The 72,089-nt window shown below is 39.7% G+C and overlaps 1 protein-coding gene across 5 annotated transcripts; it reads left to right on the top strand.

The window, feature by feature from the left end:
- The first annotated feature begins 25,351 nt into the window (after window positions 1-25,351).
- On the top strand, window positions 25,352-44,072 carry NR4A2 (nuclear receptor subfamily 4 group A member 2). Of its 5 annotated transcripts, XM_074336560.2 has the most exons (9): window positions 35,521-36,001; window positions 37,710-37,833; window positions 38,316-39,181; window positions 39,994-40,123; window positions 40,517-40,680; window positions 41,599-41,801; window positions 42,181-42,197; window positions 42,302-42,359; window positions 42,502-42,727. In XM_074336560.2, exons 3-9 carry the CDS (start codon window positions 38,318-38,320, stop codon window positions 42,587-42,589), a joined length of 1,524 nt encoding a protein of 507 aa, XP_074192661.1. In that variant the 5' UTR covers window positions 35,521-36,001; window positions 37,710-37,833; window positions 38,316-38,317; the 3' UTR covers window positions 42,590-42,727. The 5 variants fall into 5 exon arrangements, with proteins under 5 accessions (XP_019582731.1, XP_074192661.1, XP_074192646.1 ...); XM_019727172.3 differs by lacking the exon at window positions 35,521-36,001 and adding an exon at window positions 25,352-26,103 and having other exon boundaries at window positions 42,181-42,359; window positions 42,502-44,072; XM_074336545.2 differs by having other exon boundaries at window positions 35,525-36,001; window positions 40,517-40,605; window positions 42,181-42,359; window positions 42,502-44,072.
- Window positions 44,073-72,089: the final 28,017 nt, after the last annotated feature.

Below are 72,089 nucleotides of genomic sequence, written 5' to 3'. Positions count from 1 at the left end.
GAAAGAGATTTAAAGAAAAAATAACTAAATATACTTATACTTGCATAAGCTGTCTTTCAGGCATGGGCAAAGGAAGAGACTCTGTGATATGCATTGTCTCAGAAAATGTCATAGCGTGGAGTTATAATATGGATAATTTGGAGATGATTCAAAATTAAGATTTAAAATGTAGAAGTAGTGATGTGAAAGAACCTGCATAGTTTTCTTACTTAGTCTGGACTCTTCATTAATTCAGTTGAAAATGTGATTATTGGATGAATTCTGCAGTTTTGAAATAATCTTAACCTGCAATGCTTCCCTAATCTGTTCTTTCCTCTTATTTTTTATTTACTTCTCTTTCCCATTTAGCTGAACATGGATGTTTATTTGCATATCTGTACCTTTCAATTTGTACAGAAACTCTCCATGTTTAGTGACAACATAAAATAATATCTGTTGTTCTTTAGTTTGATCACTTATTTAAAAATGATAAACAACTTCTGGTTAATGATTGCATTTGTTTATCTCTGATCTTTCCAAAAATCCCACTAGAATAAAAATAAAGAAATAAAATATGGTATAAACCCACAGGGAGAAAAATAATGTGAGAACAAATTATTAAAGAGACGAGGTCAATAAATTTGTTAGAAGGAAAGCAGATGGATGAATCCTGGGAAGGCTCAGAAATACACCAAGTATCTAAAAAGGAGGGAGTAGTAGCTGGAATTCAAAATGGAAAGATTACTAAAGGTCTGAAGAATCAATCATTAGCCTCCCACATCTCCTCAACCCACACTACCTAGCTGCACAGCTACCCACACACGAAGTCCACCACCACCTTATCTCAGGAATTAGGACCTCTTCAAGCAGGTTTCAGACTTCTGGATAAATTTCTTTTTATCTTTGGCAAGAACCAGAGATTTGTTTCCCAGATAAATTAAACCATAGGTAATCCACACTTAGAGGAACACAACACACGTAGGAGAATGGAAAGTGAGCCCCTGCAGAAAACAGGGGGGATGTATGAAATTCCTATAATATTTCAAGACATCTCAGCCCTTTTCCCTCTCTGCTTGGAGAAGTGATCTTCAGACAGGAAATTGAAATGTGTGGCAGACAGAATAGTGACCCCCTAAGGATGTCCAAGTCCTAATCCCCCAAACCAGTGAATACGTTATGTTACATGGTTAAGGGGTATTAAGGTTACAGATGGAATTAAGGTTGCTAATCAGTTGACTTTAAAGTAAAAAGATTATCCTGGATTATCTGAGTGGCCCAAAGCAGTTATAGGGTTTTTTAAATATAGAAGAGGGAGACAGAAAAGTCAGTGTCAAGTGATGAGATGTGTGAAAGACCAGCCTTTGCTAATTTTGAAAACAGAAGGGGGCCACAAGCAAAGAATTGTGGTCAATCACTGGACAGTGGAAAAGGCAAGAAAATTGATTCTCCTGTAGACCCTCCAGAAACATAGCCCTAACCATAACTTTATTTCAGCCCAATAAGACCCATTTTAGACTTCTGAATATTAGATATATTTGTGTTGGTTTAAATCACTAAGTTTGTGGCAATTTGTGACAGCAGACAAAGGAAACTAATACAAAGAGTCTGGCCAAAATAAAAGATCAACAAATACAGAGATTTGGATAGCTAGGTCCCTCTCCTTTCAGCCTGCAGTAGGAAAGCTCTAAATCAACAACTGTCCCCCTCACTTCAAACTTCCCTCCGCACACACTCATGCACTGAGCCTCTAATGAGCATTTAGAGTTTCTATCTTGAATCTGAACAGACAGCCCACTATCCTCAGGAATGTGAGTGCAATCTCCAAAACAGAAAATGGAAACAAATATTTTTTTAAAGATAAAATTGAATGCAGGAGAAACAGAAATGGGGAGAACAGAAAAATTATTTAAGAGTCTATATAATTAATACAACCAGAAAGCTAAGAGAAGTATTATATCCATAAGTCAAGAAGAGTGTGTTATTAAAGAAAAAGAACTGGAAAGGAAGAAAGAAAAGAATGAAAGTTCATATAAATTTTTTAAAATGTCAGCAGAAAACTTTTACATTAACAGAATGTTTAGAGCATAAAGTTGGGGAAATCACCCAGAAAAAAAAAAAAGAAAAGTGTAAAAGACAAAAAGACGAACTACAGAAGAGGGAGAAATAAGAAAATAAAGCATGCCAAAACAGGAGGTCTAAAATCAGAACAGTAGGAATTCCAGAAGGAGGGAGCGAGGTGGGGGCAGGTGGGAAACAGAGAGAGAGAGAGAGAGAGAGAGAGAGAGAGAGAGAGAGAGAGAGAGAGAGAACTGATAAGAGTAAATGATCAAAGAAATAATATAAGAAAATATCCTGTTACTGAAGAAAAGTTTTCCAGTGAGCTCTTGGTGCAATGAATGAAGAGACATACTGTCATGCAGGGCATCATGTGGGGTATCTTGTCCCGCTCCCCACACAAGAACGCAGGACATGGTGAGGCCAAAAAGGAACACCCACGGAGCCACAGATAGAGGAGTCATTCACCACTATATTCACGCTGGTGGCTGGGTTGGAGACACAGGAAGCAGGAGCCACACTATCCGCAATCTGCCATTGGCTTCTCTGCCAACCTACCCCACTTGCTAGCTGCAATCGTGCTTGCTAGCTCAGCCATGCCAGTTATAACAGTGGCCAATGGCTAACTGGTAACAGCTGATGGCCAACTAGTTACAGCTGATGGCCATCTACTACCCGAGCCAGCACCTTTCCATGTGAGGCCAAGAGCCTGGAAACTGCTCTTTAGGACTCTGTCCCCACACAGATATCAAAGCACATAATGAGAAGATTTCAGAACACCTGTGATAGAAGTGCTTCCAGAGAGAAAGCAGAGATGCCCTTCGGGAAGGGTAACTGCAAACCCAAGGTGACAAAAGAGTGGAGAAATGCCATTATTGCTCCAAGAGAAAATGTTTAGCCTTGAATTATTTATCCACCCAAGCTATCAATTGAGTGTAAATGCATAAAAATTTATCAAACAAGTTCTCAAAAAAATAGCCTTCTGTCATATGATTTGCTCTGCAAAAATGAAGGAATACACTGAAAAAAGGGAAGCCTTAGGTTCAGAAAATACTCAACACAAGGGAATGGCGAGGGGACCTAGAAAGTAAGTCAGTCTGTGTCATTGGAGCAGGAGGACAGATGGGGTGATGGAGGTAGCACACACAAAAAAAGCAAGCCAGGAAGAGGAACTTGATATGTTTGATTCTATTGATATGGTTTTCACTTCAGTAGATAGTTTGAAAATTAATATTAAGATTTGGGGGGTGTAATGTTAAGTGTACAGAAAATAAAGAAAATGTGTAATAACAAAACCAGATAATAAGTAATGTTGGAAAGCAAAGTTATGGAACAAAGAAAATGCAATCATAATAAATTACATATTCATCTATAAACAATATTTATATGGACACAGCAATATAAACAATTGAGGTTGATTTCACCAAAAATTGTGATATAATAATATTTGGAGGGTGGGAGGGGCAGTGGAAGAGTGCTAAATTCTCATCTTTGAGAGTTGGGAGGTAGTAAGTAATATCTTAAATCAATAATTATAAATGACACTAAAAGCATTAAGAAACATGATACTCACATCTATAAGACAAAGCTGAAATAATTGAAAGTGGTCATCTCTGGGAAGATGGACTAGGAGGCGTGGCTCCACTAGCTAGAAGAGGTAGAGCAGAGGACTTCTGTGTTTGCATTTGTCTTTTAAAATTATATGCACGTACTACTTTGATTTAAAAAATTAAAATTAAAAATGGGTAAACTCTTTACTAAGTTGTGAGCCATACTGAAAGAATTATATGTAAGCCCCTTTTCTCCCTTCCATAAAATAGAGCTACATATAGAAATCGTGGTCATTTTTAATTGTTAGGAAGCTTGAGTTATGATTTTCCACATCTTTAAAACTCATATTGATTACCTGAGTCATTTTTTTTTTTAATTGGGAAGGACTAATAAACCATCCAGTGGTAAATATTATCTGTCATCTAAGACAAATTAGCATTCCTTTGTTAATTATGCTTAAAACACAAGTATAAATAGCTTTGCCTCAACTACAGAAAAATATTTGATGTATACTGAAAAATAGAAATGGTATCTCAATGAATTTATATTTTTCCTTTCTTCCTCCCTTCCTCCTTTTCTTCCTTCTTTCTTTCCCTTTCCTTTTCATTTTTCAATTGTGGTAATTCCTACAACAGCCTTCTGTTTTTGATGGGATTTACAGCATCTCCAGTTCAGGGGCTGCTCCTGGTGTGTTAACTTGATTAGGGTAATCCCATTTCCCTTAGCTCCAGCATTGGTTCAAGCACACACTAACTCAGGGCTGAGCCAGCTGACACCTGGCATTCTCTGGCTACAGCCATTGGCTCAGGGGTGGTCCAATTGCCTTAGGGATGGCATTTTGTGCTTGGTTTCAGGAACAGTACTCTCTCTCACTATGTGGATCCTGGAAGGCACCTTGAGAAGCTAACCTAGAGGCAAACCCCAAAAAACTCAAAGGAGGGTAGAACAGAAAGAATCATAGGAAAACAGGGCCAGAGTCCCAGTTGAACAATACCTATTGCCCACCATAGATCTAGTCTTCTCACTTAATGAAACAATAAAGCATCTTTATTGTTTTAGCAGAAGGAGTCAAACACTGCAAATGAACATATTTTACCTGATAACATAGGAAGAGAAGATTTTGAGTGTTTCTTATGTGCTAGGCATATTATACATATTACCTCATTTAATTTACACAAAACAATGCTGTTACATTTTATTACTCTCATTTCAAAGTCAGCAAACTAAGTGATAGTGATGTTGGTCAATTTCCCAAAGTCAAACTGAGCAATAGTTTTGCGGATTTTTATTTTGCTACCATCATTTTTTAAAAGTACCATGTTTTATCACAACAATTTCATAAAAAGGAAGAACATTCCAATAAAAAATTAGGATAGCCGTGGTCTGAGAACAAAAGACACTCCTTCAGAAGAAAGGACCGTTGCCACCATTACACAAATATTTTCAAGTGGACAGGTGAAAGCTCCATCGTGGGTGGGTGCTGGCCCAGTTGCACTAAAAGTCATATTCTGATTCAGCAGGACTTGAATAAGGTCTGGAAATGGGGTTTTTCAAGAGTACTCCAGGTAAATAGCTACGATGGAGAACTACTGCTCTGGGAGATATGGGTATACTTCCCTGTTGCCTGCTTTCCCTGGAAATTACTTTCCTGTTTTCCAACCTGCTTCTGTTCACCTTTCCTGCTGGCAGTTCCACTAATTATGTCTCTTCTGGCCCTCCGTTTCTAAAAACTAAACATTATTTCTCTTTCTCTTGTTGCCCCAGTGATTATTTGGTTCCAAATTGACTTTTGTTTTCTTATTCAGAACTACTCAGAGAAGAAGGAAAGGCTTCTCTGTGAGCCGTTAACCACAAGCTGATAGAAAGGAAATATTAACATGACTGTTCCCAAACGCCTCACACCTCACATACTGACCCTAGAAGGTAAGCAGTAATTCAACCTGATTCAAAGTAATTTGTGATTGCAACCTTTATCAATAATTTTATCTGACTCTATTGTATTCTTTAGGGGAATAGGATTAGATCACATGTTGACAAGACATTCGATGATTCCTATGGTCTGATGATAACGATGATGATGATGCAGGTCACTGAAGAACTGTTCGATGGTTGGTACTTTCTATGTTCTCCGCCACTCCAGTTTCCAAGATGAAAGACTTGCTGTGTTAATTGCTAGAGCTCAGATATTGTTCACTCTCCCTCTTTCTCTTAGTCTCTCTCTAGTTGTTTCTCTCTTCCCTACCTCATTCCTCCGCTGCCCCTTGTCTCTACTACTACATTTCTGGCGTTCATCCATCCCTCACTCTGCTAACCTTTCCAAAGTGACAAAATCTGATTTTGTCGATCTGTGATTACCCAATAAGGTGAATTCCTATTAGGCAGCTTTAGGCTCAGGTATTGATCCCTTGATCCAACAAATAATGATGAAGGTAGCAGAACTGGTATCACTCCAAGCACTCAGCTTCGGTTCTTCAAAGGTTTTAGTAGAGGAAGTGTAGCTGGCAAGTGTTCTGAGGCTCCATAATCCATAAACCAGAGTACAATCTGGTTTAGCAAACAGCTGATGGAGCCCCAAGTAAGATTTAACTGGGGGGAGGAGCAAAAGGGGAGAGAGAGAGAGATCCTAAGTAATGACTGCTCTCACCTTTCTTTCTTAAAATAGATGACAATATTGTCCTTGAAATGTCTAGATTTCCTCAGCCCCACATGGAGGAAAAGCCCAGTCAGATATTTACTTGAAACTTGAACAACCGCAGAACGAATGCCTGAAGGTATGAGAACTTGATTTCCTGTTTCCACACTGTCTTCATGACATGACTCCTGTCAATCTCTGCAGTGTCTTCTTTTACTATCCCACAGATACAGAATGTTCAGCTCTAGCTAATTATTTGTAGCTTTCTGATTGTTCTGTAGACTTGCAGAAGCAGCTCTCTCTGCCTTTTAGTCTTTCCAGATTTTGTTCTCCAAGCCAGCTTCTACTCGAACTCATGATCTCAGCCATGAAGCCTCATGAGTGTTCTTGGTGGCCTTCTATGGGAGGCACTATTCCTTGCCAACAGAAAATTCATTCTTCTTTTTATTTTTTCAAATAGATCCCTAAATTTGTTCATGAATCAGACAACAACTCCTAGTTCTCTGCAAAGGTGGCTCCAGCAACTGGTCTAAGCACTGTCTTGGGACCAATTGGTAGCCAATAAGGTGTAACGAGGACTCTGTTGAAGGGTTTCAAGTAAGAGTTTTTCTCTCCTTCATAAGAGGACAGTGTACGAGAAGAAACTCACTTTCCAACCACCTCTTTCTTGATACATTTGAGCACTTTTTTTCTAGGACTATTGTGTGCCAGCCATTATTTGACTTTGAGGAGAAGGCCAGTAGAATTACAGAGATGGCAGCCTTACTGACATTGAGCTGCTGAACTCAACTTTGTTGAAGCCATTGCTAGTTGATTCTTCTGTTGCTTGCAGCTGAAAGTATTCCTAACTATTACCTCCTCTGTGTGAATAAATGCAATCACTGAACTGTCCCTATCATCTTCTCAGAATTAATTCTGCTTGAGAGTGAAAACATCTTCACTCTTAAGCAGTACTTTATTATTGACAACAGGAAGGCATCTATAATTGGGTATATTTGGATACATACTTACTATGCTGATAAAAATATGACAGCTACACTGGCAGAAAGATCTCATGCTATCATTGGGTGGCAGTTTAATATAAACCCATAGTGACCAGGCAAATTGTCTTCACAGTGTGTCTGAATACAGAAACAAAAGAAGGAAAATTTTCAGCTGAGTAGAAATAAAAATAATTTCTGGTCTAATAATTTTCAAAGTCTCGCAATAAGAAAACCAAACCTCACATTACAGGAGCCAAAAATCACCCATCATCAGCTATATATGTTTCTTGGTCTGCATTATTTCTATCCCAGACACTGGAAGTCTGGACTTCTCCCAGAGAAGAGAACTGTCATCTTGTCACATGATTGCAATTGGCAAGTCTTACCAAGAAACTTTGGCAGATTCTTAGAACAGGACTAACATATGTTTTATATATGTGTGGGTAGGTGTATATATAGCCATCCATCTACATACATATATGTGTACTTATTTATTTATAAGCCTTAGTTAAAGTTAGAAAAATTAATTTAGATGCATATGCATAAGTCATACAAATTAGCACTAGTTTAAGAGGAATTAGTACAACCCTAAAAGAAATCATTCTGATTTTTTTAAGTAAAAATGCCAATGCAAATTTTAAAAGTAGAATATCATGTTAGTTAATAACTTTTATCTTTAGATTATTGCTCATTTATGTCAATGATTCATTCACTCATTCAACAAGTCTTTATGAAACCAACTACAAAGACAGATAAGACACAAAGTCCTTTCCCTTGAGAATCCTAGGGTCTCATAGCAGACAGAAAAAAACAAGAAATAGTCCATTCATTCAATCAGTCAAAAAATCATTATTGAGAGCCCTCTACCTCTGTCATATGTGCTGATAATACAGACGTGGAAAGACGGAGAAGTTACTTGCTTTTATAGAGCTTATGTAATATTGGGGGGAGAAAAACAGTAAACTGAAACCATCTATATAGATTTAGATATAGATATAGATATAGATACATAGATATATGTGTGATAAATGCAACGTAGAGACTTCAAATAGGAAGATATAATAAGGAGTAACTGTGTGACTACTTTTAAATGGGTAGACAGGGAAGACTCCCCTGAAAAAACATTTTAGTGGAGAACCAAGAGACCATTGGAAGACAATGTAAGGTGAAGTGAGGGTCTTTCTGCTACTGTTGTTGCTATTACTGTTGCAGTTGTTGTTGTTGGTGTGTGTGTGTGTGTGTGTGTGTGTGTGTGTGTGTGTGTGTGTTTAAGAAAGGAGTTACTAGAGATGGTTTATGACAATGGGAGTAACTGAGTAAAGAAATGATGATTTAGGAGAGGATAAGACGATAATTGACAAACGAAGCCATTGAGAAGGTGAGGAAACAGAGACAGTTGCTCAATAATAAAACAAGGCAGGCAGAGAACAGGTATAGAGTGAGGTGGGTAGAACATTTTAGATTGGAAAGGTGAGGAATTCTTATTGAATTACTTCCATTTTCTCAATGACTTATGAAACTATGTTATAAGCAGAGAGTAAAAGGGGTTAGGAGATATAAGGGGTAAAGAAAAGATGTGAAATATCATTTTGGAAAGTGGGAATGCAAAAGTCCTATGGAAGTAAAATGCTTGTTCTTGACTACTGCCATTGTTGATTTTATGTCAATCTGACTGGGCCATGAGGTGCTTAGATATTTGGTTAAACATTATTCTGGGTGTGTTTGTGAGGGTGTTTCAGGATGAGATTAACATTTGAATCTGTAGACTGAGTAAAGCAGATTGTCCTCCCCAGTGCAGGTCAGCCTCGTCCAATCCACTGAAGGCCTGAATAGAAGAAAAAGACTGAAGAAAAGAAAATTCCCTCACTCTGCCTGATTATCTTGGACCATCAGTCTTTTCCTGCCTTCAGGTTTGGACTCAGACTAGAACTTACACCATTGGCTTACTAGGTTGAGTTGACTTTGGTGAGTTGACTCCAATTCAAGGGGAAAAGTCAAGGCAAGCCTTCATATAGGTGGGAACAGATTGACTGAGTTTCTAAAGAAAAAAGATGCAAGCACTGGAATGGGCAAAGTTTTCTTACTCCATTGATATCTATATTCAAAACTCAGTCACTAAGTCACTCAGTCACATTGGGTTTCTCCAATGTTTAAAAGTGATTCAACAGCTTCCAGCCAAGCAAGCTTTCAGATATTGTTAGGCATCAAATTGTCTATTTGAGGGCCTGATATTTTGCATCACATTCATTTAGAGTCACTCATTATAACAGCATCTTGAACTCAATATGTAGAAACAATAAAAAAAGATCCCTGGATTGAGTTCACTGCAAATTCTAAGTAAACTCTGTACCCGGAGATGGTCTCTTAGATGCTCATCTTTAATGATTCTTGAACAACAGGTTTTCACCCTTGTTTCTAAAAGATTTTTAACTCCCAGCCCCAAGTATACCCTACAGAATTGGACCCAACATCATCGATGCTGTTGTTGTTTTGTTGATATTATTAAAACATTCTCCAAATGTTTAAATTATTCCTTGAAAATAAACCATGTAGCACTTTACAGGGAGATATTAACTCTTTAAGACCCCTGGAGTATAATTTGGCATAGTTTGCTAGTAATATAAAGGTATCTAATGTGCTTCTTGATAGTTAATTAAGCCCTGGGATACTGGTTTATTGCTCATAACATGTGAGGTTTCTGTTATACTGATGGCAAAAGAGATGGGCCTATCTTTTAAGAGAATGCTTCATTTGATCTTATTGAAGAAACACAAGAAAATGGTTTGATTCAATTAAAGTACATTAGTGTGAAAACCTATCATTTTTCTTTATTTAAACCATTTCTTCTTCATTGGAAATATATACTGTAATCAAAGACATTTCCTGGTGGATGGAATAAAATTTGATATTCATTTAGCAATTATTACATGCAATCTTGGGGAAACAAAGTTGAACAAGCCTTGATGCCTTGGTTTATTAAAGTTTATATATCCTTCATACAGGATACAAATATATATGTATATTTGTTTGTATATATCTATATATCTCTCTATATATATATATGTATATATGACCCATCTTTGACACCAAAAAAATGAACAATTCAGAAAGAATACTTGAATTATACAACATCAATCACACCAATAATAATAGTAGTTCACACTTACTGAAGCCCTACTATTGCTCAACATTATAGTAATCATTTTACATGCATTCGTTCATTTACTTCTTACAACAACCCTATGAGGTGGGTACCCATATCCCATCTTAAAAATAAGCAAATTGTGATTAATTAATAATCAATTCTATTAGCATCCCCATTCTCTACAAGACTAATTCAGAATCATATGTTGTAAGTGATCATGGGTAGAAATCTTCTGATGTTGGATAAAGAATGGTGGAGCAAACAGATTTGAAAGGGTTGAGTACTAGAGTTGAATTTCAAAACCAGATCCATTTGACTGCAAAGCCCTTGATCTTAATCTCTTTCTCATTATGCTTCAGAAACACACATTGTAAGATGGGTAGAACCAGTAAGTAAAGGTTGGTTATTGTAAGTTATGAATTTTTGCCACTCTTGACAGAAAGATGTGACATTTCAACTGCTGGCAATGGGTCTTCAAGAGTTCCTCTTAAAAATGAAAATTAATACTCTTAGAAGGGTAACATATTTTAAAAATAAACACTTTCAAGCTCTTAACATGTATATCTTTGCAAAATCTTAAAGGAATGGGACAAAGGACAGATAAGTTTTGAGAAGGTTAATGAGTGACAGGTATGGAATAAGGAAGGGGCAAGCCAGAATAGGGGGTAAGGGGTAGGGAGTACTACCTCCAGAAAGCAGGCAGCATGAAAGAACTGGGAATGTGTGGTGGGGGCTCCTAAATGGGGACAAAATGAATGAACATCTAAGATGATACTTTATAGCTACATAATTTTGCACAAGGCCATTATTGCTGCTTCTAAAAAAAAAGTCAATGGTACACAATTAGCAAGTATGATAAAATTGATTTGCATGAATTAAAAAAATAGTAGCTGCTCTAAGCAATGACTGAGATATAATTTCTGTTGTCAAAAAGCTTATAATCAAGGAAGTGGTTTTTTAACCCTTTGAAATCTGTTTGCTCCACCATTCTTTATATAACATCAGAAGATTTGTACCCATGATCACTTGCAACATATGATTCTAAATTAGCCCTACACCCAGAACATTGGTTTTCCAAACAATATGTTTCATAAGGATATTTAATAAAACTGATTGCTAATTAGGATTGTTGCTCTTTTTCATTGCAGTCACATTCTTAAGTTAATATAAGACTTGTCGATACATGACTCATTCACAAAACTTAATTGCAATTTTAGTTAAATCCTTAGTTACCATCCTTATAATGCTAATAATTATAAGGATGATGATGATAATAATAATAATAATAAACTGAAGTTGTTTTAGGGTTAGAAATGTGAGTCTAAAAATGATATCTTCATGATCTGCGTTTATCCTACATCAATAATTTTGCATCAAATTTGCTCAATTTACGAATCAAAAATAGATTTTTCTGTCAGCAAAGATCAGTCTTGTATCTGAAAATCAAGCACAGCTTGTACATCATCATTAACCATAAAGGCTCTGAAATCAGAACTTCTATGCCAATTTTGTTGATGATGCATAAGATGAAATGGAGTACAGCTGGCTCTTCTGTCCTATGCTAGCTCTGCAGTACTGACATTAGTGAAAATCTGTTTGTTTCTTGTTTCAGGAAATTAAATAGCTATGACTAAAGTGAAGCAGAGGGAACAGATATATCTGGGTAATAAACAGGTGCCATTTTTATTTTTAAGTTTTTTTTTTTTTTTCACAGATTCACTTTGATTGCTGCAGCACTACTTGAATTTGACCAATTGCAATGACCTTAAAGAAAATATATGAAACTTCTTCAAAAGACCACCTAAAAGAGCCCCTTTTTTTATAAATGGGGACCAAATAACACAAATCATTTATAATTTAAAATCCATCATAAGTACATATAATTTTCTCAATGATTATTCCTTTTAATAAAGTGTCTATAGGCAAATTGCACCTCTGAAAAAAAGAAAAGATTTATTTGCTGACATGTCAACTACCTTTTCAGAATGGGCACGTGATATGATTTAGGCCCAATTTTAATGCCTTAGTTGTGGAGAAATAAACCAATTTCTAAATATCACCTCAAAATGAGGAAGTGAGAGAATTTTCAACAAGGCAACATTAAGTTAATGGCATTAAACTAAATTCTAAATCCCTAAATCTATTAGAAGTTTGGTGAATCGGGAGATCCTTATCTTCTTTTCCGGATAAAACTAAATATGCTGTGCCAATATAGGGTTAGAGTAAGAATTGCACACACACACACACACACACACACACACACACACACACATTAACTGAAATCTGGCACATTAACACACTTCTGGAAATCTGGTGAAAACAATCTTAAAGACACTTTTTTAAAAAACATGAAAAGATGGGGAGGAAGAGAAGAAATACTTTTCAACATACTTTTGAAAATGGGAAAATAGGTGGATGAAACCTGACTGACTTAGCATACCCCAGATAATGCAAACTGAAACTGTTCATGGGGAAAGCTGAGAAACATCCCCATTAGTACAACTGAGTCCTCAAAAGGTTCAAGAAATGATAACCATAGGTAATTCTGGAACTGAAAGTGAAGGAGGGAAGGACAGTGTTAAGGGAGGATTGGGTGAAAGCTAAAAGGAGAAGCAATTATCTACTCTGATCTCCTTCCCAACTCCACACCACTAGGAAATTGATTCTCCCCACCTTGGAATAAGTCTGTGGTTTTATTTTGGACGGAGGGAGGCCAGGCACAGTTGAAGACCTGGATATTCTATTAAACACATCCCCTTGAACTCTTTCCTGTACTCATTCCAAGGACACTGGCAGCCACATCTCAACCTTCCAGGAAGGAGATAGGTGGACTTTTCTCTGGCAACCTGACCATCACAATTGGAAAGACCTAAATATACTGCCAACAAGGAAGGATGTCAAGCAAACAGCCTTCCCAGATTAGTCTGCTATAAATCTCAAAGTCAGTGAGCCCCATGTGTATATATGTATTCAGAGATCTAAATAAGCTTTAGCCTTTCATTCTTAATCAAGAGCAGAAAGTCAATGATTATAAGACATCCAAGAAAACCTCCAACATGGAAAAAAAAGACTAAAATCAACAAGCAATCAAATGCACCTTGAAGGAAATGGATAGCCTCACCCAGGGAGAAATTCATACACATATATATGTAAATAGATATAGATAGATAGATGGATAGATAGATAGATAGATATAGATACAGATATCTATACATAGGTATATAGATACATAGATATAGATACTTGGGGTGCCAAAAAATGTATACACAAGACTTGTATTCATGTTTTTTTATCAGTATATATTGAGTATTACAATTTTGATACAGTTTTTATTTTTACTTTCTTAAAATATGTGTACATTTTTTTGGCACCCTCTGTATTACCATTTATATCCTCAGAAAACTAAGATATTATTTTATAGCCTTGAAAAAAGAACACAAATAGAACATTCAGAGAACTCTTGAAAAATAAAAACATATGTAATAGTATAAATTTAAAATATGATACACCAGTATTTATAGCAGCATTATTCACAATAGCTAAAATATGGAAATACACCAAAGATCCACTGACAGAAGAACAGATAAACAAAATGTGGTATATACATACAATGGAATATTATTCAGCCTTAAAAATGAATGAAGTTCTAACACATACTGTAACATAGATGATGCTTGAAGACATTATACTAAGGGAAATAAAATTGACGATAGACACAAAAAGACAAATATTGTGTGATTCTACTTATATGAGACATATATTCTATCAAAGTCATAAAGAAAGAAAATAAAATGGTGGTTGTCGGGGGGGTTGTTGGGAGGAAGAATGGCAAGCTATTATTTAATGTAATGGGTTTCAGTTTCGGTGGATGATAGAATTCTGGAGATGGATGGTGGTAGTGGTTGCACAACAATGTGAATATACTTAATGTCACTGAACTGTATGCCTAAAATTGATCAAAATGGTAAATTTTATGTTATATATATTTTGTCACCATAAAAATAAACAAAAAATAAAAGTACATGAGAATATCAGTTGAAAAATAAAATTGAGGAATTTTCTCAAAAATAGGAGAAACAAAATGAAATGAAAAAGAGTAGAAAGATCATGGAAAAAAATGGAGGACAAATCCAGGAGTTATATAAATATAATTTTCAGAAAGAGAAAAAGAGAAAGCATATAAGAGGAAATCATTAGTGAAATAATTCAAGAAAATTCCCCACAGCTATAAGACATTAATATCTAGACTGAAAATCATATCCAGTGCTGAATATAATGGATAGAAATAAAATCACATCAAAGCATATCACTGGAAAATTTTAGGACATTAGTGGCAAAGAGAAGATCACGGAAGTTTCCAGAGAGGGAAAATTTGTGTCAGAAATCACAATGGCATTGTATTTCTTAATAGTGAGATTGGAGCAATGCCTATAAATTTCTGGGGAAAAACGTATTTTCCATGTGAAACTGTATTACCAGCCAAACAATTAATCAGATGAGAGGGAAGAATAAAGAAATTTTCAGAAATGCAAGGTCTCAAAACATTTACCTTCTAGTCATTCTTCTTCTGAAGCTACTGAAAGATATATTCTGAGACGAGAGAGAGAGAGAGAGAGAGAGAGAGAGAGAGAGAGAGAGAGAGAGAGAGAGAGAGAGAGAGAGAGAGAGAGAGAATGTGTGTGTGGAGGGGTGGATGTAGGAAACACTAAGAAAAGAAGGATTACATGGTCCAGAAGAAACAGAGGATCCAACATAAGAGAAAGGGGAAGAGTACCGCTAGATAAGAAGGATAGGATTACAGGGTAACTGCTGTTCACTAGGCATGCAGGGCCCACGCCAGCCTGGTTCTCATCTCATTAGACAATTTTTGGCTGAGGATAGTGCAGGGCTCTTTATCTATAGCCTCTCGTCCTTCCACACAGAACAGATGTGCATAGAGAAAATTGGTGGAATTATCACTTTAAATGATGATAGTTTGTATGAGGCAATAGAAAAGCTATGTTCCTAAATTAAATGGTGACACTGAGTCAGCTATTTTTGCAACAGGCTTCTGAGTCCTGTAAACTACAATGCAGAAGAAAATTCAAATCCACCTAAATAAATTAAATTCTCCTATATGCACATTCTTGTGCATACGTGTGTGTGCGTGTATAAACATCTCTGAAAGGATATACAAGAAGCTGGAGACATATTTGCTTCTGGGAAAAGGAAGTGTGTGGTTGAGCAAAGAGGGTTTGAGGAAGACTTCTCAAAATGTATCCTTTTGAAATTTTTTATCACAATTTAAAAATGATTAAATTACAGTCCTTAAAAAATTATAACACACAGTTTTAACCAAGAAATTCAACTTCTAGGAGTGTATACTAAATAAATATCTATCCAAGAATATCAAGGAGAAAGCTGAATTCTGAGAAGTAAACAAATTTATCATATATATATATATATATATATATATATATATATATATGGACATATTTCTGTCTCTAAGTGAAATGATATAGGTGTGGGGATAGCTATATGTTAACAAAAGATTGGGAACAACTCAAATGCTCATTCACTTGGTACTGGTGAAATAAATTATCTATATCCCTACAATGGAATGGTATGCAACCAGAAACATAATTTAAAATCCCTTTGTGTATTGATACAAAACTATCTCTAAAGTAAGTTGTTAAGGGAAAATAGAAAAGACACATTGTTAAACATATAAGTGTGCTCATATCTGCTTGTATGTATATAGACTATCTCGGAGAAAATACAAACATTTTATAACAATGGGTTAGCCTGGAAAGAACTGAATGAGAACAAGAAAATGACAGAAATTATTCTCCACATACAATGTCGTATCTTTCGAATTTTGAGCCATTTGAATATGTTACCTTTGAACACCAAATTGAATTACAATATTTGAAAATGTAGGGCATTTTTAAATAGCCTAGATTATTTTCATCTTGATTCTTTCTTTTTTCTCTATTGCAAAGTCAGTATGAGATTTTTCATCTAATAATAACACTCTGGTTGTAGTTCTGAAATACTTAAGAAATAAAATCTGTTACTCCTGCTGGGATCAGAACAGTTGTCAGCATATGTGGGCAGCAGTGGGTGAAGAGCTTTTGAATTTAAGGCATATAAACTAAATACCAAAGTTGAATGTATTATAACATTATTGTTGATATCTGAGAAATCTTATATTACTGACGTTTATGAAGACATTGTCAGTGATGTCCTTTTCTAACACACATGAGAACAAGACTATATATCAGTTTTATGCTTTCCATTCAATCAAGGTAGACCAGAGATATGACAAGAGAGGGTTAATGGGAACTCCAGACTGAATTTCAAAGCTATGCCTGAGTCCCTTTTCAATGGCATAACTTACTGGGATGGATAGAGGAGCATGTTTTCTGGTCTTCCTTTTTCTTCTATGCGTTTATAAACCATTATGCATATTAGAAATGTGGGCATGAACTTAACTTCATAGAAGACTTTTGAAAACGCTATATATAACTTAATTTCAGGAAATTCAGTGGGCTCTGTGTCATAAGGCCCAGAAGTAACATGATAAAGATGAGGTGCAGAGGTGAAGAGCCTTGCCCCCAAATTAGTCCATTTGCATCTAAAATTTAAATCCACAGGCTCCACCACACTCTCTATAAATATCCCATATTATCATCTCTCCCCGACCAAATTCATCCAAGACCATAAATATTTGATGGAATTATAGAATTATTAAACAAGCATATTCCACAAGACTTTTGATCACTGTGTGAACATTTATTTTCCCAAACAAATTCAACAGATTTTTTAAGACATTGCTGCTTCTACTGTGGTGCCATCTGTCTCAATACTGAAAACTTGGGTAATCTTTAAATGGGTAAATTTTTAAGTGGAATCCTCATAGCATAACAAATAATGTTAATGGTGTTTCTTTGAATGCCTAAGTCTCCAAATGAAAGGTGCAACTTTCAGTAGATATCCTGAAGACAATAAATAGGCAGAAAGAAGGCTTTTACCAGAGTTATTAGCAGAGCACCAGGGAAGGTCATGGGCCAGTGCTCTTTAGAAAGACAACCATGGTAATGGTGCGGAGTAGAACCAGACCAGAGTAAGAAAGCCACAGATGAGTCGGTCAAGACGGCAGAGTAGGTAAATACTGTGCTTACTTTCTCTCATGACCACATCAAAATTACAACTAAATTGCAGAGCAGCCATTATTGAGAGTCACCTGAAGTCTTGCTGAACCAAAGTCCTGCAACTAAGGACATACAGAAGAAGCTACTTTGAGACTGGTAGAAGGGCAGAGATGCAGAACGGGTTGGTCCCACACCTGTGTGTGACTATTAAAAATCCGGAGGGATATCTCAGCTGCAGAGGTACCCCCCAGAAGGAGCAAGGGGTCTCAGTGCCAGGGATTGAAGTCCCCATAACTTCTGTTTGTGAAAACAAGCAGAGATTGTGGGTGAGTGAGATAGAGGGCAGCTGCAGTCCCAGACACTCCTTGTAAAGGCACCACACATGTACTTACTCACCAACAGAATCACTGGCTCTGAGCTCTAGTGCTGGGGCAGCAGTTGGAGAGGCAACAGGGACATACAGAGGGGAATTGAGTTGTCTGGTTTCAGGATGAGGGCTCTAGAGGCAGCATTCTCCCAGACGAAGGAGTTGGCAGAAGCCATTATTTCTTTGTTGAACCCTTCCCCTTCCCTGCATGCAGACACAGGTGGCCACAGTATCTGCGTCTCCATCAAACTGGCTGACACCATTCATTTGACACACCTTCGTACTCTTGAGTTATCTGCTTGTCCACAGCCCTTTCAGGGGCCTTGTTCTTCTCCATGCTCCTTCTCAGGCCACCACTCATTTCCCTGCTATTTGCCAGAAGTTGAGACTGCAACACTGACAAAAGGTTATACTTCATGTTTTTATTTTCTTTGATTGTCCCATACCCCCACCACATAAGTCTGTGCAGGTATTAATAACAACTGAAGATTAGAAACAAATGAAGGGAATCATAACATAGAGGAAAGATGAAAAACTGTTCACTAAGTGAAACTTTCCCAATAGTTAAAAGGAAAAGAACAATTAAAAAAATGTAATATTTTCACAGGGATCCCTTACGAGCCGACCCTGATTCCTCGCCTTGCTTCCTTGTCTCCAGTTCCCTGTCTCAAGGTCCACCATTGATTACTTTGCTCTTAGAAAGCACTTTTGTTTATATCTCTTCAATCCACATCCTCAGTATCTTACACCCTACTCACCGTAGTTTGGTCTCATGGAGGGTCTATTCCCCTTTCCCAACCATTGCAACCCATAGGATCTTATTCGTAGTAATGTCTTTCCAAAAGCCTTAGTTAGGCAGCCTAGAATAACACTACAGATGGTCTCTAACAGCACAGTCCCTGTAGAGTTTGCCGATCAGTAACAGTGACGATTTACTACCTCATTCTTCTTTATCATCTATCAGATTCTACACATACATATCTCCCAAGGGCAAATAATAATTATCAGAGGCAATTCACATTAAGGAAGAGCAACGTTTCCCCAAATATAACATAATCTGCACTGAGTCTCCCCTAAATAGAGATAACTGGCTACATTTTTATGCAGAGCTATGTCGATTTCCACTTAGTTGGTTCTCCTGCTTCTAACCATGCCCAGATTCCTATAGGTCTATAAGAAACAGGATGCATTACAGTAACCTTTTCAAGTGACAGCAATTCCCTTCCTACACAAAGATGTTGAAATCATGGAATTATTAAAGAGTATGGATATGAGTGTGTGTGTGTGTGTGTGTGTGTGTGTGTGTGTGTGTGAAGTGGGTGGAGGGTCATTTTTCCAGTTATAATTAGCTTGGTTCTTTTCTGAATTGCTATTTGAAGAAATGTTTTGGTTCTTGTCTATATAATAAAATACCATACATAACAGTACACATAATGTTTTACATATTATATAGGTCTGAGGAGCAAACAGACATGCATAGGAAATAAAATACTTAAAGGGAATAGAAAAAAGTCTTAAATTTGAAAGAGAGAAGGAAGGTAGCCAAATTTTAAAAATGAGAATTCTTAAACTTTGTAATATATTGCTATATCTGTGCCAGAATAAAATAAAGAATGCTGTCATATGATGAGTTCTGATGAAATTTAACATCCCCCTCTCTTAGAAGTTATAGGTTTGTTATTCTTGTTGTTGTGGTAAATATTTGATTCACAAAGATTGGGTTAACTTCAAGGTTGCAGCTATAAAAATATATGATTCTTTCTGCTTCACCATTCATTAATTTCACGTATTCAATTATTTTTACTATTCACAAATAATCGTAGATAGCCGAGTGGCCAGATTCCTAAAAATTCCAAGAACTGCAGGGAATTCCTACCCTCGTGTCTAGTAGGGGAGATAGAGAAATTTAAATATTGCATATAGTTCGCAATAGAGGGATGTACAGAATGACAAGTAAGTGATCCGTTTTAAAGTATGTGGATAGAAGGTATGAGGAGGAGGGCAGTGCTGGTGTCAGGTAAAAAATTCATAGAAGCTGGAGCACGTGAGCTCAGTATTGAAGGATTGATAGTATGGGAAGCTCATTCTAGCCTGAGGAAAGAGCTAATGCAAAGATATTAATACATGAAGCCACATGGGCAATTTGGGAAACTCCTATTAGTTGACTAGGACTGGAAGCTGGAGGCCGGGTGCAGCAATAAATAAAGAGGTGGGAGATACACAGGCACCAATGGCTGCTGTCTCATATCCCGACTACTAAGTTTTCCGTAGCGGTGGTAGAAGGGTTTAATGTCTCTGTGGCAAGAAGTCTCATCCTCCCTGGAGGTTCAACCAAAAATAGGCATTCCCATTTGATTTTTACATGTGACTCCCTATGTGATAATGTTAAATCCCCCCCCTCCCTGCCCAGGAGCATAATAAATAGATATCCTATGTGTATGCATTAATATTAGTCATCAGAAAAATTCTGTACTTACTATGCCCCAACACAAAGGCCTTGAATAGGTATTACAGGGACAGTGTATCAATTAGAATTCTTTTTAACGATAGTAACACAAAATTCAATTCCAATTGACTTTAGCTAAGAGAACTGCTTTACTCACATACCTTGAGAGCCAGGTGATGATTGGTCTAGCTCCGGTAACAGCTTGATCCAGATTCAAATGCCTTCAACACCCAATTTCTCCTTCTCCATGTCTTGGATCCACTTTCTGTGTTGGCTGTATTCTCTAGCAGACTCTTGCCTGTGGTGGCGGTTTACATCTTTCCATGCTCGAGTACAGAGAACAAAAAATATGGGAGAGATGCTTCCTGGTAGCTCCCACACAAGTCCTGACCAGTCACTGTGGCTATCTGGAGTGCTGACTGATGAATGGAAGGAAGAATTTGTGTAATCCCTGGTACAGATAAGTGAGGTCGAGGTAGTATTTATGTGATGATTCATCTCCCATGACACATCTGGATGCTAGAACCATCACCTCACGGGACTTCTTTGCCAAGTCTACCCTGGGCAATTCCTCCAGTATCAGGTCCCAGCTCCTTGTTTCTCCCTCAGGACACACTGAGTGTTCTGTTTCTCTTTCCACTTCTGTGTGCTCATGGGGATCCTCTTTCTAGTTTCAGGGAAGCCCTTTACCCTCTGAAGTTTTTTCAAGGTACTTAGGCTGAGTCCTGCAACCCTTTTCCCTGAGAATATAGGATTTTATAAAACAAAGCCAGAAATACCCATAGACCACTTTTGTTTACTTTTTTTTTTTTTTTTTTTTTTTGCCTTTTATTGAGACAATGAACATCTCGCAGGAGACTTGCTTACAGGAGTGGGGACGGAAGAGAGAATCAATAGCAGCAAATACAAGGAGAAAAAAAAGTGTAAACATAATTTAGATTTCAAAATATTACCCCAAGGATTCACATACGTGATATTTCAAATTAGTAATACAAAAAATTTTTGTTTTCTTTTTGTCTTTTTTTAAGATATTAAAGGGCAGAGAGACCACTGGCAAATAGGCTGGTGAATGAGTGGGCCTTACAGAAGATGTGTAATAGAAATTAAGCCTTGACAGGTATCATATGCCACCCTTCCTTTTAGCAAGGAATGCATGTATCAGTTTCAGTTAATTATTAGCTCTGTTCTGGTTAATAAACAGTACAGTTTATAATACTTTTGGTTTATAGTTTTGAATATTGTGTCCATGGAAAATTGATTTTTAAAAATGCATTGAGTTTCTTTCTGCTTTTCTGAGGACTGAATCTTTTATTAATACTTCAAAATAGCACATTTTAAAAAGAAATGTCTAGCAAAAGGAAATCAAGTGTCACGCAGGGTGTCATGTGTGGTCTCTGGTCCAGCTCCCCGCATAAAAACACAGGATATGGTGAGGCCAAAAAGGAACATCAACGGAGCCACGAATGAGGGGTTCATACCACTATAGTCTTGGTGGTGGCTGGGTTGGAGACACAGGAAGCAGGATCCACATGATCCACAGCCTGCTGTCCGCTTCTCAGCCAACCAACCAGCCAACCCCTTCTTGCTGACTGCAATCCACGCTTGCTAGCTCAGCCATGGCAGTTATATCAGTGGCTAATGTCTAACTGGTTACAGCTGATGGCCATCTACTACCAGAGCCAGCACTTTTCCATGTGAGGCCGAGAGCCTGGAAACTTCTCTCTGGGACTCTGTCCCCACACCAAGGAATACAGTAATGCCTTTTAATAGGATGCATGGAGTCAAGCTCCAACTAGGAAAACAGCAACAGCTATAAGTATTCAACACAGGGAGAATTTAATTCATGTCATTTTTAAAACAGGTGATAGAAGGGTTGAGAAACCAAAGAGAGGCAGTGATTTTCAACAGGATAAAGCCACTACAATCCTTAAACTAGAAGAATAAAGGGAAAGGGAATGTCATTGGAGGGTCGGGTCAGGAGTTACGGGGCATTTGGCAAGAGCTAGAGCATGGGGCAGGGTGGGGAATACCTTGCATTTCTCATCCTCTAGCTCTATACTTTCCCACTCTTTCTTCCCATTGGTCACACCTGGCTGGCAGCTGACTCCTAAGGAAGGCAGGGAAAGCTGCTTGCAGGATCAGCTCCCCACAATACTGAACAAAGAAGGGGAAAGAAGAGCCAGGAATGGATCAGAGGGCAAACAGGCCTAGGACTCTGAACCCTCATAATTTTATTTATTTTTTTAAAATTCACTGTTAACAAATCTTGGTTTGATGTTATAATTTACACTAGAAGATCAAAGTTATTTGCAATGGATTCCTTCATTGAGTTACCAAAGTCTGTGCAGTTTGGGGGATGAGCCATTAAAATCAGGACTTTATTAGAAGGGATGGTGATGTACCTATGTCCATATTTTGAACTGATGTTGGGAGCCCTGTTAATTTTGCTGAATTTCTTTTAAATTTTTATAAGAACACAACTTGCCTTAATTTCTTGCTTTTTTTAAATGCAGAAAGCCCCTACCTCTATAACCTCTGTTGTTCTTTTCATTTGGAATACTGAGAATCCCTTATTGATTTTCTTGTTAACCTTCTATTTATCCATTTGAAGGTTGCTGAGATTTGCTTATACTCTAACTTCAATGATATTTTCCAAAATGAATTTTCTATCACCAAAACTATACTGCACAGGACATGGCAAATATTTGTGTTCATTCCTTTGAAGCCTCAACCTGGCTGGCACCACTCTCTAAATATAGATCAGGATTAACTGAGTAATAAGGCAGAGTGCACAGTAGTTTCTTTAATAAATTTTTCAATACTGTTACTGTAGAGAAGTCTTTTCAAAGGATTTAACCTCAGGTAGACAGAAACTTTGGAAATATTGAGAAATGTCCACATTCTAAAACCTTCACTATGTTTGAAAAATTGTAATAAGCTTTATGCTATCAAGGAGCTCCAAATAAAAGATTTTCCATATTTTCAGTCTCCGATTTCATAAATTTCAGTGTGATTATTTTGTTTTTTCTTTTGTCTTGATGAAACTGGTTTCTTCACTGTATTTCTACTGGTCCTAGATCCAAGCTTTGTTTCCCACCTATAAAACTGGGCATGTTTCAATTTTAGCATGTGTACTTTAATTCTCCCTCTTTTAAGTTTTTAAGGGTAAGGACAATGGTGAATGGAACTGATCACATTAAAAAGAGATAAGAAGTAAGCGAAAGAATTTTGATTTAAAACTATGTGAGAAGCTGGGAGTGTCAGGAAAGTAGCAGTGAAAGAAAAAAATACCTCCTTCTATGCTGCGGAAAAAAGAACTTTAAGACAAAATTAAATTAGAGATACCAAACATTTTATGGGAAAGGAAGACAGATGTGCTTTTGGAACCGGGAAAATACTGGTTAACTTTTAGTTGTGATCACACTTTGGTGGTGTCTATGTGAAGCAAATGTTTTGGCTTTAAATGTGTTTCTGTAGCTTTTATGTTTTCTGCCTTCACCAACCTGGAGACAGGAGAATAACGCAGATTCTGACTCTCTCATGAGGGTCAATCAGAAGATTTTTGGCTGTCCCACAAATACCACTCACTGATAAACACTTTAGTGTTTTTCAGTTGAACACTTCGTCTTAATGACCACACATGCCAGATTTGGGGGCAAAATTGGAGAAAGTGACCCTATTATATTTTGGTACCTATAATTCATCCACTCGCATGAAAAAAAGTGTTGAAAAGAGCCTAAGACATCAATAATTATATCTGCTGTCATGCAAATGAGGAAGCACATAGTGACAACTATTTTTTCCTCTTAAAATAGTTTTAATGGTATAGTTGAATTCATTCTTTTTCTGATGTGACCCTAATAGATCTTATTTTTGTAAAATGTACAAAATAATAAGTTGTCAGGCGCTGAATTATTCTACATTTGGTTATTATATTTCCATGAGACACTGGGTGCTCATATTAGTAATTTCATACCTGCACACAATTATGTCCTTTAGTGTCCTAGAATGTTAGTGTTGAAATGGGGCTTAGAAAACATCAGTCCTTCATTTTGAAATTGAGAAAAACTGAGGCAGAGAAAGGCTGTGACTTCTGCAAGGCAGCACAGAGAGATACAATGAAGACATAATTAAAACCAGAATTCCCTAGTCTTCCACCTCTCAGCCCAGTGAACCCTTCAAGATACCATTTTGTCTCCATTGTGAATCATTTTCCCAATCATTTTAACTCTATCCATGCCAGCTCACTTCAAAATTTTGCTTGCAATTATATATCAGCATCCTAGAAAATTTGGAGTTCATCTGTCTGAGACATTTTGCTCATCAGGAGATAGTCTTACTAGTCCATTAACTGATAGTCCCAAGAAAATAGACTACCTCCAGTTGTATATGGGCACCTTAGTAGGCAAAAGTGTCAGGGTGTGGGATAGAGCTGCCTAAGTATGGAAGCTAGAACAGAAATTCCCCCCCAAATTTTACCTATAGAGAAAGCCCCCTTTAAGTGTCAGTTTTGATGAAATTCCAGAACGTTTAAAGATGATAGATCTTTGGAAAATTCAAATGTTCTATGTTCAAGGCCTATGCTATGTTCAAGACCAAAAAGACATGCAAAATGCTCTGGGACAGAGAGCATGAGTCCTGGAATGCATGCCCACGCTGCTTCTACTGGGCACCCTTTAGAAAACTCCCCAAATTAACAGGGTAACGTGGGCCTGGCCCCACAAAAACCTAGATAAATAATTCAAGTGGAGTTTGAGGAAAGAAAGGATATGGTCCAGATATAGAACGCGATGTAGGAGGCACCCCATGAGATGCAAACACACGGATATACTTTAAAATATGCTAGATCAGGACATTTAGGATGCAAGTTTTTTGTTGTTTTGAATCGAGGATTTACTACCCTCCCCCCCCCCCCCCCCCACACACACACACAGCCTATCCGTACTAGAATGCGTGTGGGAGAGCAGAGAAAAAGCTTCAAGTGTTCTAAATCAATCTGGGAGTAAGGACTTCGACCCCTTTTCTAAACTCGTGGCCAAGTTCCCTCCTGCCTCCCGTTCCCCCGCGAGGAAGTAATCCTCGTTAAGTCCCGACCCTCGGTTGTCCCACCGGGATGGGAGGACGCTGGCTCGGCTCGGTCTTTCCCGCTCGCGAGCGACTTCTCCGTGCGGGGCCTGGGGAGCCCGGCGGGGAGGCTGGGGGGAGGCCGCAGGAGGGCGGAGGGAGGCTGGGGAGGTCGGCCGGCGGTTTTATTGTTTCCTTCGCCCTCCTCCTCCCGCGCCTCGCCCCCGGCGTCACTGGAAAGCAGCCCGAGCCTCCCGGCGGCGGGTTATTTATAGAGAGGGCTGCGCGCGCGTCACGGAGCCCGGCCGGGCTGACGGGGCCGCTGACGCGCTTGGCCGCGGGGCCGAGTCCACGGGACTGCGCGCTGGGCTCCCTCGACAATGGGCTCCTGTGTGTGCAGCTGCCGCCGCCGCTGGGGGCTGGGGGAGGGGGGCTGGTGGCCGCTCCCCGACACCCCTCCCTCCCGCCTGCGACCCCCCGAAAGGTGACCTGCCTTTTCTGCCCCAGGCCGGGACTGGACCCCGCCAGCTGCTCTTATTTATTCATTTATTTTTTATTTTATCAGTAAGTTCCCTTTGTCCCAGCCTCCGCTTGCACTTACCCCGTTTCCCCCATTCCCCCCTAACACGGTGAGTGAGGGGGGTTAACCAGCCGGGGGCAACCACTTTTTGCGTCCCGGGGAGCGGGATCCACACAAGGCGCGCCCAGCGGGGGATGCGGTGACCGAGGGGCCGGGAGCGCCGGGCAGGTAACGTATCCTGGACCCAGAACGGGGCTTTGTTTGGAGTGGGGGAGGGTAGCTGGGGTGGGTGTGAACGCCCAACAATCCTTCCGGGACTCCTATCGCCGAACTCCTTCGTCCTTCTGGCCTCAGCGCAGGAAGCCAATGTGGGTGTGTAGCGCGAAGAGCGAAAGAGAAACTTCTGCGTGACTAGATGAGGCTCCTCCCGAAAGGCCAACATGCTAGAGAACATCCCAACCCCCCGCAGCCTCCAGCCGCCCCTCCCCCACCCACTCTCACCCATTGCCTCCCACCGGTAGCCTGGGACTTTGGAGTCCTTCCCTCTCGCCCCCCCACCCCCACTGCGGGATTTGTTCTTTTACGCCCCCGTACTGCGGAAGGAGGGGCTGGCAAGGATTTTAGGGACATCCTGGGATGCGGCGACCAGCTCTGAACCCTCCCCTTTCAGCTGCCGGGAGCTGGGAAAGCTTACTCTGGAGCTTCTCGCACGTGGCAGGCAGGCAGAGAACTTGCTCTGCCTTCTAGGAAATTGCAATCGATTTGTAACGCAGTTTCGCTAATTGGGAGTTCAAAATTAAAGTTTAATAAAGCATTTGTGTCGTCTCGTCTAATTGTGAAAGCTTCCATCCGTCCTGGTAGATAGACTCTAAGTCTCAAGTTAATGGCGCTAAACTAGATTTCCCTCCCAAGTACAATTCCGTCAGCCGGCGTCGGCGCAGCTGGATTTCCGTAAAGTACAGATGTTGCTAATGGCAGCTTAAGCACGGATGGGCAGATAGCATACGGAATGCAACATGTTGCCATATGGTTCTTTTAGCCTTTCACCTCCAGGGATATCAATCACATATATTCTGGGAGGAACTTAATGGCTCTCTGAACGGCAAAATGAATTACCTGGTACAATTTATATCCCTTGACCTGATACGTTGTAACAACATGAAGATAGCATCTCACAGTTTCTGTGATATAAATTGAGCTACAGAGCCACATTTCAAATTCTACATCTATTTGTAGTTTGAGGGGATCTGTCAAATCATTCTGGTGTGAAATCTGTTTCTGTATTGCCTTTCCCCCTCCCACCTCTGGATGATACAAAGTTTATAAAGTTTAGCAAAACTGTTGTCTTGGAAATGGCCCATCAGACCACCAACTAGTAATCTATGAGGGTGTGAAGACATGGAAAATATGATTCCCAGAGTTGGTTACTTAAGAGTTAGCAATTTTTAGGAGCACCATACTTTTGGAACCCAGAAAATTAAAGGACTCCTAGGAAAAATAGGTATTCTGCGGGTCCTTTCAATATAACTCCTAAATCCATTTCATGAAACTATTTGAAATTATGTTTAAAACAAAACCTCATTCTCAAACTTTGGAAAGTAACTTACAGAAAACAGTGCTTAGAAATAGGAAATATGAGGAGGACCTCCTCAGCAAACCCTTTTCTGTACACACACCCCCACATGCAGTGTGTCTACTTCAACTTGAATCATGTATGTGGTGGTACTGGTCATTTTTTTCCACCACCACTACTCCTCCCCCCATGTCTGTGACAGCATACTGAGGTCATTGTTTAGAGCCTAGTGAAATGATTCTGTAATATTTCACAGGTCTTATTTTTAAATATCCTGGTGATTAACAATATGTTTAATTTATTGTCTAATTTCAGATTATAGACATGGTGTCTTTTACTGTATACTCCCTTTTTCCTTCACTAATGCAGAGGCAACACTGAAAAACATGAAACTTAAGGGTAAAAAAAGTAAAATAACCCACTGCAACATTTTTTACTTTTACCCATTATGGGATATCCGAAAGCTATAGACATGGTAACTTTTAAAAGATTGTGCTTCCAACAATATGTAAACCAGATTAATTCATGTGAACTGATACACTAGCAAAATACACAAAATAGACATAAACTGTCTGAAAAAGTATATATTCTCAGTCATATCAAGCTTCAGAAAGTTAACATTTTGAAAGTTTGTCATGTCCTTTCAGAATCATTTTGAAATTACAAGATGTTTCTCCTTTTGTAATGGTTGGTAATTTAGTAGGTTGGTGCAAAAGTAATTGCGGTATTTGCAATTATTTTTAACCTTTTAAACCGCAATTTCCTTTGCACCAACCTAATAGTGCTTGAGCAATAATTTTGATAATTATTATCAAATAATATAAGATCTTTTGTGTATAGCTGAAAATCTTATACAGAACAAATTAAGATATATCCGAGTTATGGCAACCTTTTCTGGGGGCTATTTTTGGTAATCTTTCAATGGCTGAGATTTTATTTCTCTCTGTAACATCAGCACTCAATGAATTTTAGCCTTGATCAGTAGTGATCTTCTCAATAATGACTCCATCTCCATGACTTCTGAATAGACAGTGACTGTGTGCTCCAACCAGCCACACAGAACTCACCTTATAAAGCTGTTATTGTCATGAGCAGATATTACAGCCTTTTGTTAGGCCTTATGATTGTTAATGTGTTCCTCCTTCAAAAGCCAGGCCGAAAGTCCTGCTGTGCTTCATTTCAGAATTCAAGTCCATTAGTAAATAAAATCCTAACCAGCACTATTTGCTTTTTCTCAAGTTATAACATTACATTTACTTTATGAATAATTTCCGGCCCTTTTGTAGACATAAACTATGTGTATTTTTGGTGTACATATACAGTAACAAAACCAAGATACGTACCTTGCATCTTGGCTTTTATTTTGTATGAAGATTTGATGGATTTCTATTGTTACTCTAAATGAGGTGACTGTCTGCAAGGCGATCCCCATAGCTGGAAAATATTAGCATTGTTATTGTCTATCAGGGAATCGCTTTCTATTTTTTTGAATTTTCAACTCCACCTCTCTCTTTCAATATTGCCCTTCCATGTTGCTAATCTGAGAATTAGTTTGGATATGAAAACTTTTGAAAATGTGTTTGTATTGGCCAAAAAGATTTTCACTAGTATTTCTGGTTGCCTGCTGGTGGTTTACTGCCTTTAGCTGGCATGTTTGTTTTAACTGAAAAATGAAGAAATACTATTAGGACAAGGTATATCCCCCATGCTCTAAGTAATTTGAATTGTGATATAACCTTAGTTGCTTTCTTATGGTTTTTACTCATGAATATTTTAAAACATTTAAAATAGGGCAGATTTCTGCATTTCTCAAGGTGACATGGGACAAGTTATGGATAGGCATTAGGCCTTTAATAGAACTCTTCATTTAAATTAAAGGGTGTGGGGAGGACAGCCAGCAGGAAAAGAGTGTATAGTCCCACTGCACTGGCCCTGTTTGCTTTTCAGATTTAAACCCCACATTGCTGCATTGCAAACTTATTTCTCTCTTTTATAGCATTTCATTTTTTAAAGAATTTTTTTTAAAACTGTCAATCTGTAAATATTTAACTAGTCAAGCAGGAAACAGTCTTTTCTTCTCAGCTATATGCAGTTTTGTTTTTATCTTGGTTAGTGTGAGTGCCATGTAAATACCACATACAAATTTGACCTTGTTTTCCTTACTTTGAAGATTGACAGGGGCTTCTTTAATTAACCTTGTTCTCTCTTTCATGTTCTGTATTCAGATATTGAAATACAGTATTTTTATACATTTATAAGATTGTGTTTGCATTTATTTAATTTATGCTTCTTTTTTTAAAGCATGTAGCCTTGAATGTTTGTTCTACATTTTTTTTTTCTTCACATCATTACTCTGGTACTGCTTGATGTAACTTGATTAGCTCCCTCCCCAGTCATGATTGGTAATTAAAATAGGCATTAAAATTAGTCACTTAGCAATTTTGCTGTTCAATTGGCAATTAAATTACTTAATTGCAATTAAAGTCCTAATTTTAATTGGCAAAATGATAGATGTAGATTTAAGATAATATGTATAAATACTTTAATAAGTGTCTATATAAGGATTACTTAATTACTCAACTTCAAGTTTATGCTGTTAACTTTAGAACTTTTAAGAGAGCAATGAAATTTGTATTACATCTATTCAAAGGAAATGGTAATTAGATTTATTACTTATCACCACAAGGGTCCTTGCTATAAGTTACTTTTGTAGTGTTAAAATTGTAGGCTTGATAATTACAGAATTATGATGAGAAAACAGGCATATATGTCTTTGTTGTAATATATCAATATCATATCTTTATTTTTTATTAAACTGAGAAGTTCCTATCCACCAGTTTGTTTGAGGAAAGAATCATAAAGTAGTTATTTTATCGTTAAAAATAAAACAACAACTAGCCAGCTAAGATACAGACATAAAAACTGTTGCAAAGTGTATGTTGTTTTATCTACTTAAAGAAAATGCTATATAACACTGTAATGGTTACTAATGTTAATAGCTATTTTTAAAATTTCAAGTGTCCCAGATATTTTTTTTTAGCATATAGCAACTTATTTTTCACAATTTTTAAAATGCCTTTTAGGACTTCATACATTGTAATGACTCCCATGTTTATTGAAAGTAGCAATGAAATCTAAACCCAAAACTTGCTTAATCAAAATTAATTGTTACAGAAGAAAATACTGGTAATTGCCAGGGTCTGAGAAGGGTGCAAAATGGAGAGTTATTGTTTAATGGCTATAGAGTTTCAATCTTGTAAGATGAGAGTTCTGGAGATGGATAGTGGTGATCGGTGCACAACAGTGTGAATGTATTTAACACCACTGAACTGTACACTTAAAAATGGTTAAGATGGTTAAATTTTATGTTATGTGTATTTTGCCACAATAAAAAAGAAAATATTAAGTGCTTAATTTAAAAGCAAGTATGTAAGAGATGGTTTCTGATAGTCAAGCAGTAGAGAAAAAAGTGAAAAATTTTTATTATGCAAAATACTTTTTGAGTGGCATGAGGTTTTACCATATGTTCGGTTTTATAATTTTAATTTATAAGTAGATGCTTCTAGAGAAAAAGTCCAGCTTTCTTCTGCACATCTTTACACATTTCTAGAACTGAGTTCTGATTAGAAGGAAGAAAGAATTTTTAAAGTCTTTGCATTAAGTGGTTTTTTGGTGAAAAATGAGATAAATAAAAGCCACAACTACCCAAAATGTGAATATCAGCTAAGCAATTAACTTGTTCTCTAAACATCCTATAAGAACAGAACAAATTATTGGTTAGTTAATTTTTTGTTAATGCAAATGAAATGGCAAAAGCAAAAAACCCAAAACCCTCAATATAGAAAAAGGATTTTGTATTTTCAGAAACTGAGTTTTTTCAGAGTAAAAATGTTTTTCTTCTATGACTAAAGTAAAACTTCCTGCCAAATGGCAACGAATGCCATCAGTGTCAGTTTGTCCAAATGTAACTTAAAACATATATCTCATTTTTATGTTAAAATAGGTTCTATTAAGTAATTTTATTTTGGAATGTCCTAAAGTTACCTTGCCTCTTACTTCATAACATGTATGTACTGTATATTCACTATATCTGAATTCTAAGGGCTACTCTGAGTTCATTTTGGGAGACTAGTGAAATAACTCCCTGAAGGCCCCTTTTCCATGCATTAAGGTAGAAAATCCTATGGGATTACATCCATGTTTGCTTTTTAAATTATACCAAAAGCTCAATTTTATTAAGTATAATCTGCCTAGACGTGCAAAATAAAATGCTTTGCTTTATATGTGAGTGTATGTATTCATTATATTGATTTTTTTATAAAAATATTTTTCCATACATGTGCCAATATGTTCTGCTTAATATTGGTTACTATGATAAAAGATAATATAGTAGCATTACTTTCCTAAATGCTTTTCTGAGGTTATGTAATAGTAGTATATATTGACAGTAATAATAATTTTAAATTTATTTTAGTTGGTTTCAAAAAAAGGAGCTACTTACAGATAGGGTGAATTTTTACTCTCATTTATTTTAAATTATTAAGGAAATAAACCATCATTTTGGGGTAACTTTACACATTCATACATGGCAGTAATTTAAAATTAGATTCTGGGTCCTCCAAAAACATTATTGTCATTTTAATTGAGTTATAAAATAGTTTATATTCAGGAATCTATTTATGTTCAAGAATCTTGAAGGCTTGCAGTCATATAAATACAGAATTTCAGTTTCTTTTAGCCTAAAGCATCATTTTAACATTTTCTAAAAGGTTGTTCAATTCTACATTTTGATTCCATTATGTGTGTAATTAAATGTCTATGCACAAAAGCATTCTCTTATGTACTAGCAAATACACCCACAGGAATCCTCTTCTAAACTATAATTTATTTAAACATGTAATCATAGGAGTTTAAAACATGCTTTCATTTTTCCAAACTGTATGCCAGTTTGAACTGCTTGGTGATAAAATGAGAGATTTTATTACCATTTTGATTTTTTTCCCCTGTGACCTAACAGTAAGTGAAACATGAGCAGGAGGAAATAAAGAAAATCTATTGTGAACCTGATTCTGTGTATTAAACTGTTTCCATTTCCCAGAAAAAAAAGAAGAGAATCAAAGATTTGTAGTTATTTATGAATTCCACCACAATATGAATATTTGGGCCTGCATCATGCTCTCCTCTGGCTTGGCCTAAGTAGTAAATAGCTGGGTGTGTGTGTGTGTGTATGTGTGTGTGTGTGTGTGTGTGTGTGTGTGTGTGTGTGTGTGATCCTCCCATAGCTGGGTGTGTGTGTGTGATCCTCCGGAACGTTGTGGAGTCGGGCCCCCTACTGACAGGATCTATCAATTACAGACATGGGCGGTTCTACTGAAACTTCGTTCCATCAGAATCTGGTGGGGAAAACAAGACTATGTAGTTTTGGCGAGGTCCGTCTTTACAGTTTCTGATTCCTGTGCTAGATCCTTATCACCTCGAGCACACCCGAGTCCTACCAAAAACGCCAACCTAAGAAGTAGCTTATCCAATAATTGGTTTAAGTGAGTTTTTTAGTCTTGCATCCGGTGTGTCTTCCTAAGAAGTAACTCTTCCTAGGAACTAGAATAGGACTTGGAAGAGAACAGAGAACTCTTTTACGGATTGTAGGATAGAAGGAAAAAGTTCACCTTTTCTCTTATTTTAATGTTATATTTAATCACTTCATTCCCAGTTAAAAATAATTATTATAATAAGCTGCTGTGGAAACTGCTTCTCCATCTTGAGTGCATTAAGACTTGAGCAAAGGCTCTGTTATCAAGAAACCAGTTTCTCGACAGGTTGCTGTTACAGAGTATCACAGACATCACAGTATGTCTTCCTTGGAGCTCATTTTAAGAACTCCAGAACACTTTTCCACTCTCGGAGAAAATTCTCAAGTTGTCCCCAGACTCAACCCACGCTAAAAGCCAAGTGCTTTTTTGTTGTTTGTTTTTCTAATGGCATTAAGGGAGGGGGCAATGAGGAGGAAATGTATCTACTTAGATGGTGCCTATTTGTGTATAGAGGGTAACAGTCACAACCTTAAAGTTCTCCTGGCCTCCGCTTTCCTAGGAATATATTAAAAAATAATAACTGCCACCCCAGCGTGGCTGCGCTTGAGTTTGCCTGAAAATAGCTACCGGGAGCCTGACCCTCCGCTGGGATCAAGGAAAGCTTCCCCTGGCCGTGGCCCGCTTGCTCCCTGGCGGAAGGGGAAGGGAACCCGGGAGGGCGCCACCGAGCTAGAGCTGCTTCTATTTTGGGCCCAGCCGAGCGGGTGCGTCAATGCCTGCGCCCCTGCGTCACCGCCACCCCCACCCCTTTCCTTCTCCCCTGCTCTCCAAACTCTCACTTTTTCCCTTTCGTTCGCGTGGAATCGCTTCTGCCCACGGGTCTCTGACGCTACCGAGCTCATGCTAATAAGCTATTCTTCGCCTTCCTCCCCTAACCTCCCTACTCACACTGCCTCACCCGCGACACACACACACACACACACACACACACACACACTTCCTGGTCTAATTTTTTCTCGCGCCCGCTAGGGCACCGCTGAGCCGCGGCGGCGGTGGTAGCAGTAGCGGCAGTCGCAACATCTGGGGGAAACTTAAGGTGGTCACGTAGGTTTTCCCGAAATTGCTGTGCAGAAGAGCTTGCGGCTTCCCAGGGCGGTCGCAGGGCACCTAATGGCTAAGCTTCTCCAGCCTCAGGGGAACAGGAGGCGGCGGAGAACCCGCAAAGGCGGAGGTGCAGATTAGAGCTGAGCAGCTCAGCAGCGCGGATAGTTCCATGGCGCTTTCGGCCCATACCAGGAATACCAGGATGGGGGAGGGGAGTTACAAAAGCGCCCCAGCAGCTTGGAAACGAGCCCCGACGAGGGAGGCGGGGCGGCTGGAACCGTGCCTGCAGAGAGGGAAGACGCCCCCGAACCCTCCCTCCCCTCATCCCTGCCTCTTTCAGCCCCGCGGGAGAAGCCCTCAAAGGCCCGCCCAGCTACGGCCGAGGGACCCGCAAGGGGGTTCGCTCCTGGGAGAAGCGTCGTTTTCTTTGCTAGAGAGCGTCTTGCGCCCTCAGCGTGGCGGGTGGATTGACTTGCTAAACGGAGTTGGCGGCGACTCGGAGGGCTGTGGGGGTGCGACACGCTCCCACAGCCTGCCAAGGACCCTCTACTGGGAGGGCTTAGCGGAGCTACTCTACCCTCTCTTCCCATGTTTTGTCTTTCCCTTTTGGCTCTCAGGTGGAAACCGTGAGAGCCCTGGTGCTTTAGAGGAGGGTCGATTTATTTACCTTAAACTTGTGGAAGGGTTGGAGTTGGAGGGCACCGAGGAGTGTCTAAAGTATTAGAGTTGGCAAAAGGTGAGATTGGAGCATCTTTCTGCAGAAGGCGCACCTGTTGCCCGCTGCTCAGCTGCATTGTGTGCAAAATTGAAAGTGGACGACGCCTCACTCTGACTTTTGGGGTCCTTGAAGTGCTGGATCACTGCCTACCCCCTCCCTTCCCCTCTACTCTTTTTCCCACGTACATGTCCTCATTCGCACGTGGGCAATGAAAGGAAAGAAAGGAACAGAAATAGCCCCTACCTAGTCCCTTCCACCTTGTGAGTGTGTGTGTGTGTGTGTGTGTGTGTAAGAGAGAGAGAGAGAGAGAGAGAGAGAGAGAGAGAGAGAGAGAGAGAGAGAGAGAGAGAGACCAGATGAGAAGGCGGCCAGGGACAGGAAAAGGGAGAAGAGGGAGATGCACCGGGCTAGGGAAATCCCACCCCAATTGCCTGAGCCCTCTGAGTGTCTCGTGTCATCGGACATGTGTACGCGATTCCACTAATGGTGGTGACGATTGTGGGTGGGTGAGGTTAGGGCGCTGCCAGGCGTACCCCATCCCATGCGATTCCAGGTGCTGGTTACCTGGCTCACGCCAGGCTTCCCTTCCGCCCGGCTTTTGTTGCACCCTCCCCCACGTGTGAGCGGCGGGGCGGCAAAGGTGGCGCACGGGTTTCGGGAGGTGGGTGAGATGATGCGCCTCTGTGGGCTGCGCGGACCTGAGTGGAGAGGTCACACCTCTTTCGGAAAAAAAAAAAAGAGAGAGAGAAAAGAAAAAGAAAAACCAAGCTAGCTACCAAGGTGAACCCAGAGCGGTTCCCACCTTAAAATCGGCCCTGCTCGTGACGTCAGGTCGGAAATATACCAAAGCGAGCGCTGGCCAGGAGTCTGGGGAGAGCCGCGGCGCGGCGATTGGGCGACAGGCTGCTGACGCGCGCTGACGCGCGGAGACTTTAGGTGCATGTTGGCAGCAGCAGTGCGAGCCACATAAACAAAGGCACATTGGCGGCCAGGGCCAGTCCTCCCGGCGGCTAGCGCAAGGCTCCGCGGTCCCGCACGCCAGCCCAGCTGGCCGCCTTCCCCTGCTCCCTCCCAGCTCTCGGCGTCTCGGGTCCCTTCGCCCCTCTCGCCCACCCCTTCCCGACCCTGCACCCGGACTCCCAGAGGGAACTACACTTCGGCGGAGTTGAATGAATGAAGAGAGACGCGGTGAACTCCTAAGTGAGTAGTGCAGCCTGTGCAGCTCGCGTTCTTTTTTTATCCTTGTTTTGCACGTCTCTTCTTTCCATATGTGTGGTACACGTTCTCTGGAAGTGGGCGCCAGGGGCGCGGAGCGCAAGTGGGGCCGGAGAATGGGGAGTAGGTGCTCGCAGCTACGGAGGGCATTTGTCCGTATCCCAGCTGTGGCTCTAGCGGAGAGTTGGCTCCCAACATAGGCTTCCACGCTCCTCATTGGTGGACGTGGAAAGGAGACTTGCATAGTTCGGTGAGCTGCGGACCTGCCCGCGGAAATGTGCGCAAAGTTTGCTCTTAGTGCGGAATTGATTGTGGCCTTTGGATACAAGGACTCCAAGTCCTGTGTGTAAGAGGGGCCTGAACGCTGCCCACAAAGTAAGAGGGAGAGAGAAAGTTCTTCACTTTACGTGTTGCTTGGGAACGGTGTCACCACGACTGGCCAGCGTGCCAGCGTTTCCTGGCTATTGTTGAGTAAGGGGGGAGCGGGGCGTAGGGTGTCCTGTTACTAAGTTGCCTGAAATTTCTGGTTTTGACTTATGCCGCGCTTGTGTATGTGAATATGTCGGAGAGAAACAGAGAATATGTAAAGACTACAGTTATGAAGCTGTGAAGTTACCAGGGGGTTAATATCTATCACAGGCATATCTCTCAAGGGCTGGGGGAGGGGGGGAGGGGCGCGGTCAAGAGTCTTCTTTCTTAATACTTTTTCTGGTTAACCTCCCTCCCCCATGAAGAAAGATTCTGGAGGGGGCATAAGGAGAACAGAAGGAGTGGATGTTTGGCTTTCTTTTTCACTAGTAGTAAGATTGTCTATGCTTTAGAATGCCTTCCAAGTGCGAACATCTGAAAATGACTAGGATACAAGAATGCCTTGTTCCAGCAAGTAGGCAGACTGTGGAAGGCTGTACAGGGAAGGTGTTCAGCTTGCTATGGTTGGAAGCGCTTCTAACTTTGGTGCCAACACTAGATAAGTAGCATTGCCCACCCTCTGCAATTGACCTAAGATGCTCCTGGAAAAGTAGGGTCCTGTGTTCCCACCCCTTGGCTATTAAAGATGTTGAAAGATAAGTTTCCTGGAGAAGTGAATGCCAGTTCACCTGTATCCCTAATCCTAGTGTCCTGTCAAAAGTACTTAGGAAAGCCAGCCGCTTCCATTCAGATTGCCTTTGGGGCTGCCCAGGCCTTGCTAACATTTTGGAACTCGTGTGGAGGGGGAAATTTTATATTCTTGACTTCTACTTTCTTCCCTTCTCCCCAAAGAAAAACCAAGTTCACCAAAGAAAAAGAAATTGAGAAGGTTCCAATGCTATATTTTATTAAACTCTAGTTTCTTCTTATTCGGGTCTGAATTAAACTAAAATGGAAAAGACCTTCCTCTTCCACCACCCCCATACACCCTAGCAAAGGGGCTAATTTATTACATCATAAGTATTAAGTAAGTACATGGAATACCTTTGCTCCTTCAGAATTCTCTCTCTGAAAGATTTACATAGGGCAATGGGTGGCATTTTCTGTTGTTTCCCGCCACCTCTTTTACACATTCATTTCTACTGCCAAGTTTGGTGAAGGCTGCACACAAATTTCCAATGAAACAATCACAGAAGGCATAGAAGGGCCTGCCTGGTGAGTCCACAGATGCCTGGCGGAATCTGTCCGGAAAATCACCCTGAAGCTTTCTGTGTCTGTATTTCAGGGAGGAGATCTGACAGGCTGGAGTTCCCACTGCTTTTCTAAAAATCTTGGAAACTTTGCCCTTCATTGAATTACGACACTGTCCACCTTTAATTTCCTCGAAAACGCCAGTAACTCGGCTGAAGGTTAGTGCAACTTGATTTCTTTCTTTCCCTCCCGGGAGTTCCCTAAGTATCAAGACACAGGGCTACACGATCTTCCTCAGCAAACCCTGTAACTTAAGGTTTTCCCCGACCCATCGCCTTTTGGAACAACTTTCTCGTTGGGCAATTCAACTTCATTTCTAGAATGAGCTTGCTGAACCCGTGCTTCAGACGAAAGGTTCATTTTAGCGGGATTGTCCATAAAAGGGGGGGAGGGGGAGGCATTTGGAAATATGCGGGAATGGAGACCCTCAGTAGTTTTCTAGCTCTGGGTCTTTATTTGATCAGCCTTTCGATGCCCTGCACTGTTTTGCTCCGCAGCATTCGCTCGCCACCCTTCCTCTCGCGCCCCTACACGCTCTCTGATCGCCGCAAGCTGCTGGTGTAGCTCCAGGTGTGCCCGAGCCCGGGAGAAAGTGTTCAGTTGACCAGGCTGAGTGTATATTACCCTGTTTCATTTCCAGCCATGCCTTGTGTTCAGGCGCAGTATGGGTCCTCGCCTCAAGGAGCCAGCCCCGCTTCTCAGAACTACAGTTACCACTCTTCGGGAGAATACAGCTCCGATTTCTTAACTCCAGAGTTTGTCAAGTTTAGCATGGACCTCACCAACACTGAAATCACTGCCACCACTTCTCTCCCCAGCTTCAGTACCTTTATGGACAACTACAGCACAGGCTACGACGTCAAGCCACCTTGCTTGTACCAAATGCCCCTGTCCGGACAGCAGTCCTCCATTAAGGTAGAAGACATTCAGATGCACAACTACCAGCAACACAGCCACCTGCCCCCCCAGTCCGAGGAGATGATGCCGCACTCCGGGTCGGTTTACTACAAGCCCTCCTCGCCCCCGACGCCCACTACCCCGGGCTTCCAGGTGCAGCACGGCCCCATGTGGGACGACCCAGGCTCCCTCCACAACTTCCACCAGAACTACGTGGCCACTACGCACATGATCGAGCAGAGGAAAACGCCGGTCTCCCGCCTCTCCCTCTTCTCCTTTAAGCAGTCGCCCCCTGGCACCCCGGTGTCTAGCTGCCAGATGCGCTTCGACGGGCCCCTGCATGTTCCCATGAACCCGGAGCCGGCGGGTAGCCACCACGTGGTGGACGGGCAGACCTTCGCTGTGCCCAACCCCATCCGAAAGCCCGCGTCCATGGGCTTCCCTGGCCTGCAGATCGGCCACGCGTCGCAGCTGCTCGACACGCAGGTGCCCTCACCGCCGTCGCGGGGCTCTCCCTCTAACGAGGGGCTATGCGCCGTGTGCGGCGACAACGCGGCCTGCCAGCACTACGGCGTGCGCACCTGTGAGGGCTGCAAAGGTTTCTTTAAGGTGAGCAAGGACAGGACAGAAGCAGAGGAGACAGGTAGGGGCCCCCTAGTGTCCGGAGCCTCAGCGAGCGCGCTCTGCCTGGGTCCAAACAGTCCAGCCCCAGCTGGTTCCCGCGTGTCCAACTCCCGGGGTCCGCACAGTTTGCCCTGCAGCCACCCACGGGCTGAGGCGGGGGCATCCGGGTGCCTGATAAAGGGAAGTAGGAAGACTGGGAAACTCGGGGTCGCATCCCCCACACGTAGCCGACCCGGCAGGCCTCCGCCCCAAGTTGCTGCAGCGGGAGTTGGAAAAGGGTCATTTGCATGTGCTCGGAGCTGTCTTCTCTGCTCAGATTGAAATTGGTTAGGACAGAGAACCGTGTCTGAGCTAACCAAGTGGAACAGAATTCCCTATGGTCAAATTAAGTGATCTCTTTATTTCGCCATCCTGATTGAATAATCTTATCATTTTAAATAGAGAAGGTCTCCAAGGAATGTAAATAATATGAATGCCCACGGATTTGTATTTACTGAGCGTTTCCTTCTCCTTCTCTTGGCATATAAAACACAGCAAGGAGCGGCAAGGTTAGCTCAAATGTTAACGCTATCAATTTTCTTCTGTAACATGCCCTGGGGTTGGGGGCGGGGGGGGGGAGGAAAAAGAAAAAGAGAAGGAAGAGGAAAAGGAAAAAAAAATAAAAGGAGTTGTGTGTATGTGTTTGTTTGTGGGGAGGGAGTGTAGACCTCAGCCTTTAGAAATTGTCTCTGGATTCCCTGGGTTGCTGGATTTTAACGAGAAAAATAATTTTAGGCCTCTATTGTCTCCTTTTGCAGCGCACAGTGCAAAAAAACGCAAAATATGTATGTTTAGCAAATAAAAACTGCCCAGTGGACAAGCGGCGCCGGAATCGCTGTCAGTACTGCCGATTTCAGAAGTGCCTGGCTGTTGGGATGGTCAAAGAAGGTAGGTTCCTGCAAGCAGCCGACCCTCAGTCTGTGCCCTGTGAAACCGCGGTTTCTACTCCAACCCTACTTTCCACTACCAGAGCCGGAGGTTTCCCGGTTCCCCCAATCCATGTCCGGCCTCCACGACCCAGCAGCTAGCTGCCTGCTTGCCCAGCCAGCACTAGAGAAAGCCGCCAGGCTCTTCTCCTCTTTAACTATACGACCCATCTGAAAGAAGACATAAAACAACCCCGCATTTTTTATGCTTCTCGACAGTAAAGGTTTTACAAGCAGTGGGGCCCTGCGCCGCCGGGCCGGGCGCCCCGCGGCTGCGGCCTTCCCCGGGGAGGGGCTGCGGTAGCAGCTGGGTCCCGCTTGCAAAAGCGGTGCTAACCCGGCTCTTTCTTCGCAGTGGTTCGCACGGACAGTTTAAAAGGCCGGAGAGGTCGTTTACCCTCGAAACCGAAGAGCCCACAGGAGCCCTCTCCCCCCTCGCCCCCGGTGAGTCTGATCAGTGCCCTCGTCAGGGCCCATGTCGACTCCAACCCGGCTATGACCAGCCTGGACTATTCCAGGGTAAGAAGCTGGCGGGGATATCATGTGGACAAACCGACGGATGGGCAGGAACCCCCTCCCCACACCCATCAGTAACCCCCCAGACTCAAGGGATAAAGGAGACAAGCAAGGCTGTGGTTTCACTGCTCTGGGCAGAGACACAGGAGACAGACCGACACTCAAACTCTGTTGATGGGGTTATGGACATGAAGACAGGACAGAGGAAGGAAGAGAAGAAATTAGGCCACAGGGGTCAAAATCCCTGCTAGCCCCCTTCCCACTGCCACCGCACACACACACACACACACACACACACATACTCACACACTAATGCCTCTGATGCCCAAACCAGAGGTGGTGCAAAAGGCCCCCCTTGGATTTTATCCCTAATCTTACACTGAGACGCTTTAATCCTCATCCTGTCTGGCACTGTCAGAGTGGGGGCTTGCGTGGGGGTCTGGGAAGGGGAAGAGAGAGGGTGTGAGGAATGGCAGTGGGGTGGAGGATCAAGTAGAGTTCTCTTTTACCCCAGCTGTGAGAACTGTGTGGGCTTTAATTGGAAGTATGTCAGGCAAACCTAGAAGTCACTGCAATTTTATTAAGATTTGCAAAGGGCGTCTCTGCTCGAGACCCACTCTGGGACTGGCATGAATACTAACGTGTCAATTGTTTTGTGGAGATAAGAATGAACGTTTCCCAGGGCTGGATGACACTGTATTTAGTCTGTATGGAAATGGTAATTTACATATTTAAAGCAGCGACCTCATAGCACCATCCCTAATTGAATTAATTGCCCCAGAACATCTAATTTCCGTACTGGTCAGAGAGAGATTTAATTGTTATAAAAACCTGGCTCCCCTACTAGAATTGGGGTTAGCAATTTCACGGGTTATATATTTTAGAGAACCTCATTAAGTGCTTTTAAAAATGAAATTCCAGTTCCAGGCGAACCCTGACTATCAGATGAGTGGAGATGACACCCAGCATATCCAACAATTCTATGATCTTCTGACTGGCTCCATGGAAATCATCAGGGGCTGGGCGGAGAAGATACCCGGCTTCGCTGATCTGCCCAAAGCCGACCAGGACCTTCTTTTTGAATCGGCTTTCTTAGAACTGTTTGTGCTGCGATTAGCATACAGGTAACTGAAGAGGCAATCAGGGAGGTTGGGAAAGGAGGAATCAACAAAAGAAAAGAAAGAGAAAAAAGGAAACAAAGGGGGGGGGGAGGAAGAGAACAGAATAGGAAATGAAAGAGGTTAAAAGGAGGGAAAGGAGAGTAGACCAAAGGAAGAGAAGGGAAGGAGTGAGCCCAGAAGTCTTGGATGAATGGAATGGAGGTGGGGTAGGGGGCGTTCTTGATATGAAATTAAACCCATTCAAGGTCCACTGGTCTACATTTTATTAACTCTTCGGTAATTAGGTGCCTCTTAAATCCCTCATTTATTGCTCTTCAAGTAATTAGTTGTTTAGCTTTCTCTCTCTCTTTTTCTCCCTCTCTCTCTTTGGTATTAATTGCAGGTCCAACCCAGTGGAGGGTAAACTCATCTTTTGCAATGGGGTGGTCTTGCACAGGTTGCAATGCGTTCGTGGCTTTGGGGAATGGATTGATTCCATTGTTGAATTCTCCTCCAACTTGCAGAATATGAACATCGACATATCTGCCTTCTCCTGCATTGCTGCCCTGGCCATGGTCACAGGTCAGTACCACAGGTGCAGGGCACTTCTCCAGAACTACCCAGCAAGATTATCCCGGTTTTCCCTTGCCATCGATCCTCGTTGGTCTTGTCAGCTAGCTAACTGCCTCTGTATTCCTCTTTTGTTTCTGATTGTTTTCTGCAGAGAGACACGGGCTCAAGGAACCCAAGAGAGTGGAAGAACTGCAAAACAAGATTGTAAATTGTCTCAAAGACCACGTGACTTTCAATAATGGGGGGTTGAACCGCCCCAACTATTTGTCCAAACTGTTGGGGAAGCTCCCAGAACTCCGTACCCTTTGCACACAGGGGCTACAGCGCATTTTCTACCTGAAACTGGAAGACTTGGTACCACCGCCAGCAATAATTGACAAACTTTTTTTGGACACTTTACCTTTCTAAGATCTCCTCCCATGCACTTCAAAGGAACTGGAAAGAAACTTAAAACTATCCAAAGGGGGCAAGTCACAAGGGCAGAGATATCCCCCTGAGCTGCTTGAGCTCTAGCTGGCCCCCACCCCTTCGATAAACCCCCTAGCCCCTTGATCCCTAAAGAAAAACAAAACAAAACAAAACAAAAAACTGTTGCTATTTCCTAACCTGCAGGCAGAACCTGAAAGGGCATTTTGGCTCGGGGGATCCTGGATTTAGAACACGGACTACACACAATACAGTGGTATAAACTTTTTATTATCAGTTTAAAAATCAGTTTAATATTCAGAAGAAAGATTCCTAATGTATGGGAAATGTTTGGCCACGTTTGGTTGTTGCAGTTAAGACAAATGTAATACACACACACACACACACACACACACAAAACACGCGCACATACATCGTAAGGGACCCACAAGTATTGCCCTTTAAAAGACTTCAAAGTTTTCTGCTGTAAAGAAAGCTGTAATATATAGTAAAACTAAATGTTGCGTGGGTGGCATGAGTTGAAGAAGGCAAAGGCTTGTAAATTTACCCAATGCAGTTTGGCTTTTTAAATTATTTTGTGCCTATTTATGAATAAATATTACAAATTCTAAAAGATAAGTGTGTTTGCAAAAAAAAGTAATAATAATAACTACACAATAAAGGGACCAGCATGTTGATTCTAGGTTGAAAATGTTATAGGCACTTGCTACTTCAGTAATGTCTATATTATATAAATAGTATTTCAGACACTATGTAGTCTGTTAGATTTTATAAAGATTGGTAGTTATCTGAGCTTAAACATTTTCTCAATTGTAATATAGGTGGGCACAAGTATTACACATCAGAAAATCCTGACAAAAGGGACACATAGTGTTTGTAACACCGTCCAACATTCCTTGTTTGTAAGTGTTGTATGTACCGTTGATGTTGATAAAAGAAAGTTTATATCTTGATTATTTTGTTGTCTAAAGCTAAACAAAACTTGCATGCAGCAGCTTTTGACTGTTTCCAGAGTGCTTATAATATACATAACTCCCTGGAAATTACTGAGCACTTTGAATTTTTTTAATGTCTATAATTGTCAGTTAATATATTATTTTATGTTTGAGTAAGAATTTTAATATTGCCATATTCTGTAGTATTTTTCTTTGTATATTTCCAGTATGGCACATGATATGAGTCACTGCCTTTTTTTCTATGGTGTATGACAGTTAGAGACGCTGATTTTTTTTTCTGATAAATTCTTTCTTTGAGAAAGACAATTTTAATGTTTACAACAATAAACTATGTAAATAAACAGAATTTTGTCTTCTTTCTGGGTCAGGAAAAAATGATGACCAAACAGCAATAGACAGAGATGAAGATGGATTTGGGAAAAGTCACTCATTCAACGTCTGAATTTCAAACTGACAGCCTAGATCTATTTTGACAAAAGGAACTGGGGAATTGAACTAATTTACAGAGAATTCAGTACGATATTTTTTCTTAACCAGAATTTTCCAGTGTAGCAACCTATATTTATCATAATCATTTGAAAATATCTTGACTTTTCTGTTAACTTTGCTAGTATGTGCTGCTTTCAGAAGAGAAATTCAGGAGACTAAAAGCTTCTGAACTTTTGCAAGGTCCAAAGTCCTGTCAATTTTTTGTCTTGCCTAATATTTAGGAAGCACCTTTTTATGACTCAGGAAGTCAACAGGACTGTGAAGTGTGTTGTACTTAATCTCAGAATTTTCCAATTCCTCTATTTAATACTGTTGTAAAGGGCCTTGAAGAAAGGCCCAAGCTTTTCAGGCCCTTTGGGCCTTGAGTTGGTGCTCTTTGGTATGGAGCAGGACTCAGTCGCATTTCTTACAACTTTTTTCTTCCTTTGGTGGATAGTGATGAGGTTCAATTTGTAGTTTTAGAATAATATTTTGTTTTAAAAGTTCCTCAGATAAACAGTAAAATATCCATTTGTCAGGTCCTGGATCTGGTATAAATAAGTTATACTACAGCTGCTAGGATTCCACCCAGCACCAACTTTTAGCAAGAAAGTAACATAACGCTGTAGAAACCGCTTAAGGTCTGAGCTGCGCGCAGCGCCCTGGTGCTTGGGCGGTGGAGGTCCAGTGAATTTCGCCTCAGAACAGCTATGAATTCACAGGGAGCGGAATATGGGGACCGTGTCTTCGCTGACCCTGGTGAATTACCGACCGCCTCCCGTCACTGAAATTTACAGTGTTATTGTTTTTAAAATGCAGAGTTAGAACAGTAAATTGCCATGAGAGTTCTGGGGTTCTTTTTACTTTGCCTTTCCCCCTCATTTAAAAAAAAGGCATGTTTTGCGAATCCGGGGGAAAAGGAGAGAAGGCAGGTCTCGGTGGTAATCTAGGTTATTTTTACGAGATGCGTTTCTCTGCAGGTAACCTTGAGGGGTGAAAGTGAGTGGCTATAAAAAACGATTAAATAATAAGCGCAATGATCAATGCCCTGGCTTTTTCGAAAAGATGAGGCTTGCCTTTTTTATTTTCACAACTTCTGCCCAACTAAAGCTGCACACCAATAAGCAGAGAGAAAGAGAAAGCTCTTTAGAAATGCTGGAAGTCTGCAAAGCCGTCAGCTCTCGTCTCCCAGGTGTCTGCAGCCCCGAGACAATTACATTCCAACTCAGAATCCCCGAGAGTTGAACCCAGAAACGAACTCTGTTGCGGGTTCTCCCTTAAGGAAGCTGCAGCTCATCACCCGAGGCCAATGGGGTGTCCGGGAGTGCGCCTCCCGAGAATTTGGGGTGAAAGGAGGGAGGGATGCCCATGTGCAGACTGCACCGCCTTCACGTACATTAAATTGTAATACCTAAGTTGCAAAGTGGTTAGTGCTCTTTCTGCTTCACAGTTACCGAGTCGCTTTCCAACTCCCAACAGCTCATCCCGATTGTGAAGGAAAAGAACCTCGCATGCATCTCTCTGGATCTTCCGAGATCCGCGCAGCTGAGGACTTTTCCTGTCCTAGTCTTTCTACGAGCAAAGCCCAGGAAAAGCAACAGACACACTGTATTGCAAAAGCCAGACGTTGTATGGAACTTCAGAAAGAGATTAAAACTTTATAATGGGGGCTTCATATCTCAGTCCTCTCCCCAAGTCCTCGTGAGAATTTCAGTTAATATGTATCGTTCCAGCCTTTGAAAATACATGATCATTGTTCTGAATACATGACCATACATTTCTCAGCTCTGAGAGGTCTAATTTTAAGTCTTCAACGGTGCCTTGACGGTGTCTGGACTCACTTTGAATGGTTTAGAACACCGTGACTTTATGGAGAGATGCCCTTAATTCAAAGCATTGGTGAATTGAGCTATCGCCTGCTACTTGTTGGGTTCCGCTTCTCCAATGTGCAAGTGACCGCTGGTCTCTCTAGGTGCCCTGGCGGCCCTCTCTCTGACCTTCCGCTTTTTTGGGGGAGGAGGGGGAGTGGGGAGAGAGAGACAGAGAGAGAGAGAGAGAGAGAGAGATTGAATCTCTGGTCCTGATTTTAATGAGAAAGACGGTGGATCAGGGAGCTGATAGCACCCTGAAACGACAGCCGCACCCAATGACCTTATCTTGTGTGTTTCTTTTTGGTGCTTTATTCCATCCCTAAAGAGTTTGGGTGCTCCCTCCACTAAAAGTACGGATCCTGTCTTCGGCGACACGGGTTAGCAGCGTGTAAGGAGCCCGACGAAGAGAAACATTCTTGTCAACTTAAGAATGTCAGTTGAAGGTTCAATTTCACTTTGCCTTGAGAATCTCTTGGCTTTGCGGGTGTCAGTGCGTCAATACGTAGACCCAATTATCTAACTATCTTAAACCAAGGCGTCGGCGGTGAATACTTCTAAGATACAAACAGGTCTGTGAGGGAAAAGTTTTCTTTCATTGTCATATTTTGATCATAGAGTTGTCCAGTACAGGATCCATTTCCAACCCGCCAGGCCCTGTACACAGTGCCGACGCCAGGGCACTTCTAGTCAGAGCGCGTGTTGCGCATCTACGCGCCGCCAGCATCCTGCCCAGCTCCGCACACACGTCCGTTTCCTTTTTTATCCGCGGCGCGGCAGAGCGGAGGTGGCTGCGGCGAGTAAGGGCTGGGGTCTCCCAGACTTGCCTCGTCTCTCTCAGTGAAAGGCACCTGTCTCCAAGCAGTGTGTGCCTGCAGCCACCTCAAAATTGGAGACCAGGTTCTACCAAGGCAGAAGGGTAAAGGAGGGTATCTAGTCCTGCGGATTTAAAAAAACTCCCCCCCCCCCAAGTATTATTTTGACAGCTGAAGAGAGATCTTGGAGTATCTCCAAGACATCCTCCTCCAAAAGGGTTTTAAGGCTTTTATGCCTCCCACCGGACCCCACTATTCAGGAACAGGGACCGTCGCTTTGTGGGCGCACCTGGAAATTGCTCGGTGATTTAGGCGACCCGGACACCGTGCGAGCCGGCACTTGACTCAGTTGTAGAGTCCCACAAGGAGGGATGGGGTTGGGGATCCAGACAGCCCTTCCTCCACGTAGGTCTCAGCCAGGACTAAAGAAATGAGCGCACCCGGTTGCAACAGTCTGCGTAGATCCGTGCATCTATCTGACAGCACTCCAACCAGAGCCGTCGCGTTTCGCACAGCTACATTTTTTTTTAGGTTTAGTTGATACTGGATGACTTCACTGGTAAAGCAAGATATGAATTCTAAACAGGGCCATCATTTTTTAGTAATTCGTTCTTAATAAAATCAACACAAAAAATCCGATTTTCATTTTTACTTTTTAATTTCACTGGAAACCCCAAATTGGATATTACACACAACCATTTAGGATGGCGAGGCTGTCATTTAAGGCCATTTTCCCTTATTATGTTTCCTGAGCATGACTGGAAACGACCGCTGGGGCCCGAAAGGTCTTTCCTCCGACTTTGATTCTGTGTTTCCTTAGAGAAAGTCCCGCTTCGGTCGAGGGCGCCTCCTGGAGCGGTCCAGGAGCAGGTACGCAGGGTTCCACCCCGCGCCGGAGGCGTAAGGAGAACCGCACTTCTAGTCACCGACCGCGAAGTGCGCTGCGGGCCCAACCGACTGTGGCGGAAAACTCCGGAGAACATGGCTCTAGCCGCTTACTCCTCTTCCCGCGCCTTCGCACTATGCCCTCCTCTCTGCAGGGTCTGATTTTCGAGGCCCCAGGATTGCTGGAGAGGATGTGTGTCTCCTTGTGGTTCGGCTGCGGCGAATGTGGAGACGCAAGCGCTGGTGCTCTGCTCACTGCGTCTTGGAGACTTTAGAGTTTTACTCTTCAGGTTGCACCCGGAGACTTTGCCAAGGGAGCCTAGGACGAACTCGCCCGGATTAACTGTGTTTCCTCCGTTTCCTGCCCTGCCCACCCCACCTGCTCCGTTTCTTTCCCAGCTGTTCTATATCTCACAGGGCCAGAGGCCGCAACAGGTTCCCTTCGCGCTTGGTCACATCAGGCGCTCAGGGCGCTAGCACGTGCGCCCGTGCGCCCCCACTGCCTTCTCCTGCATCTACCGATCAGTGGTCAGTCTTGGGTCTCCCCAAGTTGTGAGCGGGGAGTGTCCATCCACACCACACTGGGGAAAATGCATTTTCTAGCTGTGGGGGCACACAAAGGGGAGGAGTAGAAGCACTAGGGCGGGATTTGGAGGCACGTCGGCACAGCGGGAAGGGCCGGGAGAGGGGCCCACACACCCATGCCTGCCACGTGCTCTACTCCGAAGCTCCGAGGAGAGAAGGTGCGCATCCCGGCCTCGCTTTCAGGTCTCCTTGCCACACGTGTTAGGAGCCCTAGTCCCGTGCGCCAGATGTGGCTAGCTACTCGTCGTGTGACCAGATGAGTGCTGCACCGGGTGACGCCAAGGGGCCGCCAGTCCTCTAATCCTGCTGCGCCGCGAGCGCTCTTTCCTCGGGTGAAGACGCCAACTGCAGGCGCCTGGCTGCCCTCTTCTCGGCTTAGCCCAGCTCTGTCTGTCGTGCTCAGCGCATTGGACAAAGCGCCGAGCAGGGACCCGGCTCCTTGGAGAAATCGTCTTCCACGCGTTGCCTCGGGTTTCTTCTAACCCCATTTAATCTCTCTCACTCCTATATCTTTATTTCTCTCGAAAGTTATGTTTAGAGAAACTAGGATTTCCAGGATATGCGCCACCTGTCGTAATAGATACAGTGCCTGAGTTTCTTCTAGAGACATCTCTGGGGCAGTAGAGGTTGGTTGCGGGGCTGAAGTGCCTGCCCTCCATCTGGTACTAGAGGGACTTCCGGAGGGACTGAGTCTGCTAAGATTTTATGCCTCTGGAAGCTTGCAGGAGAGGATTGTGTTGACTTTCTCAAGCGAAATTGAACTTTTGAAAAGGGTACGGGATAGTGAGAGGGAAGACTCTCCATCAGTAGGCTGCAAGTTGGCCAGTGTTTTTCAAACTGAGGGTTCTGACCCATTAGTGGTTTGTAAAATCAATACAATGGGTTGCGATCGGAAATTTCTGTCAAAGAAATGAACGAATAACAGAATGGAAATCATGAGTGCTTTGCACAGAGTAGCAAAAGTATAAAAATCTAAGCATTGTTTGCTAAAACTTTTCTTGGGCCACAATATAAAATGTATTTATGAGAGTGGGTCTCAGTCAAACAGTTTGAGAGCCACTGCTGACGGACCAGTCTGTGCCTGAAGTGAAGGAGAGGGAGGGCCTGCCTGTACTGAGAAACAATGATAAGGGAAGGGAATTTCAACATTGTGGTTTTGTGATCAGTCCCCTCTTTTCCATGTTTGATTTCTTTCTCCCCCCCATCTCCTTCCTCTACCTTCCCAACTCCCATTGGGTTCTACATCTCTTTATCCTCAGGCCTGTTAATGTGGTTGGACCCTTGCTAGGCCTGAGTACCAGCCAGGGGACAGCTCCTAAAGCCACCCCCCTTTCCCTTTCCTCTGGCAACCTAGCACCTGGAAAGAGAGTGAACAGTGATGATATTCATTGGAGAAGCTAAAAAGAAGGGAGGGGAGTGAATGTCAATTGTCTACTCCCCACATGCCAGGCCTTCTCATTTATATGCTATTGCCCAACACAAGGAAAGACGCATAAAGCTTTTGAGGGAAATAGGAAGAGATAGGGATGGATAAAGATAATGGGCCATACTGTCAATGATCAGATGATCGGGGGCTGAGAAGATGAAAGAAGAGGGAGAACTTGAGGATTTATTTAATCAGAGTGCTAGAACTGAGGGCATGGGAAGGAGAGAGGAATAAAATGCCCTAGACATTCAGGATGCCAGGGCACCAATAATAATGTGGATGGGTTTAAAGAAAAAAGAAGAGATAAACGAGAGCAAATAAAAAGGGCACATAAAAGATGTTGGGAGTGGGTGGGTGGGCAGGTATGAGATGAAAGTTGAATGGCGGAGGCCACCGTAGTAGAAGGATTATGTAAGGAGATGATGGCTTTAGGTGTGGAAAGCTTTGGGCTAATGGGGACCGCACAGAAATTTCAAGTTATGTCATAAAAGAATTAAAAGGAACAAAACCATCGGCATGGAAGTGTGCATGCCTTGTCATCCCATTCCAGCTGATGGGCTTTGAAAGCAGGCTTGTTTCCTAAGGAGTGCTATATTCTCCACACAGGGAGGATGTAGGCTCATAAGATTTGGTTTAGGTGGCATATAAGGCCAACTTTCACAGCTTCTGAGGTTCCTCCATTGCAATAACTCTACCTACCTACCATAGGTTGCAAGGCTAGATCTCATCTGATGTAATCCTCTTAACTTCAATTTGTGAGGTTCAAATATTTACTTCCATTTTATAAAGGAGATGAGGATCAAAGGTATTGTTAAATGTCTTGGCCTGTGAGTAGATGGGATAACGGGATTTGAACTCAGAACCAGGGCATGCAATTCCAACTGCCTTGCTTTTAAGCTACTTGGCCCAGACAGACTGTACCTCCACCATTTCTGCAGAAACTGGCTATGGATTTCTGCTGAGAATTGAGGTTGTTGTTTCAGGTGTATTCAGACTCATGAAATCGTAGTGGGGTTGTGATCATAGTATGGTGCTCGTCTCTCTTTTTAAAGAGAAGAACACTTGTCTTAGATCACTTTTTGTAGTAAAATGCGTGGAGTTTTGAGTCACTTGCTGACTGCCCAAGAAAAAAATGGGAGTGATTGCTGCATGTGTTTTTTGTCACTGAGAAAGTCACATTAAAGGTAGTAAAGAAGAAAAATGCTTTTCCTCCTCAAGCTGTTTGAGTTACCTTATATTAATCATTTGATTTTTAGCCAGTTTCTAGGTTTCCTATCAGGAAAACCAAATTGCACATCAGTAAGTTCACTTTAGTCACAGCCCCGAGCAGACCACTTTGTAAAAACCAGCTGTACACGAGCCATTTACTCTTTCTTTCTACTTCCCTTGTATTTGTGGTCTACAATGTTTAACTGTTATTAACATTTTCTTAAAAGCTACTCTCACAGTCTACCAAATGGCATAAATAGATTTTGCTTGGAGTGTCAAACCAAGAGTAATATTTCTTCAGAAGACTATCTGCATCTAACTTGGCATGGTCAAAGGGTTGCAAAAATAGTCTTATTATATTACAAAATTTATTAGAATATACACACTTGACAAACAAAATATGGTGGATTTAGGTCAGCTGTTTGCTTATACAATAGATTTTGTTCGTCTTTGACATTTAATTTAAGCTTCTCTTATCTGAGGGCTGGGAATAGGATAAGTGTGTTCTGCATGTGTTATGCTTCTTGTTTTATAAAACTTACTTGTCTGCAGCTATCCGGAAATAATTCACAATCAGTGACTTAGGGACAAGGAAGCCTTGTGAAATGTTCTGAAAGTGCCTTTCTGAATTGAAGTTCTGGAAGTTGAATTATGGAGACCCTAACAGGGGTTTTCATTTTTGAGGAATGTAGATAGCTACATTTGCTTTCTTGGTCTTTTCCTTAATTATCTTCCCTGCATATTGAATTGATACAGCTAAAAACAAGCTTCCATAATAAGTCTATTTGATGCTAAGCATCTGTGTTCTGTGTAATCGTCCTGCTCTACGCAGCACTGGGGAGAATGTGCATGGGCCACGTGTGTGGAAACGCCATCAAAAACATTAGACACACCAGTGGCTTATTTTTAATATATCTGAGAAAAAGAAAGCCTGCTGCTGTAAAATCTGCACTTGCAGATGTGTTAGCCCTAAATAACCTTTAAAATTGGCCATGGTGTGGTGGGAGATGTTGGTATTCATGAGTGTTTTGACATGTTTGACATTTTATGTATGGTGTACTGCTCTGTCTGTCTTGCATTTTTTTCCCCAATAGTGCATGTTTCCTTACTAAAATGCACCTTTTGGTGTTTATATTTGGGGTCTATAAGTTTGCTTATGGGATGAATGACTTGTTGTTATTTATGCAAAGAATATAATGAATTAGTCTATTACTGTTTTTATATATGCTATGTCCCTAAGAAGAGGGCTGTATTAAAAATGAGATAACTTGATTTTTAGTTTTTAAAGAAAAACATGTGATAAAATACATTTGATATGTGTCAAATATCTCAAATTTGCTACAGTCCTGGATTGGCAAATAAGGAATAACAATTCTGTGGAATTATTATGCTCTCAGAAGCTGAGGAATTTGTGTACCAGAATCTGACGTAATGAATAGAGGTTTTAAAATCAGTTGAGTAGCCTTTAAAATTGTCCGCTATTCGTTTATTTTTGAAAGGAGTGAAAGGGTCCCTAGTAGGGAATTGCCAGTTGAACTGAGTTATCTACGTGGCCTTGAGGTAAGTATACTGTATGAAAACGTATACCTAAATATATATAGAATCAGAGATTACAACAGCGTTCTCTGAATAAGATAGAGGTTAGATACTACGGTCATCTTCCCTTTATACCATCTTCTATGTCAGTTCTCCAGATAAAACTCAGTAAATGAGATAAAAAGATTTAGCTTATCTTTGGTGAGTCAGTTTTCAAATTTACGAGTATCATATTGCTAAAAGAACTACCATTTGTTTTTTGAATGTTAGAAAAGGCAACAACTTTGATTGAAAAGCGCTTGCTTCCACTTTTTGTGGGATAAACATGAGTGCTACATAAAGTCTGTTCTAATGTCTATTCACACTTGTCTAAGGGAGAGATTTAGCTGAAAGTTTTGTAATTCAGAACTAATAAGTTGCTAATGACTGTTTCCTTCTTTAAAGCTGATGTTGCTAGTCACGTGGCTTCCCTTTAAATGTTATTCTCTTTAAGACTGTAACTGACTCTAAGGCTTTGACATTTTTATGTCCCAGATATTTCTCCTGTTTTTAATCTCCACCTGTTGTCACGTGCCAGGACAGAACTGTACCTCCAGGTGGGAGGACAAAGGGGCAAGTTTCTCTGTCTAGGGTGTCAGGGCTGCTTTTCCTCTGGAGTGGAAGTTTTATGTGCATTTTCCTTTGCACCTTCTCCCTGGAGACTAACACATCACCTCCATGACACACACAGCAATTGTTGCCTGGGGTTTGACAAGAATGCCGTAAGTTTACTTTCAGTTAGTGTAAGTATTTAATGTCGTATCTTGCAATTCAAATGGTATCAAGAGACCAACTTGCGTACAGTACCTACAAGTGTCTCCCCAGTTTACCTTCTTGACTAACAAAGCCTTAGGTCTTTCACATCCTTTGAGGATCTTCCTGAGCAAAATTTCATTTATAAAACACAAAACAAAAGAAAACTTTAACATCGAAGGTTCAGTGCTGTTCTTTTAAAAATATGATTTTGATTAGTAGAGCAATGTGAATGATTATAGTCTGATTCTAACAAGACTGTGAATCTCATTTCCAATGTTATGAGTTAGGAAAAGATACAAGGTTTTTTTTTTTCTTCTTGAATGTGCAGTGTTTTGTATGCTTAACATTGCTTTTATCAAAATATGTACTGTTGATTCATTCATTACATTTCTTGTGTGTACTTAACTGAAAAGCAAAAAAAAAAAAAAAAAAAAGGCAAAAAAAAAAAGAAAATCAAGAGCTTGTCTTTCCTTGAGTTAATTTCCTTTAACATGTATTCAAAATAAGCTTTCCAATACAGCATAATATGAAGTAGTTATGAAATTTGATGATTATAGGAAACTTAGTGTGGGTGAAAAATGCATCATTCATTAGATTGCAAGTAGCAATGTCTGATATAGAAAAGGCAAATTCCTATAAACAGGAAGCTGTAAATAAACATTTTTTTTGCCTTTCTGTAACTAGAATACAAATACTTGCATTATGTAGACATATTCATAAATTTTAGTGATAACTTAGTGGAACAGGACCATAAATATGGAAACTAGGCATATTATTAAATGTATATGATTTTGCAATGAATACTTATTATTTTTAAAAGTCTATGTTCCTATGGCTTTCACTTAGAGAAATCAATCTCCTAGTACTATGAATAGCCTAATCATTTTTTTTCCCTCCTGCTAATAACGGTAGCTTCCAAATTTGAAGACTGAAACACAGCAGTCAAACTTAACAACACTTTGATCAAATTACAAAACTGGTGACTAAAAGGAACATGAAACCTGTGATACAGTTTCACCCAATCTTATTTGAAATCTAATTCAGATTAACATGAGCACTATTACATGTGTTGAAAATTGGTTGAAAGACAATAAATAAAATGAACTGTTATCTGGCAATAAGCTGACTTACGTGGAGTGATTCAGGGGGGGTGCTGTTATAAGGTTTTTATTTAACCTTATTATTAACAATCCTTATGATGGGCAAAGATCATATTAATTACACTCACAAATGGTACTGAATGGAGAACTTGGTGAGACGAGACATACGGTGGCACAAAGAGAGGTCAGGCATACATGGAGAAAATACAGCACTTCTTAGCTGAGAAAGATGAAAGCAAATATATCCAATACATGTCTCAGCATAACAAATTTGAAATGCGGAGTATGAGTACAAGAGAAATATTTGTAAAATGCTAATGCTCAGAGTGAAGGCTAGATAAAAAAAAATAGTTAGAAATATTCTGTGTAAAATTAGAGCAAAAAAAATCTTATGTGCTTTTAAAGCTGCATGCCCAGGGACTGCTAACCATCAGAATATATAAGAGAGGTGCTGTGCTAATCTTTTCCTGTAGAAAGCATTACCCAGACAGTGCCAGAATCCTGCGTTCTGTCCTGAACTTCCCAGCACCAGAGGGATGTTGACAAATTGGACAGATTTCAGAGAAGCACAACAAAAATGATTAAGGGCTGGAGCAATTGACTTATGAGGAAAGATTAAAAGAACCAATTATGTATTGCATACCCAAACAAACAAGCAGTAGAGTGGGGAAGAGAGACAAGAAAACCATGTATGCAAATACCAAGGTAGGAGATGAACTGTTTAAATTGGTACAAGGTGACAATAACTAAGAGGAAGAAAAATAAAGAGGAATTTGGTAGATTATCATAAAAATCGTGTGCAGTGATGTTATTTGCAAAATAATAGCAGCAATTTTGAAGAATTAGCAAACTGTATTGCTTTATTTCTTTTTAATGCAAAAAGACCTGCTTATTCACTGCTAGGAAAACTTATAGGTGAGAAGGAAGAAAAAGAAGAAAAACCAATAGTTTACTTCAATTTAGAATGTGAAGAACTTTATATGTAGTTTAAATTAAATATGACACTTTTAAATAAAGGTCAAAGTGAATCTTAAATGATGCTATTCTAAAAATAGAACCATTCCTAGTTTCATGGGTCTTCTGAGCATTAATCTAGTCTTTTGTTTTAAAAAAAATACTTTTATTTTTCAATTACATTTGATGTACAGTATTATATTAGTTTCAGGTGTACAGCATAGTGATGACACTAGACCTACTCTTGACTATTTATTCTATAGTAGGGTAATCTTACCTTGGTCAATGTAATAAGAGGATTTTAATGTTTTCTTTTAATAAAATATTCTTTTTATTGTTGTTGGCTACTTAATTTTTTTTAAATTAAAGTTTATTGAGGTGACAATGGTTAGTAAAGTTACATAGGTTTCAGGTGTACAATTCTGTAATACATCATCTATATATCATGTGTGTTCACCACCCAGAGTCAGTTCTCCTTCCATCACCATATATTTGATTTAATAAAATATTCTGCTCATGGAATTGTTCTCATAATGAAAGAGATATTGATGGAACTCAGCCCAGTATCAAATTGATAAAAGGAGTAAGAAGTGTTCTCATTTGTCTTTTATTAGTATTTTTTCTGGCATGCCCCTCTGAAACTTGGCTCAGCTTGGAAAGGAAAAGTACAAATGGAATGAAGTGGCCACTTTAAAATATAATAAGCTTGGAAGTGAGAGAAAGGACATTACAAAGCATGCTGATACAGAAGCCAAGCAAATGAAAAGATTTCTTCCAGTGTCAATGAGAAATATAAATGGATCTAAAAACATTAACAGCAAAAAGAAAAAAAAGAAGTGAACTCAAGGCTCATACAGATCTGTTGCTTTCTCTGTCTTAGTAAGAGAGTGCGTTTCCTGTGCTAGAAGATGCAGCATGTGAGGTAGAGAGATGCAGAAGGAGAATCTCATTAACATGAGCTCTCCACTCCCCATGCACTTTGAAACTGCCTGCTGTCAGGCTGCTGAGAAGCCAACATATGCAGGCTTCCAGGGCGTGTAATTATTTCTGGATAGAATCCTGTGTATGATTCCATGATAATACTGCCTTATAGACTGTCTGTATTTGAACTGATATTTCTTATACGTATAATTTAAGTTTCTAATAGTGAGGTATCATATTGGGGGAACATACAGGTATTTTCTCTTAATCTATGTAGTAAACACTAATATCTGAACTCTGGTGGATTTGTTGTGCTGATTGGAATAAAGAAAAAAATACTTCTTTTTTCTTTTTGAGGGGATGTTATTGTTTATAGCCAGTGCATGCTAGCTTCTGTCAATTATAGCCAATTGGTTTTATCTGGAGTATCTTTAAATTTCTAATGGTTTGTTTTATACCAAACTTACATAATTTTAGTTTCAAGATGACATATAAAGTATCTGTATGGTAGCCTCTTACTCCGCTGCAGGAGATCCCAGTTGTTTTTCTTTATTATTATTAGTTAAAAATAATGTTTAAAAAATGCATTGCCCTAATAAAAGTCAATCGACTAGATTTACTAGACAGTTTTATTAAGTGGAGAGGATGCTATAAGATTTCAGTAAATTTTTAAATTTTGTATATGGCTGTAATTTCTGTTTTTATTTTAATGAACTCTTCAGCCCAGAGATTTAATTTAACCACTTTGCCTTAAAAAAAAAAAAAAAAAATAGAGAAATGATTACACAGGTAGACTATGCTGTAAGCAAACATTTATAATTGCTAAACTGCTTTATTTTTGTTACTGTGTTAATGATTTAGTGGAAAAATGACCTTAGTTTTGCACAAAAAATTAATTAAAGTAAACAAAGCTGCTATCATTGACTTTTTCTTCTGAAACTAATGAGAAACTTTTCTAACAAGGAACATTTCTGCTGTAACTATTTGTGCATTTAAAAATACCCATGTGGATAAGGGAAGGAGTTGATTTTTTTTTTTTCTTTTCAGTTCTATGATTAGCTTATTTCAAACATTCTTAATTCTTCTGGTCATTTAAAGGAATGCTGAATTTTGGATTATTCTATTTACAGTACTTATACCTAGGTTCTAAAAGTATTTAATGGCAAAGCCTTTTTATTATTCTAATTTATTCAGTAACCAGGAGTTTGTGGTAAGTGATACTGTTTTCTTTAAATTAATCATTTACTTTTCCTTTTCTTGTCATGACTCCAATGTGGAACTTAGTCCTAACCCTTCAATTGGCTTGTTAAACTTTTTATTCAGTTTAATCTTTACATTATTTTGAGCTCAGATTTTTGACCACAAAATCTCCTGAAGTGATTGTGCAGTTTTGTTTTGTTTTGTTTTGTTTCTGTGCTGTTTGTGGTTCCTTTCTGCTTGTCTTTTGAAAGCATAAGACAAGTCCAACCAGGTGGAGGGGCCACGTTAAGGAAGCTGAGTGTTGTGCAATGAGACTGTATGAATGAGTCATCTAGAGCCTTTCAAATTCTCTACATCTAATTTTCCTTGGCTACAAGAGCATTATTATTAAACTATGACAAACTTGTTAGGTGTTTATAATATCTACTTTGTGAATTAGATTTACTTTGGAGGCAGCTAACATTTGTTATCTTCTTAGGAAGATAAATACTTGTCTGTTTGTAGAATAAAATGATAACGCTTAAGGTGGTCTCACAAATTGACTAGGGCCATCTTTCTTTCTCTTGGGCAATCTTGTATTGCTTCCCTTGTATGTCAGACAATATCCCGTTTTGTCTCGAACTGTACAAAAGGTAATGTATCATGGAATGGGAATCTGAAAAACAATTTTTATGAGCACTTTAATATTTAGATGCTAACTACTTTGAATATGCCATTAAAAGGAATGAAAGATTTATCTTTTGATAAATTTCTGGGACCTAGTGAAAATTCTTAGGCACTCAAATGTTTTACTCCATAGTGAATTAACACATTTATATTCCAGATAAACGTCTCAGAAATGACTGTTTTTAGGCCCACTTTAGGAAGGGCATATTTTGCATATAAAATATTATGATACAGTGACAGAATATTATAGCATTTAGTGAATGATTTAGTGAATAATCTCCCAAGTGTTTTTAGGATGCCAAGTGTATTTAAATTACATTATGTACATTTGGCTTACTTATACAAAATGTATTTATTTATAGAAAAAGTAGTTTTATGAAATGATTCTTTAACATATGTGAATAACTTCCATTGATTTTTTCCCCCCCCCCCAAGGAATAAGATGTCTTTGAGTTGGTAGGAATATGAGAGTTTTTGACAATGGTGAGTTTTTTTACTTAACACTTTCTTTGTGGATTTATAAATAATGACTTATGTTCTAAAGATGTGCACAACGTGGAGGAAGCACTTGAGGCAGTAGACATATATTATTACATATATAGATACTAAATTGCTCTGACACTAATTAGGACATAAATAATGGCATACCTAACCAAAGGCAAGCAAAACATCTGTTTGATAATTAAAATAAAACTTATTTCTTTGCAGGTTCAAAGTTCATCTGCTTAAAACAAGCTAGGTCAGATAGATAAAACAAAAGCCTACAGACAGATATATAGTGCCCAGTTTTACGTCATCCTAAGTACACTGAACTCCCAATGAGAGTGTAGGGTCTGGAGGCATGTGGAAGTAGGATGTGATGACATGTTCAATAGGACAAAAACCTTGTCTTAGAGCTTTTTTATTTTCTGTAGGTGTATACAATACTCAGTGTACACATCCTGCTCCCCTTATTCTTTTCTATTTGGAGTTTTTAAGGGAAGAATTAACCTAGTTTGTGCTGGTAATAGGAGCCCTTCAGAAATTAAATTCATTGCCTGGTTTAAAGCTATATCTGTTTTAGAAAAACAGAGGGAAGAAGCAGACTCCAGTGGAATGGTAACTTTAGACTCTTTTAAAAGTATGCTAGAGAATAGTTCTGAAGATTTGGATATAAAAAAGGGAGTTGACTAAATATGCAAGATAATAGTTATTGCATAACTCAAGACTCCAATGTACTATATCACGTACAAGACAGAGTAAGATTCCTGACACTCTGTGTTAGCATTGAAATAAAAGTCACAATCATTGGCAACCAACAGAACACTTATGTTTGTTGAGCATTGATTGGCAACTACTAGTTGTGCTACCTTGGGCAATTTACCTATCCTACTGATGCCTCAGTTTCCTCATCTGTAAATGAGAGAAAAATATCTTGGCACATGATATCCTTGGTAAGGTGTTGTTATTATTATTATTTCTATTACTACTATATTATTAAGTGCTGAGAATACAAATACATTTTATTTCCATTTAACCTTCCTTTCTTATTAATTTTGCATTTGCATTTGGTTGTTTGTAATTCTGTTTAGTGTGAAGGGCTTCTAGATTCATTTAGTTGACCAATCACAATAGCAAATTCTCTATATGCAAGTGTAGGAATGCTGGGAATACAAAGAAGAAAATCCATAGTCACAGTCCTCAAGTCTCCTATAGTTTAATGAGAAAGACATCCATGAAAACAAACACTTTAAGCGCCATATGTTAATAACTCTAAACAGAGGCCTGTAAGTCATATGTGGGATGGAATACCCGAGAATGCTGGTAACATCTCTTTTGCAGAAAAAGTAGTTTACTTGTAAGACAAAAAGGGAATGCAAGATTAAAGGCATAGAATATGAAAAGGCTTGTTTTTTATTGCTTTTTTTTTGTTGTTGTTTTATAAATGCTGGCATCTGAAATTCAAGGGAGGGCAGATGAGGTTAGAATATAAACGTGTTAATTCAATATTGGCAGATGATGTTAAACTGATGTTCAGAAGCTGGGTTCTGCAAAGCCACACAAAGGAATTTATGTTTTATATTTTGACCAATAGGCAAGAGGGAGAAATTAATGGAATCTCAACTAGGAAATAACTTCATTTGATTCAGTTTTTATAAAGATCACTCTGGCTACAGATGGAGGATGGAATGAGGGTGAAAAGTTGATTTAAGAAATAGGGAGACCACCAAGGAGAATATTGCAGACATTTAGAGAAAAAAATGGGTACCTAAATTAAGGCAGTGACAGTGGGCAAACTCAGAAGGAGAATGCATCCAAGAGATGTTTTAGAGGAAGCATGGAAATAATTTGGAAGTGGATTAGCTGTGGGCGATAAAAAGGAGAGGAGTATAATCTGATTCTCAGGTTTTAGGTTTGAGCATTAGAGTGGTGTCAATAGATGCTATGGACGGAGAGTAGTTATTAGGAACTTTAAATACCCCAACTTGGTTTTCTAATTTATGATCTGTACTGGGCAATGTAGAAACTTCAATTAACTTCCCCACCATTTTTACAAGACACACTTTTAAAAACAGTATTTGGCAATATTCTAATATATAAATTAAATAATTTAACTTTTAGTTAAAGCAATATGTTTATATATTTTCAAAGAAAACAAATAGTATTAAATGACTTATAAGTCTCTTGATGACACAAGTCTCTGTTCCTAGAGGCAACCACTTTCAGCAGTTTTTAAAAACATGTTAATTATACCTCTATTTCTTTGATTTTTCAATTTTGGACACTTATTTATTTACTTCCTATTATGATAAGTGAGGAATTTGCTGACTTCTAAGCCATTTCTACTCCTCTCTGCTTCTTTTCATTTCTACTTCCTCCATTCTTTTAATGTAGCTACATCATAATTTTAGTTCAGTCAACAGCACATAATTATGACTTTTATAGAGTTAAAGTTAAAATATGATTTATTTTTTTCATACAAATTTTATCTTTCCCTTTTACTTTGTCTTTTGTTTGCTTGTTTTTCAATGTTGTCCATCACTACTCTACTCATTTACCAAGTTTCCTGTGTTCCTTCTCACTACTTTTTTTAAGTGCTCAGATTTGTTGCCCTCTGTTTGTAATTTTTCTAAATTCTTAAATATAGTTCCAAATTCTTTAATAATTACATCATCGCACTCCCTCACCAAGGGAAATCTTTGTCCCAGACTTTCTGTTCTAGTTTAGACTGAATTCTGCTTGGCCTGGGACACAGCTCTCATCCTGGGCCTCCCTTTCAATGGTCTACTGTGCCGCTTCTTCTGTGTTCTTGATCTCATGCTTTTCTTTTTCTTGACTCTACTCTCCTGTGCTGTGACATATCTTTCAGTAACATTCTAAGAAAAGATCCATGGAAGTAACTTTTCTGTGACTGTATGTTTGACAATATCTTTATTTTATCCTAACACTTGTTTGATAGTTTGGCTGGTTATAGAATTCTAGGTTAAAAATATTTTTTTCACCTTTGAACCTTGAAGGCATTGTTATACTTTCTTTTACATCTAATGCTGCTATTAAGAGACAATGCTATTCTGATTAATGCTTTTTTTCTTTTTCTTTTTTTTTTACGGTCTTCTTTTGGTATTTGGTCTCTTTTTCTCCCTGCTGGAAGGTCTTAGCATCTTATTATTTTTAACCTTTAGTATTATAAAATTTTATGATCCTGGGCTATAGTGTGGGTCTTTCTTAATTTATTATGCTGTGCTATGTGTTCAGTGGGCCCTCTCAATCTAGAATGCCATTTAGTTTTAGGAAAATACCCTCCATTATTTCTTTGATAAAATTTCCCTCTTTTTACAGAATTGTACACTTGAAACCTATGTAATTTTAGTAACCATTGTCACCCCAATACATTTTAATTATTCTTTGTTCTTTCTTTTGGGGAATCCTGTGGGAAAACTAAGGATTTTGGACTTTCATAATGAATCTTTTAATATAACATTTTTTTGCTATTATTTCTAACAAGCAATAATCAGAGACCATTTTTTCAAGCACAGGTTAGTAAAAATCAAGTGCATTGACAATATCTTTTGTTGGTGAGGGTGAGGGGAAATGAGCCTTCTTCTAAAATTGTTGGTGGGTGTGTAAATAGGGGTAGAATTTTTGGAAAACAATTTGGCAGTACTTATGACAATAGTTTTCAAAATTAAGTATCCCTCCTGGAAAAATTTTCCTTAAGCAAAGGATATAGGCACATGGATGCTTAGTGTAACAGTGTTCATAAGAGTGAAGCCAGAAAATAGCTAAAATGTCTTTTAGGGAAATCATTAAATAAACTATGATCTATTCAAACTGTAGAGTACCACATAATTGGTTAAAAAAAAAATATGGGTTAAGTTATATGAATCTGGCTATGGTAAATCTCTAGGATATAACGTTAGAAATAATATTTATAGTTATGTAATATGTATAATATGATCTCAGTATATGTATTTATACATGATATTATTCTATACATGTGTTACATATAATACTTTATACATAAATGTAAATGTATAGGCAACCTTCTGGAATGTTTTATATCACCCATTTGGCAATGGTTACATATGGGGAGGGGAGTAGTCCTGGGAGGTGGTGAAGAAAATTTTCCTATTTTATTTTATATACTTCTGCATTGATATTATTTTTCTAGATACCATGTTCTCATGTATGAAGTTCACAAATTAGAAAAAAAACACAACTAAACAACTAAATTTTTCTCACCATCAGATCAAATTAACTAAGAGACATCCATCCCTCATTTTAATCCTGTGGGTTTAGAATATTTTCTACTACTCTAATTTATATCTTGAAACTTATGCATAGTCTAGTTTGAGAAGTAGTTTTATAATGCAATAAGCTGTATTTTATTGCTGATTGTTTTATACTTTATTAATTAAACTGCATTTGTCATTTACTATTTTCTAACATTTTTCTTGAAGAATACATAGAGTATAGAGTACAAAGAAAATCATCTATCAAGATTGACTTAACAGCCTTTGGCTGTAAGTCTTAAGGAATGACTGATAATTATTTTCATTAGTGAGAAGAGAAAAGCAAAGAGGAATAAATCATCTACCATACATGTAAGTCTATGACTAAGAGTTCCAAACTATGAACAAGAGTTCCATTTTTTTCCCACGTGAATTACTAATTTAGTTTTCTTTGATTTTTATGATGCTGCAGGACAACAGTATATGAATACTTCAAATTTGTAACACCTTTGAAAACTTTATAAAAAGGAGAACATTTGCTCATTTAAATAGGAACCATATTTAAACTGAAAATATATACTGCTGCAAAAGAGTGCAAATTTGTTTAATAATGGGTCATGGAAAAAATACCTGTTCTTTGTAACTTACATGTATCGAGCAGACAAGAATTTTATTGGATCTTGGTGTTCTTTCCTCTCATCACAAATAGCTTGTTGATAACATTGGTCCTGATGTTACCTGGTTCCTTTAAGAAGAGATGCATTCAGGGTTCTCTGTGTCATCTCTCACCTTCAGATTCTAAGTTCAGTCTCAGATTTGTTGTATATCTTGCTGCTGACAAACATGCAGAAGGTAGCTCTGGAACCACAATGTAATGATGTGTTCTTATTTTGAAGTAAGTTCTGAGTGTACAGGTCTCATTTCAGAGCATCAAATTGCATGGTCCACTTGAAGGCTATGAATTCTTCTACAGACAGATGTTTGTGGAATATGACCTCTTTTTATTTTTGCTTATCATGATTTTCCTTTTGAAGTTTTTAAAATTTAAACAAAAAATCAGGGGTGCAGATGCTTGTGGGAGAAATGTCATCATTATTCCAGAGCTATTTATTTATCCATCAAGAAATGTCCACTTTATACCATGCTTCTATTTCAAGTGGGGTAATATAAATGCTCAATCTTTTTGAAAAAAAGAAATGTCAGAAATAAAAAGCTGAGAATGGCATGATTTCACTCATATGTGGGATATAAAACTGAAATCAACAAATGAATAAGACAAAGAAACAAACAAAAACTCATAGACCCAGACAACAGTTTGGTGGTTACCAGAGGGAAGCGGAGGAGGAGGCTGGTAGAAGAGGATAAAGTGGGTCAAATATATGGTGATGGAAGGAGATTTGAGTCTGGGTGGCGAACACATAATGTACTATCTAGATGATGTATTATTGAATTACACACTAAAGCCTATATAATTTTACTAACCAATGTCACCCTAATAAATTTAATACAAATTAAAAAAAGAAATACATGCTCTAAGGAAAGAAATAATATATTTAAATTGTGATATTTTATCTAAGAGGAAGAGTATGTAAATGTTGATACATATGAAGATATTGCTCATATTAAAAATAAGCATTTGTTTTTCAAAGGAGTAGACAGCACAATAGATTCAGCAAAAGTAAGAATTTTAACCTTTAAAACAATAAGTCTGCATTAACCATCAGTACGGGAGGTGTGCAAAGCATTCAAGTATGATTAGAAAGATGCAAATATGTCTATGAAAATCATATACTTTCATATTTCATTTGCATTTTATTTATATATTTACATTTTATCAAAAACTTATGGTAAAAACAAATGTAATGCCTATTGTTAAAAATCACCTATTTGTAGCTGTCCATGTATCTATTTCAAAGTTATAAATATTTACCAAAGAAAGAATCAATTTCTAATCAAAATAAATTATAATTCAGGAAGAAGATAATATTATGTTTAGAACTTAACAATCAAAAATCAGAGAAAAGAGCCATCACTGAAGCTTCTGTAAAGTAACCTGTGTTCTTTCTTATTGATCCCAACCAGACAAAGAATTTTTACCTAGACTTATTCTTTTGAATAATAGATTCACTAGAGTCTTGAGGTTTTTATTTGATCCTTGTGAAGAAGTCCTGGTTAGCCACTTCATAAAACGCAGCTCGCTCAGAGCTGAAGTGACATTGTGAGGTAGAGATTGACAGGATATGGGTCTGGAGACACAAGAATGAGCTGGGTCACGTAGGAAATTACTAGCAGTGTTGACATCATCCTGAGGGCGATGGGGAGGCACTGACACAAAATACCAAGAGATGCCATCGTTCTTATTTGACGATGATAGCTTAGGTAAAGATGACTTTTCTGTGGGGTCAAATATGCCTAAGGAAGAAATTCATATAGGATACAAGTTATTAATTAACTAAACAAGTAGTCATTAGGTTTCTTCTATGTACTAGGTAGCATGGTAGATATAAAAAATGAAATATACAAATGCTTACTCTCTAATGGAACATTCACAAAAGTCACAGATACACTAAATAGTGAGCAGTGCTAGGCTAGAAATGTGTACATTGTGTTACTGGAACACAGAGAGAGGACGTTTATTTAACACTATTAGGAAATGAAAAATAATCTGGGGGAATGATTTTTTTCTGGACAAGTAAGCTTGTAGAAGTTACTTAGTACTTATAGTGTTTGTATGTGTATATGCAATCTTTACAAGACATACAAGACTTTTCTTAGTTAGAAACAATGTTTATACACCTGAACTTGATATGGGTTTCACATCTCCATTGTTTTGGGTTGGCCTAGAACATTTCAGATATTAACACAATTTGATATATAGAATAACTATGTTGAAAATCCTTCCATAGGAAGAATTACTGAGGCAAATATAAATTTATTGTTTTGCATAATATACTTTGCTACTCAAAATTCTTATTATTAACTCATTTCAAAGTATACTGTGCACCTAGTACGTGCCAGGCAATATGCTAAACCTGAGAATTAAAATAAAAAGCAAGACATAGTCTCAGATCCTTTAGAAAATACAATCTGATGGGAAATATACATAACTCAACAGGCAACTCTACTTTATTGTGTTTTTCTAGTTGGTGAATTTGCTGTTTTTCCTTCTTAGTAGTTGCCAAATCTCAGTATTGAGTCATTTCAAAAATCTGATCTGAGATGATCATAATTAGTAGTTATGGGTAACACTGTTTTTTTCCCCCTTGTTCAGCAATGACTTCTTTTGTTTATTGTTCCTCAAAAGACAACATCATAAATATGGACTTGATTTAGAGACATAAATCAAGTTACATGTTCAGTTGTCTTGTTTAAACCTTTTGGGAACAAGCTAGTTTACAAATGAATGAATAATTATTTACAACTGTGGATGGAGTGCTTACTATGATATCCTTTACATGCATTAACTCATTTAATTATCAAAACAACCAGGTGAAGAGGGTATTATTACGTTCCCCATTTTATAGATGAGGACACAAGCACTGAGAGGTTAAGTAACTTGCCAAAGTCACACAGCCAACAAATTGGAGCCAGGATTTAAGCCTTGGTCACCATTGCTCTTCATCAATACACTATACTGAATGCCAGATTTCCAAATTCTAAAGTTTAGATTGTTATGATCATGATATAATCTGACTATCACAAAAGACCACTTATTTCCAGATTGCTCTCAGAGACTTGCTGTGGAGCCTGACAGTTTTACCAGAAACATTATCCCTTTGAGATGAGACAGATTAATTGTAGAGGGTACCTCTCAAGCAAATTGTTATCTTGCTGTGGAACCAGTAAATTTGTGGAGTGCACTATCACATGAGCGTGGATTATATTACTGTAATCTAGTTGTCGCTTAAACAAGTTTGGGGGCCTAAGAGGAAAGCACATGAGACAGAAGCACTTTTTATTTTTCATTGTTGGACAAGTGAATTTTAAGGGGAAAACGGGAGCCCTCGACATCACACACTTCCTGTGGAGGAAAACATGGGCGCTGAGCTGCATTGGCCAGCCTTCCAGGGCTCAGCATGAGGGTGGGAATCCTTTGATGGAGAGACTGGTTCCAGTGACATCGTAGTCTTCTGGGCAATCTGCTCTAGTCTACTCTGGCAAAAACAGTATTTCCTACACGCTTATTTGCACACATGACTCACCTGAGCATTTTATCTGGAAATGAAATAAATTTTGCCTTTACTTATCGAGCTCAGATGATACATTTAGGAACTTGAACAATGAAATCCTTCTGATCACTGATTGAAATGTAATAACTCTGTTCTAGAACTTCTCAGCTGGGGTATCCTGAACCTGTCACAGGGTGCTGCCTAATTTTGATCAAATATTTATAATGATAGTACAGTGCTATTTGTCAGAGTTTTTTATTTTTTATTATTTTTTTAGACTTTATTTTCGTAGAGCAGTTTTAGGTTCACAGCAAAATTAAGAGGAGAGTACAGAAATTTTCCATATACCCACTACTCACATACATGCATAACTTCCCATTATAAACATCACCGGACTGGTACATTTGACACAATCGATGAACCTACATTGACACATCATAATCACCCAAAGTCCATAGATTACATTATGGTTCACTCTTGGGGGTATACATTTTTTGGGTTTGGGCAAATATATAATGACATGTACCCATCATTATGGTATCACACAGAATATTTTAACTGCCCCAAACATCCTCTGTGTTCAGCCTGGTTATCCCTCCCTGCCTCCCAACCCCTGGCAACCATTAATCTGTTTACTGTCCCATAGTTGTGCCGTTTCCAGAATGTCATGTAGATAAGAATCATACAGTATTTACCCTTTCTGATGAACATCTTCATTTAGTGATATGCACTTAAGATTTCTTCATGTCTTTCATGGCTTGGGAGCACATTTCTTTTTAGTGCTGAATAATATTCTATTGTCTGGATATGCCACAGTTCATTAATCTACTCACCCACTGAAGGACATCTTGGTTGCTTCCAAATTGTGAATAAAACTGCTAAAAACATCCATGTGCAGGTTTTTGTGTGGATATAAGTATTCAGCTTTTTGGGGTACATACCAACGTATGCAATCATTGTATCGTATGGTAAGAATATGTTTAGTTTTATAAGAAACCACTACAATGCCTTCCAAAGTGGCTGTACCATTTTACATTCCCGCCAGCAATGAATGAAAGTCCCTGTTTCTCCACATCCTCACCAGCATTTGGTGTTGTCAGTGCTCCAGATTTTGGCCATTCTAACAGGTGGGTAGTGGTATCTCATTATTATTTTAATTTGCATTTCCCTGATGACATATGATGTGGAGTATCTTTTCATATGCTTCTTTGCCATCTGTATATTTTCTTTGGTGAAATGTCTGTTCAGGTCTTTGGTCCATTTTTCTTTCTTTTTAAAATTTATTTTATTTTTTAAAGATTTTTATCAAAATATAGCTAACATACAATATGATATTAGTTTCAGGAGTACATCGTAATTATTCAACGTTTATATACCTAAAGAAGTGACCATGATGGTAAGTCCAGCAACCATCTGACACTGTACCATGTTATCACAATATCGACTATATTCCCCATGCTGTATATCACATTCCCATGACTTATTTGTTTTATACCTGAAAATTTGGACCTCTTATTCCCCTTCACCTTTCCCCTCCTTTTTAAATTTTTCGATTACAGTTGGAATTCAATATTATTTTATATTAATTTCAGGTATACAGCATAGTGGTTTGACATTTGTATAATTTAACAAGCAATCCCCCTGACTAGTCTAGTATCCACCAGGCACTATACATAGTTATTATCATATTATTAACTTTATTCCCTATGCTTTACTTTACATCCCTATGACTATTTTGTAACTACCGATTTGTACTTCTTAATCTCTTTACCTTTTACACCCTGCCCCTCAACCTCCTTGAATCTGTCACTTCAACAAATCTAGTACGCCTCTGACACCATACATAGTTATTAAAGTATAATTGAATATATTCCTTATGCTATATCCTACATGACTATAACTACTAAAAATAGTACTTCTTAATCCCTTCCCCTTTTTTCACCCACATCCCTGACTCCTTGGCAACCATCAAAATGTTTTCTGTATCTTTGAGTTTGTTTCTGTTTTGTTTTGTTTTGTTTTGTTCTTTAGAGTCCCCATATAAGCAAAACCATACTGCATCTGTCTTTCTGTCTGACATACTCCACTCAACACAACGCCCCCCAGGTCCATCCATGCTGCTGTCTATGGTAAGAACCCATTTCCTTCCATTGGCCGAGCGATATTCCATTGTGTATATCTACCACCTCCTCTTTATCCATTCTTCCATCAACTCCAGACTGCCTCCTCATCTTGGTCATTATAAACAATGCTGATGTGAATATATGTGTATGGATTCACAGGTCCCCTTGAAGTAGCATTTTGGGTTGCTTTGAATAAACACCCTGAAGTGGGATTACTGGGTCCTTCTTTGCCTCTTCTTATAGCCTTTGTTTTCAAGTCTACTTTGTTTGGTATAAATATTGCTACCCCAGTTTTTTGTTTGTTGGTTTATTTATTTCCATTTTCATGAAATATCTTTTTCCACTCCTTTACTTTCTCTCTATGTGTGTCTTTTGATCTGAAGTCTCTTGTAGGCAGCATATGTAAGGGTCTTGTTTTCTTATCCATTCAGCCCCCCTATGTTTCAACTGGAACATTTAATCCATTTACATTGAAAGCAATTGTTGATAGGTATTTTATTATTCAACATTATTATTATTTTTATGATTATTATTATTATTATTCAACAATATTATTGCCATTTTATTATGCATATTTAAAAGTTTTTTTTTCATCCTAACAAAGTCCCTCTAAGATTCCTTGTAATACTGGTTTGATGGTGATGAACTCCTTCAGCTTTTTCTTGTCTGGGGAGCTCTTTATCTGTCCTTTGATACTAAATGATAGCTTTGCTGGGTAAAGTAATCTTGGTTGTACGTCCTTGCTTTTCATCACTTCAAATACTTCCTGCCAATCCCTTCTCCCTTGCAAAGTTTCCATTGAGAAATCAGCTGATAGTCTTATGGGAGCTCCTTTGTAGGTAACTAACTGCTTTTCTCTTGCTGCTTTTAAGATTCTCTCTTTGTCTTTATATTTTAATTATTATGACATGTCTTGGTGTGGGCCTCTTTGGTTTCATCTGGTTTGGGACCTTCTGAGCTTCCTGGGCTTCTGTATCTATTTCCCTCACCAGCTTAGGGAAGTTTTCTGTCATGATTTCTTCAAGTAAGTTTTCAACTCCTTGCTCTATTTCTTCTCCTTCTGGTACCCTGATAATGCGAATGTTGGTATGCTTGATGTTGTTCCAGAAGTCCCTTAAACTCTTCTCAGTTTTTTGGATTCTTTTTTCTTTTCTGATTGGGGGTTTTCTGCTACCTTATCTTCTACATTGCTTGTTCGACATTCTGCTTCTTCTAATCAACTGTTGATTCTCTGTAATGTATTCTTCATTTCTGTTATTGTATTCTTTATTTCTGACTGGTTCTTTTTAATGTTTTCTAGCTCCAATTTTATGTTTCTTATCTCTTTGTTGAACCTCTCCCTGAGGTCACTGAGTATCCTTACCACTAGTGTTTCGAATATGCATCTGGGAGATTGCTTCTCTCCATTTTGTTTAGTTCTTTTTCTGGGGCTTTGTTTTGTTCTTTTATTTGGAAGATATTTCTTTATCTCCCCCTTTTGGCTGCCTCTCAGTGTTTGTTTCTATTTACTAGGTAGGGCTGCTACGTCTTCCAGTCTTAGTAGAGTGGCCTTATGTAGTAGGTGTGCTGTGGGGCTCAGTGGACAGTCTTCCTGGTCATGCACTCCAGGTGTGTCCCTTGGTTGCTATTTGTGCATCAATGAGAGAGACTGATCCTTGGGTTCATTGGTGGTGAGGACTGGCCGTGACTTGTGGATGAGTTGTGGTCAGGGGCTGACCCTACAGAGCAGGATCTGCTCAGCTGGGCTCTGGTGCCTGCCCAATCAGCCCCTTAAGTGTGTCATTCTTGAAGGTGACTGAGTGATGCTCCAGCTCCTTTCAAAGCTGGCCACTGGTGGTGCCAGCCTCAGAACCACCTTGGAGGGGATCCACTGAAGGTCAAGTTCAGCTGCAGCCTGTGTCCCACCCGGGGCCACACTCCAGGGGCCACACTCCAGGAACCACAAAGAAATCTGAAGATAGCCACCACCTGTGCTGTGCTTGGAGATGCCGTGAGAGGCCAGCTGAGAACCAAGGCAGCTGCTGCTAATGCTGGGCTTAAAGCTGCTCAGCCAAACATGTGGGATATGTGCTCAAGCCAGATGCTGCTTTTTTGGATCTGCAAAACTTTGAGAGACCTAGGAAAGTCTGCATCATGAGCTAAGGCAGGCAGTTTTTATGAAAAAGCCACTGGAAGCAGCTTGAGGGTGCCTGAAAGTTGGGTGGGGCATGGTCTCGAATTAGCAGGCTGTTGGCTAACGAACGGTGTTAGCCAGCTTGATGGAGTCTCAGATATGGCGGCTGTCTGTGTCAGCACATTGGGAAATGGGAAGACTCAACAAAGAAACAAAGGCCTCCACCAGATCCTCTATTTGGGAGAAAGCTGCCCCTCCAGCCCCCATCCCAAGCCAGACAACTCAGTTCCCCACCATTTGTTCCCATCGCCTTTCCAACTGGTGCCTCAGCGTTGCAGCTCAGAGCTAGTGATTCTGTTGGTGAGTAAGTCCTTGTGCGGTCCCTTAAAGAGGAGTGGCTGGAGTCTGAGTCACAATTTCCACTGGTTTTTACAACCAGAAATTATGGAGACTTCTCTCCCTGACTCTGGAACCCTGGGCTGGGGTGGGACTGGGACCTCTCTCTCCTCCATGGGGGACCTCCACAACTGAGATATCCATCCCAAGTTTTTAATGGTCACATGTGGGGGTGGGATCAGCCCATTTTGAGTCTCTGCCCCTCCTACCAGTCTCGAGGTGGCTTCTTCTGCATGTCCTTAGTTGTAGGGCTTCAGTTCAGCAATGTTTTAGGTGATTCTCATTGGTGGTTGTTTTGTAGTTTAGTTGTAATTTTGATGTGGTCATGAGAGAAGGTAAGCACCGCATTTACCTACTGCAACATCTAGAGCAGAATTCTGTCCTTCAATTCTGATAGCTTTGCTGGGTAGAGTACC

This window comes from Rhinolophus sinicus, chromosome 17 (genome assembly GCF_057876585.1).
Source record: "Rhinolophus sinicus isolate RSI-liver-muscle chromosome 17, RSI-T2T, whole genome shotgun sequence".
In the NCBI taxonomy this organism is placed as follows: Eukaryota; Metazoa; Chordata; class Mammalia; order Chiroptera; family Rhinolophidae; genus Rhinolophus; species Rhinolophus sinicus.
The sequence above is the reverse complement of the archived record's forward strand: the minus strand, read 5'-3'. Positions and strand labels throughout refer to the sequence as shown.

Bases quoted from the DNA above. Each gene is read 5' to 3' on its own strand.
- NR4A2 (XM_019727172.3), top strand. From the start codon at position 38,318: ATGCCTTGTGTTCAGGCGCAGTATGGGTCCTCGCCTCAAGGAGCCAGC. The intron at 39,182-39,993 runs GTGAGCAAGGAC...CTCCTTTTGCAG, and splicing joins GCTGCAAAGGTTTCTTTAAG to CGCACAGTGCAAAAAAACGC. The intron at 41,802-42,180 runs GTAACTGAAGAG...TATTAATTGCAG, and splicing joins GTGCTGCGATTAGCATACAG to GTCCAACCCAGTGGAGGGTA.